General features: G+C 40.1%; 4 protein-coding genes across 6 annotated transcripts in view; 2 read left to right on the forward strand and 2 right to left on the reverse strand.

Annotated features, from left to right (window-relative positions):
• Positions 1-5,851: 5,851 nt before the first annotated feature.
• On the reverse strand, positions 5,852-19,730 carry LOC124627497 (uncharacterized). Its single transcript, XM_053681851.1, has 8 exons — positions 19,502-19,730; positions 18,144-18,313; positions 11,953-12,094; positions 9,033-9,350; positions 8,466-8,741; positions 7,656-7,904; positions 7,287-7,403; positions 5,852-6,547 (listed from the first exon to the last, which is right to left on the reverse strand). Exons 1-7 carry the CDS (start codon positions 19,728-19,730, stop codon positions 7,288-7,290), a joined length of 1,500 nt encoding a protein of 499 aa, XP_053537826.1. The 3' UTR covers positions 5,852-6,547; position 7,287.
• Positions 19,731-23,283: 3,553 nt separating this feature from the next.
• LOC128633073 (centrosomal protein of 55 kDa) lies at positions 23,284-26,455 on the reverse strand. The gene is made up of 7 exons (XM_053681723.1): positions 26,217-26,455; positions 25,283-25,489; positions 24,713-24,757; positions 24,458-24,608; positions 23,968-24,212; positions 23,717-23,881; positions 23,284-23,619 (listed from the first exon to the last, which is right to left on the reverse strand). The coding sequence occupies exons 2-7, from the start codon at positions 25,478-25,480 to the stop codon at positions 23,401-23,403; spliced, it is 1,023 nt and encodes a 340-aa protein (XP_053537698.1). The 5' UTR covers positions 25,481-25,489; positions 26,217-26,455; the 3' UTR covers positions 23,284-23,400.
• Positions 26,456-29,850: 3,395 nt separating this feature from the next.
• On the forward strand, positions 29,851-52,865 carry LOC108268239 (carcinoembryonic antigen-related cell adhesion molecule 5). 3 transcript variants are annotated; one of them, XM_047156536.2, is made up of 9 exons: positions 29,859-29,945; positions 34,971-35,006; positions 35,902-36,195; positions 37,841-38,158; positions 38,405-38,680; positions 43,034-43,141; positions 50,942-51,190; positions 51,437-51,559; positions 52,295-52,865. In XM_047156536.2, exons 1-9 carry the CDS (start codon positions 29,915-29,917, stop codon positions 52,339-52,341), a joined length of 1,482 nt encoding a protein of 493 aa, XP_047012492.1. In that variant the 5' UTR covers positions 29,859-29,914; the 3' UTR covers positions 52,342-52,865. The 3 variants fall into 3 exon arrangements, with proteins under 3 accessions (XP_047012493.1, XP_047012492.1, XP_047012491.1); XM_047156535.2 differs by lacking the exon at positions 29,859-29,945 and adding an exon at positions 32,490-33,198; XM_047156537.2 differs by lacking the exon at positions 34,971-35,006 and having other exon boundaries at positions 29,851-29,945.
• Positions 52,866-61,065: 8,200 nt separating this feature from the next.
• Positions 61,066-72,089, forward strand: part of LOC128633072 (high affinity immunoglobulin gamma Fc receptor I) — a 16,376-nt gene continuing 5,352 nt past the window's right edge. The window contains exons 1-4 of the mRNA XM_053681722.1: positions 61,066-61,128; positions 67,138-67,173; positions 67,818-68,111; positions 71,796-72,089. The exon at positions 71,796-72,089 is cut by the window's right edge and continues 24 nt beyond it. Coding sequence (XP_053537697.1) covers positions 61,098-61,128; positions 67,138-67,173; positions 67,818-68,111; positions 71,796-72,089 — 655 coding nt within the window. The 5' untranslated portion in view covers positions 61,066-61,097. The remainder of the gene's footprint in view (positions 61,129-67,137; positions 67,174-67,817; positions 68,112-71,795) is intronic.

The raw sequence follows: 72,089 nt of genomic DNA on the forward strand, positions 1-72,089 counted from the left end.
GGATGGGAAATGTAGTCAATGGTTTGCTGTGAATTGACAGTCTCCTACTTTATCCGTGACCTGTAAAGGGGGTGTCTTCACCACACCTCTAGAAACCCCCATTCTACATTGCAGTACTGAAGCCCCTGGCGTTTAGTGAAAGCCTCAGGCGAACACCATGCCTCACCTCCCTTCTCTACTGCACACACTTTGTCTCCAACACTCTCTACTACACACACTCTGGCTTTAATTTTGATATAATGATTAAATGTGAAGAAGATGGCTGATTTTGGCCAACAATAAGTTCCACTTAAGTAAGCAAGTGAAACACCAGTGAAGTTATATTTATCCAGCATAGTTTCGAGTCAGTTATCACACATTCACACCTCTGCCTCTTCTTCACAGCTGAACTCGGGCCAGTTACTTTAAAAAGAAAAGCAACACCACAATGACCAACAGCCTATCTCTGCTCTCAGGCCTCTAACTCAACTAACTAATTGGTAAATAATAATTACTAGTTAAAAATAAACTCTTTTTATGTGTGTATTAGAGTGAACTTTCTGTACTGAGATTTTTCCCAGAACAGACGATAATAGAAAAATAAATGGAAATTTAGCTTAAGACATTTTCTCAGTAAGTCTAGTTAACACTAACATGGTTTTGTTAAACCTTTCTGTGCACAGGAAACACCACCAGAGTCTCACCACAGAAGCTAAAGACATTTCAGTTATTCACAACCCTGACTTCCATTGGTGAAAGTACAAACACCATCCAGTCATTTTCTTTTAGCAGATCAAATGATCATGAGAGGTTGTCACTGAGCAGCAGATGACAGCAGGACACAGAAGATCAGCTACAGATTCCAACAATACAGACTCATTTACACTCATTAGATTATTTAAACCCTGTGTTTTAAACTTGCTCTACTTGTACTCTTACCTGTTGAACTATCATAGTTACTGAGAGTAGTGACACATCAAACTAAACCCTTCTCATAACAGATATGGATACACTGATCCACCTGAGCAGTCATGCTGAAGTACACACAATGTCCTAATCACACAATAAACTCATCACTCGGGACATTCAGACTGCAGATGAACAACGTTTATACCCCACCACTCACTCTAATGAAGACACAAAGAGAACATTTACTCACAGAGCATCACAGCGAGTGGACTGAACTCCATCCTGTCTCTCTAATGACTGACTGAGCAGTGGTGTGTGGTAAAGTCTCAGCACTTCCTGTGTTGTCTCGCTGTCAGATTGCACCACAAGGAAAGAAAGAAAGAACGAGAAAGATCTACGATCTTTAACTTCTGTTTTAGTACATGCAGACTCTGTATCTGCTCTTCCTTCCTCTTTCCAGAAAAATACTGAATATTAAATACTTGCTGTTTCTCTCTAACACCCAGACACAAAAGAGGACAGTGACAATAAAGGAGAGCAGAGGTGTGTGCTAAGGTCCTGTGTTCTCACAGAGCAAATGAGACAGAAAGAGATAGAGAGAGAGATAGATAGAGAGAGAGAGAGAGAGAGAGAGAGAGAGAGAGAGAGAGAGAGATCTTCAACTTCTCTTTTAGGAGATATAGACTTTGCTGTGCCAGTTCCTTCCTCTTTCTAGGTATATATTGGCAGGGTTTTCGATTAACTTAACCGGACTGTCATTTATCCATAAGACTTTGATTAAGTTCGTATATCATATCACGAGAAGATGACGGTCTAGGTTCCTGAGCGTTTTCCGGAGTTGAGACGGTATTCTGTTCGGAAGATAATGAAATATTTTCATTGCGTTGATTCACCGCTTCTATTAAACATGGATTTATCTGCATATATTGTCTTTGATCGTTTAGGTTATTTTGTAAGTCTAAAAGACATTGATTTAATTCGAAAAACATGTCGTGCGACGCCACCGGCGTGCTTGATACAGTTTGACTGGAATTTCGGCTGGGGTTTTCATTTTGAGTATTGCTCTGTTCTGACGATCTTAAATTTTCATTCAACTGATTGACTGCATCGATTAGATCAGGGTTTAATTGTACTGAATGACCGTGTTCATTTAGGTTATCATGTAACTCTAACAAACATTGATTTAATTCAGAAAATATACCGTCTGGCGTCACCGCTGTGTTTGTTACGTTGTAATTTGGACTCTGATTAGGTCTCTCACTAACAACCTGGTGTGACGGAATTACACTTTCATTCAGCCGGTTGATCGCTTCAGTTAAATATGGGTTCGGGGTTGTGTACGGATCACGATGTAACAGACCATTTGAAGAACTCTGGGTTCCATCACAACAGAAATCATGCGGTGATGGATTATTTTCGGTTCTCATTTGTTTAGTCACTGTATCCGAACTGCATTTCGGTCGTTTCTGCGCCATATCTATCATACAATATTCTGACCAACTTTATGCTCACTGTGAGACAACTATTCAAGTTTTCAAGTGTGTTGTACAGTGAAGGGACAAAATCCGTACCTCGACCAGATTCAAATGTATTATCAAGCTGCCCAAAGTTTTCCAATAAAGCAGTCTTTGCTTGGAAGAATTCACGCCACGCTGTACAGATCTCCTGCAATTCGAGATCGGGTCGAATGTCGGCTTCCGAGTTGATTTCCTCTCGATCTTCTACTGCATCGAAATTTCCGACATCACTCGTATCTCTAAGTCACAGAACAAGTGAAAGAGTTTTTATTTTTAGCTGGGTAAATAGAAGGTAAAATATACGTTATCTCACCTGAAATATCTCCGCCATAAGCACTGATAGTCACGACGCCCTCATCTTCTGAATATGACACAAACAAAAAGTTATAATTATGTATGAAAGACTTTACAGCATGAAACATTCATGATTTTATGTTATGACTTACGTGTAGAGCTCAGATTCAAAAGGCTTCGATCTGATGTCTCGGAAATTTCATCGTCAGAAATTATGACGACGCTGTTATCTACAAACAGTAAAGCAAATAAAACACACTTTTAGTACCTTAACAGTTCCCTGTCTAGCTCGCTACACGGATCTAAGAGACAAAATTTTATTACCTAGTAGACTCGCATTCGTTTGATACGTAAATTTAGATATAGTATCGTACCCGTTTACATAATGACCAGATAAGGATGACAAATGGATAATTATCAAATGGATAATTACATAAACATTGTATTTCAATTTATAATGAACTATTTCAGTTGTTTAAAATACATCTTACCTGCTGAGAAATCCATGGTGTCTGGGAGGTTTGAAGGATAGAGTCTGGAAATTCTTTCGATCCCTTCGAACTATTCGACTCTTTGCTGATTTTTCCAACTAACAAAGTGTTCGCTTTTATAGACAGGTCCGTATATGTGTGTGTGTGTGTGTGTGTGGGGGGGGGGGGGGGGGGGGTGGTATTCATGGGAAAGCTATATGGTAAAGGACATGCAGCAATAATTATGATCTCCGTGTGATGAGGTGTGTCGTCACCGGTTAATACCGAAACACGGTGCAGCGAAACCTGGCTCTTGCAGAAATTTGCTGCTCTGATGCGGTATTTGCATTGCAGAGATGTACCGCTCCATTTACGCCTGTACGCATCCGGGGAAAAGAAGTCCATTCTAATAATGTAAAAAATCCAGCTGTACATCTGTTTGACATTACCCAATGTTGAATCTTTTCATGCTCTAAATTTTTTAATCTTCCCAGAAAAGAGTGAGTTTTTTTCGGTGCATCAGGACAAGCAGCAGACATGTTGTAAGCTCACACACGATCTTGGAAGTACAGAGTATTTTTAAACCTAGAGGGTGGGTGAGGCCTTCTTCTTCTATAAACTTATGGTACTTATAATAATCACCTACGGATGGAGCAATTTTAATTTCTTTTGTTCTGATTGGACAGGTTATGTATGTGTGCGTGTGTTTGTGCGTCATATTTTTGGCAGGATGTGTACAGAAATTCATTATTAAACATTTACTTATTTTCATCAGCCTTATGTATGTATGTGTTTGTGTGTGATATTTTTGGTTGGATGTGTATGGAAATTCATTATTAATCATTTACTTATTTTTCATCATGCTTATGTATGTGTGTGCGTGTGGTGTGGTGTGTGTGTGCGGGTGTGTGTGTGTGTCTCTGCGGAACTGCTTCGGAGCTATAGGAAAAGCTATAGGAATGAACATGCATCAATAATTATCATTGACCTTTTTTGACCTAGGCCTAACTTGTTACGAAGCGCAGACGGAGACGAGCGCGGGCGAGCGGAGAGATGACGTGAGGAAGAATCCAGAACAAGAATCGAGTCGGAACCGAACAAGTAAGCTGTGTGTCAGGGGCGGAGGCAAAAGCGTAGTGAGAGACGAGCGTGAAGTCGAGCACCAGGGAAAACACTTCTAATGAAATGGGCTTGGTAAACGAACAGAGACGAGGCTGCTGAGCGGTTACTTCACAAGCGGCTAATGCTAGGGAGGCCCTTATATAACCTCAGGTGTGTGCAGGTGTTCGTGATTAGAACTCCGGCGAACTCGAGCGCGGGTATGACTGGGAAGTGCAGTTCCCAAAAGCGAGGGTTATACGCGTGTGAAAGCTGTAGCTATGAACATGCAGCAATAATGATCATTGACCTTTTTGACCTAGGCCTAACTGATGAGCGTGTCACAATCTATGGGAAAGGAAACAACTTGTGTGTGCGTGTGTCTGGAACACATCGGAACCGGATTTAACGTAATTATAAGTGATTATGATGACCCTTTGACCTGTCATTATATTTAATTAGAATGATTATGACCTTTGACCTATACCTGTCACATCCAATTAGTGATTTTCTATGGCTTACATAATATACAAACTATATTATATATAATAAGAGATATTGTTTCTTTTTAATGTAGGCTGTCCTTCTACATTTTTTTTATTTGAACGTAATGTTTTCAGTTGAAATGAATTTGATATGCATTGAGGTTGAGGATATTTTCATTTAGATTTAATGTATATTAAAGTTATAGCAAACTAGGGGTGTGATGAAGCCTGAAGCCTGTGACTCATGCTGTGGTGATGCTCGATGGTTTGAGGCTTCTTGAGACACATCTCGCTGAACTGCCCCCACTATTAACACTGATATTGCACATACAGTTATAAACAAGTATAACCCTGTCCTCAGGGTCAGAGAGGGAGAAGGAGGTTAAAATGTGGTTGGCATCAGTTAGCATTCACGATTTTATTTACTTTATTTTTTTGAGATGTGTGTCATCTTATGATGTCTGTATGATGTGTGCTGTAAAGAACTGGTGTCTCATGCAAGGTGTATTCCCACCTCATGCTCAGTGTTCCTGGGATCCACCACACGATCAACTGCCACCAGGACTGCCACACACCATCAACTGCACTTAATGAAGATGAATTTAAAAAAAAAAAAATGTATAGCATTAAGAATATTATCTCTTTGACCACAAGGGGGAGCCCAGGAACAAAGGAAATGCAGTTCTGTTTCCACCTGACAGCAGTGATCTGGTACATGAGCTGGTACATTTTTATTAACTCTGGCTGTGATGTATAAACCTGACAGCAGTGTGACAGAATACACTGATGAACACTGTCAGTAAATCAAAGTTTGACAGTAAAACCTTGTGTTTCACTTTATAAGTAGCTTTTGATTGTCTGAATCACTGCCACTGCTGTAATGTTAATGTCCTGTGTTGTGTTTTGGACATTTTCAGTGTTATGTTAGTCCTGTACATCAGTGTACCAGTGTGTAGACACGCAGAAAGAGTAATATCACTTCTGTTTGATTCCTCATTTACTCCTGAACTTTACTGCACTGACATCCTCTACTTACACTGAATACTACTGCAGGACCCAGTTTCTGCTTTTAGCAACAGAAATAAAGTACACATTGTCATGGTTAATTTTTATTATTTCGGCTCAATAAATGTTTTACTACTACAGACTTGATTGTATAAAAATACAAAACAGAAATGTTGATATTTAAAAAGGAACATGAGTAGTTGTTCACTTGAGTTTACTTGTACTTCATGTGATACATTATTGCAACACTCCACGCATAAATCTCCTCTCCCAACTACAATTAAAGTTCACTCAGCTGAAAAGAAAAGTCAAACAAAATATAAAATACACACCTCAAGGCTGCTCTCAACACTCCACACCAAAATGATGATCATCAATGTTACATGAAATAGTCTGAGGTTTTAATAGCACATTTACACATTTTCATTTCAAACATAGCATGATAGATTTGATCTTTTTTTTTTTTTGCAGAAGCACATCTCAATCCTCAAACACTCCATCAAAATATTAGCTTTTGTCATCTCTGTTTTTTTATTTTAAAGAATATTTTACTTGTTTATTTTTACTCAGTACTTTGCATTAGCAACGTTTGCAGGCATTAGCTAAACAAATCAAGTCAGAACAACAAAACTGTCTGTGTTAACAGTATGAAATTAAAGCAACAAATCAGTTTTATTATAAATATTCCCAAAATAACCTTAAAGAAAACAGCACTGCATCCTCTTTTAACACATGAAGTTTGCTCACTCCTCTATGACTGCATTCTCCATTCTCCTTTCATTACTTTCAGCTGTTAAAGACAACAACAAGGTCATTTTAATTGCAGGTTTATTCCAGGTGTTTATGGCAGAAAATCAACTGAACTGCATTTGATATCGTCCTAAACACAGTTTAAAGGGTGTTTGTTTTAATGCTTATGAAGGACAGTGAAGTGACACGTGACAGAGCTTCAGGAAAAGATGTGTTAGAAAATAAACATCATTCATTCAGTCATCTTCAGTAACTGCAAAATGTAGGTCAGAGATTCTTTATCAATTATTACAAACACTTTATTAGTGTCCTATTGCTCTATTAAATGCTACCTCTTCCTTTTAAAACCTTGTGTATTATTATTGTCATTATCTAATGCCTGCATGAATAATTATATCCATCATATATTATATTAGCTACAATATATTTGTTACGTAAGTTACAATGTGTTTTAAATATAAATAGTGTGACAGGATGTGTATTTACTAAAAGTCTGGAGTTAACTGTAATTTTTAGATGCTTTGTCACACTGATTGAAGCGTCTGTCACGTGTAAATTCACCCTCAGACCTCAGCAGAAACAGAAATGCTGTGTTTTATATCATATCATACTCACATTTAAATCTTACTGTAAGTGCATTTTAGAAAACATTTTAAAACACTTATTTTTAAACTGCTTCTATTGAGTCAAATGATTTCTACTTTTCTTTAAGTGAAAATATTTTTCTGGCAGTAATTAAAGTTTGTTCATTATGTGAAACGTACTGAAAGAGTTCTTACCTCAAGTTCTGTAACATTTGACCAGCAGAATGATGGTCACCAGCAGATACGGAGAGGCCGTCACTACACTACTGATCAGCATGAGCACTGAGAATGGAGCTTCTACACCTGATGGACCTGACGCAGAATAAAATAATCATTATAATAACACTTTATTCATGATGAACTGTTTGTATGTTTTACTCAAACTGCAGTACAAATAAATCCATTTACACTAGTACACACAGACACACAACAGCATGTGAACACACTGCATATTTTACACAGACTTACATGAACTCAGCACTATAGATTACATTATGTAAAGATACTGAGTTCAACACATTCAGTCACAGTTGTATTTAAATGAATATTGAAATGATTTCTCACCTCTGACTGAGACCCAGCTTTTCAGTGACTCTCCTCTCTCTGGGTGTTTACAGTGGTAGAAACCTTCATCTGACTTTGAGACAGTTCGGATGATCATCTCTCCTGTAGTCTGTGTCTGGAGAACTGATCCATCTTTATAGAAATCAGCTCGGAGGTTTGAGGACTTTGTGTATCGATATAAACAGCGTAGAGTCAGAGGATGTCCCTCAGTCACAGGATGGACAGGACTCTCCAGGATCACATCACCATCTAGAACACAGAAAATCACATGTACAGGAAAAAGGATTAAAACATGAATATTTCTTTATATAAACAGTGATTAATTATATAATATCCTTAGTTTATGGTGTGTAATACAATAACTAATTGATATGTATTATAGTGTAAAGCCAATACTGACTGAAAGTTACAGAGACTGCAGTTATTTGAACAAACTCTGATCAACACTACTTGATTTCAGTGTGAAACTCATTAGTGTTATTGTGTTTGTGGTGTTGAATTGGATGAAAACTCTTCAGGAGTGTAAAACTAGAGTTGTGTAGAGTCACATTACAGCCTCATTCAGTGTTTCACCTGCTCTACCGTAGCTGATTCAGCTCATGAGAGAAACTCCACTGTGCCGTTCTGTTGCTGTCTTCAGGTAATATTAAAATGACAAAACATTCAGAACTTTCAAAACATTACTGAGATAAACCAGTTCAGTGTGTCTTGTTGAACAGTTCTCCCAGTTGGAAACCCAGAGTTCTGAATATTCTGTAATGAAACATTTCCCTTTTCCTTTAACAATAAACACACTACATGAAGACTCACCATGCACTGTGATGTTGACAGGATTACTGTTTTCTCCAGATTCAGACTCACACCAGTAAACTCCAGTGTAGGATGTGGAGAGGAAGCTGATTTTACATGTAGATCCTGTAACTGATCCCCACTGTGAACAATCTGACACTATCTCTCTGTGTGTGTATCGAATCACTCTCCATCTAGTAGAGTTACTCTGGTCCTCACAGCTCAGTGAGAGAGAGTCTCTAGTAAAGTGTTGAGTTCTGCTGGGATTGATGATCAGAGAGACTGGAGGAGATTCACCTTAAACACAGAACATTATAATTCACGTGTTATTATGATTGTGATTTCATGACATAACTTACACTGAACACATTTACAGCTCGTTTAATTAAACAGTGCTATTTGAAGGAGAATAATCCTCTACCAGTGCTTAGGGCTATTCAACTGCCTTAAACATTCCTCACTCAGGAGGGTGAATATAAAGATTTTTACACCAAACATTATCACAGCTGTGAGTCTCCAAATTTAAGATCAATGCTGTGTACATTTATATATTTTATTAAAGCATCTATATTCAATACTGCAACACACCAGTGATCCATAGTGGCTGTGGATGGCTGTAGTTTGTGTAAAAGGGTTGTTCCTCTCTCGCTGCAATGCACATATACACTCCTGTGTGATTAAGAGCAGCAGGACTGAGAGTGTAGGAGCCTCCAGATCCTCTGCTGCTGTCTGAGAGGAGCTCCAATCTATACCTGATACGGCCATCATTGTCTCTGTAGAGAATCTCTGTGTACCAGCTGAATGTCCAGTCTGTAGAGGAGTCTGTAATCTCACAGCTTAGAGTCACTGAGTCTCCTTCAGTCAGCCAGCTCTGTGGAGATACACTCAGTACTGCCCCTGGTCTCTCTGTACATACACAATAAATAAATAAATGAATGAATGAATAATAATTATATATATATATATATATATATATATATATATATATATATATATATATATATATATAACACTACATTACAGATATATAACACTATATATAACATTGCACATTTACTTTATACACAACAATACTGCCATGTCAAAAATATCATCTAAAGAGTACAGAATAGTAACAATACTAAATATTAACATAAAACTAATTACACTGAGTCATTAGACGAGGCATTAGGAATGTGTTCATTCTTCGTGTCCTCATCACTGCATGGTTTATTTTTTGATTAATAATTGGGATCTCCTGTACCCAATGGTCTGTATGTCACATGAGAGTGAATCTGTCACTGAGAAACACACTCAACTGCTTTACTTTAACATCTCACCAGCCACAGATGAATACTTTGTAAAATGATATTTCAAGATGTGTTTTAGAATAAGAAAAGAAATGAATAGTTATGTAATATATTTATTAACAGTCCTTCTGATTTTAAATCTATGATGAAAGAAGTGGAAAATCCTGATGTACCGCTCACTTTATGTGCAAAAGGAGCATTAGTATGGAGTAAAGAGGATGTAAGAGCGCTGTTCACTGACCCTTACTCAGAGACTTTTATTATGAGAGCTCATGTTATTATGAAGCGGCGCAGTTCTCCAGGAAGGAAAAGCCACATTGCAACCACCAGAGCTGTGAGCGTTTGTGTATGCACTGGCACTGTAGACGAACAGCGATGGTGTTATCAGCCTCAAACTAGTGCTTTGTCCGAAATCCCGTACTGTGATAGTATAGTATATACTATATTCTGAATTCGATACTATATTATGCACTATATTACTGACTATACACTCTGCCGTCTAATGTATGACTTCAGAAGGCAGGGGTGGATTTAGTGATTTGGGAGCCCTAGACAAAATGTAGGAATGGAGCCCTCATTTCACAGTTTTAACATCGATACTTAAATTTTCAGCATTCGTTATTTAGCATTAATAGCAATAATCAGGGTGAACTGGGACCAAAATGTGCCCCTGGACTTTCTGGCCCAGAGCAGACCTCCACACCCGGCCTACAACACGCCACATCATAACACACCGGCTCATTGATGGTTAGACCAATTTTAACACCAGTTACTAGAATAAATATATAACACTATACTGAAACATAAATGCTATTGAACAGATATCGAGTCATATTTGTTAAAAAGGCAAACAGAAAACAGAAGAACAGTGTGACAAAGAATATAAAACAATCAAGACAGCCTGTTAGCTAGTGAGGAGACATCATCTGGGTGCAGTGTAGGAGAGTTGCACCACTCAGCTGTACATCTCCTCAATCAGGACTGAAACTTCATATTTTAGCACTAACATGAATCCACATCTCATAATTTTACCCCAACATAGACCACTACTACTACTACTACAACTACTACTACTATAATAATAATAATAATAATAATAATAATAATAATAATAATAATAATAATAATAATTTGTATTTTTCTAATGTTAATATTATGAAATGAATCTTGATATTAGGCCTATATTAATAAATAAATCTATTTCACTAGATCGTTAACCAAGAGCAAACAATAAGTCACTGTATGGTACAGTAGGACAGCAGCTTATTAAAATATTTTTTCTAAAATGTGGTAATATTTATTTGAAGTAGCACTGAACATGAATCCACATCTGAACGGCACACTATCATCATGTGACATTAAACTCATATGATCATGTCTGTAGAGTTCAGGGTTTCATTTGGGAGCAGGTCAAAGTGCACTTTAAGTTCCCGGATGATGCGCTCATTCCACTGAAAAAACGAAGTGTGGAATGATGGACACTCAACAGTGCACTCAACAGTCGCAGCTTTCCTTAAACAGTACAGTGTACCAATTCATTTTTGTAATCTGTTTGGCTGTTTCGCTAATGTTAGCGCCATCGCATTACGTGCATTTGACGTAATTTGCCGTTGACCGGGAAACAGCATATACTTCCAGTTAGTACACTACTGAAAATGTGCCATTTGAGACGATACTACCCTTCTAAAGTTCATACACTAGACGGCAGAGTGTATAGTGTATAGTATAAGTGTATAGTGAATTGTATGTTATTTGGAACACACTGTTTTCGGTTGAATGAGTGCATCATCCGGGAAATTAAAGTGCACGTTGTTTTTTGGGGTTTTTCCAGTGTGAACACACTAATCACACTATTTATATTACAAAATGGCACAGAATAGTGCATAAGTGTGCAATTTTGGATGCACTCCATGACTACTATCCCAAACATACTACATCTGCCATGTTGGCATTGTCATGTGACCTTCGACATCATCATAAACACAAAAATCTTAACGGGAACACCAGGTTAAAGCAACCGCACTAATGGCAAAATGCACATCAGGAAAGTTAACTGAATCAGTAATTTAATGTGGGAAAATAACTGAGTTAACTCAGATGAAACAAGTTGACAAACTCTGCATGGTAATGTGCAAACACAAGCTTCTCAGCTCCAATTCAAACCAGACATGTACACATAAATAAACAAATAAATGTAGACTATAACTATATATACTCACCTTGAGCATGTGGCACTGGTGTAAGTGAAATCAGCACTGAAACAGAACAGAAACAGAGAACATGGAAAAGATTTAACGTATGATTGAAAGCAGAATATGTTCGACAAACTGATCTCAACTGTAAGGAACACAATATACTGCACTCTCAATTATAATTAAAGTCTAAAAAGACTAAAGTAAATGCCATGGTGTGCAAAGAGCTTACAACAAATGTATGGGCTCTCACTGTTGAAAAATATTAATCTTCAAAAGAACTTCCAAAACATTACATATACCATGGAACAATGTGAAAACCAGAAGTGGAGAAAATGGGGCACTACAGTGACGTTACCAAGAACAGGACGTCCCTCCAAAATTGATGAAAGGAGAAGAGGGAATCATGAGGGAATCATGGATAGCTCCAAATACCAATTTATTTAGCAAAAACTGCAGGCCTCTGTTGTACAGCTGAAGATGAACAAAATATTCACCTTCCAACACAATCACAATCCAAGTCAACAAAGAAATGGCTTCAGAATGATCTTGAATTCACAAATGGTCAATGGTCTGAACTTATGTGGTGCTTTTTAACCTTTTTTTGTTCTACAAAGTGCTTCACACTGTGTCTCATTCACCCATTCACACACACCAATGGCTGCAGAGCTGCCATGCAAGATGCTAGCCTGCCATTGGGAGCAACTTGGGGTCCAGTGTTTTGCACAAGGACACTTCAGCATGTGGAGTCACATGGGCCACGAATCAAACCACCAACCCTTCAATTAGAGGTCAACCCGCTCTACCACCTGAGCCACAGCCGCCCCTTCAGAAGAAGATAAAGTTTAAGAAGATGAGTTTCGGAATGGCCCAGTCAACCATAATGAAAAGAGGGTCTTAATGCAGTGTTCAGAGATGTGATAGTGTTCATTTCAATTATTTTATTATCTCCAGGAAAATCATACCCATAAATGTATGAGGTATAAAGGAAGAACTGTTACACATGCATGTTTGCAGGTCCACATCTAGTGTGAAGGTTCACCCCATAGCTAAAAGTGATATTCCTCCTCACATGAGCGGTACTGTAATCTACATATAAACATAGTCTAAACAATTCTGCACCTTAATCATTTAGAACTTTCATATAACATCACATTACAAATATTTATATTATATTATTATAAAATATATTAAACATCAATTTGTAACTCACAATAATAATATATAATGTGCATTATTATCCACAACACCCATGTAAATTTGTAAAGACCGTTGAAGTGTGACATTTAGTGTTAATGTAATTCCATGAGCATGTCTCTGTAACGTAATGGAGGCTGAGACGGAAACAAGTGCAGGTGAGGTAGTTTAATACAATAGTCCAAAAGATCAGGCAGAAATCAAGGTACATAGGCAGGCAAGGGTCAATCGAACAGTCAAACAGTCCAAACTAGACAAAGCAAAGAGACAAGGTCATAAACAAGAGCAAGGTTAAAACCAGAATAAACAAACACAAGATCAAGGTATCAAGGATTGGTAACAACAGAGACTGAAGGCAACTGAGCGTATACGTCGCAAAGAGTGAATGCATGGAAGGTATTATAAACTGTGGTTGTGATTGTGCTGTGAATTGGATGCAGGTGTGCGATTAGAATGAAGGTGAGTGTTCTGGGAATTTGTCCATGGCGGCCATGTTTGTAGACCGCAGTGCAGGATGGGAAATGTAGTCACTGGTTTGCTGTGAATTGACAGTCTCCTACTTTGTCCGTGACCTGTAAAGGGGGTGTCTTCACCACACCTCCAGAAACCCCCATTCTACATTGCAGTACTGAAGCCCCTGGCGTTTAGTGAAAGTCTCAGGCGAACACCATGCCTCACCTCCCATCTCTACTGCACACACTTTGTCTCCAACACTCTCTACTACACACACTCTGGCTTTATTTTTCATTTAATGATTAAATGTGAAGAAGATGGCTGATTTTGGCCAACAATAAGTTCCACTTAAGTAAGCAAGTGAAACACCAGTGAAGTTATATTTATCCAGCATAGTTTCGAGTCAGTTATCACGCATTCACACCTCTGCCTCTTCTTCACAGCTGAACTCGGGCCAGTTACTTTAAAAAGAAAGCAACACCACAATGACCAACAGCCTATCTCTGCTCTCAGGCCTCTAACTCAACTAACTAATTGGTAAATAATAATTACTAGTTAAAAATAAACTCTGTGCATCAGTTTGGTATTAGTGTGTATTAGAGTGAGCTTTCTGTACTGAGATTTTTCCCTGTACAGACCTTAATAGAAACATAAAAAAACATAAACACAATTTAGCTTAAGACATTTTCTCAGTAAGTCTCGTTAACACTAACATGGTTTTGTTAAACCTTTCTGTGCACAGGAAACACCACCAGAGTCTCACCACAGCAGCTAAAGACATTTCAGTTATTCACAACCCTGACTTCCATTGGTGAAAGTACAAACACCATCCAGTCATTTTCTTTTAGCAGATCAAATGATCATGAGAGGTTGTCACTGAGCAGCAGATGACAGCAGGACACAGAAGATCAGCTACAGATTCCAACAATACAGACTCGTTTACACTCATTAGATTATTTAAACCCTGTGTTTTAAACTTGCTCTACTTGTACTCTTACCTGTTGAACTATCATAGTTACTGAGAGTAGTTACACATCAAACTAAACCCTTCTCATAACAGATATGGATACACTGATCCACCTGAGCAGTCATGCTGAAGTACACACAATGTCCTAATCACACAATAAACTCATCACTCAGGACATTCAGACTGCAGATGAACAACTTTACACCCCACCACTCACTCTAATGAAGACACAAAGAGAACATTTACTCACAGAGCATCACAGCGAGTGGACTGAACTCCATCCTGTCTCTCTAACGACTGACTGACTGAGCAGTGGTGTGTGGTAAAGTCTCAGCACTTCCTGTGTTGTCTCGCTGTCAGATTGCACCACAAGGAAAGAAAGAAAGAACGAGAAAGATCTACGATCTTTAACTTCTGTTTTAGTACATGCAGACTCTGTATCTGCTCTTCCTTCCTCTTTCCAGAAAAATACTGAATATTAAATACTTTCTGTTTCTCTCTAACACCCAGACACAAAAAAGGACAGTGACAATAAAGGAGAGCAGAGGTGTGTGGTAAGGTCCTGTGTTCTCACAGAGCAAATGAGACAGAGAGAGAGAGAGAGAGAGAGAGAGAGAGAGAGAGAGAGAGAGAGAGAGAGAGAGAGAGACAGAGAGAGAGAGAGAGATCTTCAACTTCTCTTTTAGGAGATATAGACTTTGCTGTGCCAGTTCCTTCCTCTTTCTAGGTAAATCACAATGTTTTTAACTCACACAGTTACATACATACAAAAGTGGACAAATGACAGCAGCAGTGGTCGGCTAATTTTATCTCAGATAACATACAAATATTTTAGATAGCTGCAGTGGGGCATTGAACACATTTTGGTACAAAGTACAATGAGACCTCAAATTACTGTAGATTTTACAGTAATTCACTGGAAACCTGGGTTTATATATCAGGAACTTTGCCAATGCAAGGCTTAATGTGAACGCAACAACAGGACATCACATAATACACTGAGTCTCAAGAATTTCAATTAAATCCAGCAGCTAAACACATGACACCTAACAGAAAATCACAAAATGAAACAAACTGGTTGCAGAAAACTGGCTGATAAAATATGTTTTTACTTCTTTGTTTGAATGCTTTTCACATTAAAGTCAACCAGAATTGATTTTTGAATTTAATACTATTCGCGATCTTTAGTAAGATGGCGGCACAGCAGTAGTGCGCAGTGGCCTCTCCGGATCCATAATGGTGCTGTTTTTGTTTGGTAGCCGATTTATTTATTTATTTTTATTATTTTTTTTTACAGCACATGGACATCAGAGCAACTGGTGTTTATGTTTACCATTGTAGGACACTGCTAAAATACAGAAATCATGCAACAATCAACCTGGCATGATGATCTGCTGGAGAAGCTACATGATCTTGGTTCACTGTGGAGACAAGGCCTCCAGTCCTAGGCATACCAGTGTTAAGTAGCAATAATAGAAATGCGATTAGCAGTGCAGAAAAAGCGGAACTTTTGGTAAAAACTTTTGTGAAGATCCACAGTACTGAAAATCTATCCTCAACAGCCAAGCAGTATAGAGATCAGACACTTGCCCAAAATCCAGGGATAGTAGAAAGAAGGACTACATCAGGGGGAGAGTTTACTTGCCATTTACACTATTTGATTTAAAAAGCGCCGTATCAAATGCACGGCAAACGGCACCAGGGAAAGACGGTATATGCTATAGCATGTTAGGTCACATGAGGGACATCACACTTGATGTAGTATTGAGACTAAGTTCAATATGGTATGGAATACAGGAAAAATCCCACTAACATGGAAACAGGCAGTTCTAGTTCCAATACTCAAACCTCAAAGACCTGTCAGATCCAGCAAGCTATAAACCCATAGCATTAACATCACAGTTAGGGGAAACTATGGAGAGGATGGTAACAGATAGATTAGATCACTATATAGAATGTAAAGGGCTTCTCTCACCGTATCAGTCAGGATTTCGTAAAGGTAGGGGGACCAAGGATTCTGTATTATGCCTAGAAGTGAACACATGTTTATAAGGTTTTATGGACACCACAGCTTTAGGAATCCCTATATTAAAAACAAAAATAATCTATTGTTAATCAAGTACATAAAGAAATTCCCACAGAGGTGCAAAAAGCTATTTAAAACAAAACTATGAACAATTTAACAGGAAGTAAACATATAATTTGAAATACTGCTTTGATGTAAACTTACAGAACCACTGTGAACCAGAAATAAAATGACATTAATTTCTGTAGTATAAATTTGTTAGTTAAAATAAATTAAAATGCAAATGGACAAACTCTACTTGGTAATGTACAAACACAACCAGTTCCATTTCCAATCAAATTAATTCATTTATTAATGTTTGTTTACTTCCATAATTAATTAATTAAAAGTAACTTCCTTTCTTTACAACCACAAACATTCTATTGATTAAACAATCTAAAAAAATGGCTTGGTAATGTACAGAAACAACCTCCTCAAATCCAGTACAACTCAGACATGTACTCATGAACAAATAAAGAAAGAAATGTAAAATACAACTGTATATTATTACCTTGAGCAGGTGTCACTGGTACAAGTGAAATCAGCACTAAAAAAAGAACAGAAACAGAGAACATGATATACTGACACATGAAAAAGATGCAGTGTATGATTAAAAACAGCACATTTTCGACACACTGAACTCATATGAAAGAAATACAGTGTGTGTATCAAACATGTATCAGCAGATATTATTCCTGATAGAAGGACTCAGTGGACACATTAATCCAAACAGCAGGACATAAAACCAATGGACTCTTTCACTGTAACACTCAGTACATATCCTAATCATAGGCTAATCTCATCATTCAGGACTTTAAAGTGCTGTTAAAATTCTGTTTGAGATACACGCAGAGGAGAAAAGTAAAGCCTGGAGTTTGTAGCATGAGCCTGGACTCAGGTTCCTGTCTGTGTGGAATTTCCCATGTTCTGCCTGTAAGAGAACGACAGCTGAGAATGTTGACAAAAAAGACTAATTGGGCCTCAAATAAAGTGACAAATGTGTTGAAAGTGTGACCTTTAGTGTTAATGTAATTCCTTGGGCATGCCTCCTTTTCTGTCACTGGTTACCATGGTTATTATGGTTATTACGCTGATGAAAGCCGTTAGCCAGAAATGAGCATTAATGCAGATATTTCCCCTGCAGCATGCTTGTAGCTAGTGTTTCATTTGTTATTGTTTTAAAATATCTTACTATCTCAAAACACTTTTTTTTCCAACACTCTCTACTGCACTCACTTTGTCTCCAACACTCCCTACTGCACTCACTTTGTCTCCAACACTCTCTACAGCACTCACTTTGTCTCCAACACTCCCTACTGCACTCACTTTGTCTCCAACACTCCCTAATGCACTCACTTTGTCTCCAACACTCTCTACAGCACTCACTTTGTCTCCAACACTCTCTACTGCACTCACTTTGTCTCCAACACTCTCTACTGCACTCACTTTGTCTCCAACACTCTCTACTGCACTCACTTTGTCTCCAACACTCTCTACTGCACTCACTTTGTCTCCAACACTCTCTACTGCACTCACTTTGTCTCCAACACTCTCTACTGCACTCACATAATCTCCAACACTCTCTACTGCACTCACATAATCTCCAACACTCTCTACAGCACTCACTTTGTCTCCAACACTCTCTATTTCACTCACTTTGTCTTCAACACTCTCTACTGCACTCACATTGTCTCCAACATTCTCTACTGTGCACAATTTGTCAGAAAAAAAACATAATGCTGTAGACAGACAGACAGACAGACAGACAGACAGACAGAAAGATTTACAGACTTTCATCGACCCTGCAGGGGAAATTTGTGGAAAAAAAATAAGTAAATCTCCATACAGTCACCCAAGCTCAGGAACCCATGACCTTAGAGCCCTAAAGCCGTAACTCCACCACTGTATGCTCTCTGATTAAAGTAAAAATGCATGATCCCATCCATGATATACAACATGCATACCTAATTATGCATTTCAACATAAATAAAAAAAAGAATACAAAAATGTGAGGAAAACATCTTTTGTTATGTTGAGATTACAAGATAAAAAAAATACATACATATCCTTTCTGGACGGACACCAATTTGTAAATTGTCTAACACTAAAACATATAGTTATTTTCTGTTCTGTCAGCCAATGATTACTTTAAAAACAGATGCACTCATCCATGATGTACAGCATGTACTGTATGCCTAATGCTGCATTGTGATATGAGAATTATATCAAAACAACAACTTTTTTATGTAGAGGAAACTGCTTTTGTGAGAACCAGAAGAAAAATAATTAATGATATCAAGAGAACGGCAGAGAGAAAGGATAAATAAATAACTTATGGCCTTTCTGGACTTCATTTGCATCACTGCCATTATATTCATTATAGAGATATTATTGTACCTAGTGGTCAAACATTGTATGCGCCTTTCCCAATCAATAACAACACACCATAAACAAACAAACAAAAAAAATTGTCTTGCCTTTCAACAACATGTTAACAGCAGCCTACAAGCTAAAACAGGACCTGAGGAAATGAACAGATTCACCAATAGGAAATGTGATGTAATATTTCCTCTAGGCTATGATGTTGAGGGAACATCTATCCAATGAAATTAGGACAACATATTGTTTCAAAAGAAACATAAATCACGAATTGTTTTAACTTAACTGATGTAGGGAATCTAGCCAGCGGTGGGCAGAGCACAGACACACAGGAGGCTGTTTAGGTTTAGAATTTATTTAAAGTGTGTTGCTGTGAGTGCTCAGACGTCCGCGGGGCTGCCAGGGTGAGGAGTCTTCGGTCGCGTCGGAGTCTCTGCAAAAAACCACACAACAGATTCGTATGCAAGCCTTGGAGCCTCCTCTCCCTTTGCGAACGGAGGATCGCCCTTTTATACTCCCCCGTCGGCTGCCTGGTGGTGGAGAATTGCCGCGCTTCTTATCAGCCGCCAGCCATGTGTGTGTCGGCGGCTCCGCCCCGCAGCCACGCGCACTCCAGCTGTCCAAGACATTGGTGGTTCTGAAGCGGAGCTGTCCCTTCAGCACCACAGCGGCAGGAGAGCAGGAGCGATCTTTACTTCTTGTGCACCGGCTGCCGGCCCGTCGCCACACGGATTTAGTTTCCATCTGTTAGGAGATCCATTATAATGGTCTGTTGGATTAATCTTTGCTTGTTGGCATTTGAAATCGTTTTATTCAAGTGAGGATTTTAACATAAGAAAGAGGCTGAATGGTCAGCTTTTGAATCATAAAAACAAAACCAGGTCTACTCTACTTCCTGTGATTGAAGTTAACATGTACAGTAGGTTACACAGCCATACTTTGGGAATGTTTTTATTACAGTTAAAAATTTATTTCTGTTAGCATTGCACCATGAATTTCTCAACAAACTGCAGTTCTGTTCTTCAGAACTCTGAAGTGGGTTCAATTCACTTGGAATAAGAGAGGTGCTGACACCCATTAACTTGTAGCCAGAGATTGGCTTATGGTGCAGGAGGAAGTGCATTTAAACCTCAAGATGTGGACGTCCGGGATTGCTCCATGGAAGTTCTCTCTCGTTTGTTCCCATTCACCGGTGCCGGCATCCTTGCAATCAGGGTGAATGGATAAGTGTACCTGCAATCATTTTTAGACGAATTTGCTACTTGCTACCGGTAACTGTGGTTTATGTCTCCAGCAACAGGTAGTTTAGAACTAGATGATGTGTGCCAGGATCAGTGGGTGTTGTCCTCTATCTGTCTGGCTTCTGAAAGTTAGATTCAAGCATCATCTGGCTATTGCTATCTGGTATGTAGTGTAGATTTATTTAATCATGGGCCGATTCCTGTTCGTTGGTGGCATCCAGTAACACAGGGATTTTAATATTTCCAGGAGTGGTCTTGATGTTGTTGTGCTACAGGTTTTGTGGCACTACTTTAAAGGGATTATGATGCTCTTTAATGTTTTCCTTTTCCTTTAGTGTATAATGTATCTGTTTGTGCATGTATAACAGCTGCAAAGTTCCAAAGCGCATAATCTCCCCCAAAGGGATTTATTCTAACAGAGAACACTGCTCCAGACCTGCCTAAAATGACCTTGACCCCTCTCAACTGTGACTGAAAAGAAAAAAAAATCTGTGAATGTTTACTGCTGTGTGTTGCTCAATTGGTTTTTTATTTTCTTTCTTTCTTTATTTATTTTTTTCTTCGCAATGGAATATTTGGGAAAGGGAGGGGAGGAGAGAAGAAAAAAGGTCATGTTCAGCAGACATGTTTGGTAGACGTGTTCAGCAGAAATGTCCAGAAGAAATGTTTAGTTCAGCAGAAATGTCCAGCAGAAATGTTCATCAGAAATGTTCAGCAGAAATGTTCAGCAGAAATGTTCAGCAGAAATGTTTAGGTCAGCAGAAATGTTTAGGTCAGCAGAAATGTTCAGCAGAAATGTTCAGCAGAAATGTTTAAGTTAGCAGAAATGTTTAGGTCAGCAGAAATGTTCAGCAGAAATGTTCAATAAAAATGAAACTGGAAAAAAAAAGAAACAGAGAAAATGATGTAAACATGGAAAAGATTCGGTGTATGACTGAAAACAAGACATACATGTATGTATATATAGCATTCTAGACCCTGTTATGCTATGCTTATTTTCCTGCTGTAGACATCAGACCCAGGTGAGTGTGAGAGAAGGTTATTTTTCCTGTCATCAGACAGTCCCTGAGCAGCAACCTGACAGAGAGGCAGAAACGTGTCCAGGACATGCACAACATGCGGCTCAGAAGAGCGATTTTCTCCTAGCTATATGCAACAGTAAATATAATGAAGTACAAATTTGCTTTTTTTGTAAATGAATTGATATCTTGCAGAAGTTTTCTTATTTGACCTGTGCATCTTCTCAGATTGTGGATAATGACAGTGTGTGTGTGCCTTCAATGCTATCATCTGTTTTGGAATACAAGATGATTGCTCTAGATATCTTGTTTTGTTTTGAGTTTTCTTTTTTCGCTTTGCCCTGTAAATTATAGTAAATTACTCTTGATGGCTGCTAAATCCAATTAATCATAGCTTTAAACCCCTAAACACAGTAGAAAGTCACATGGACACAAATTCGGAAAACATCAAATAAATAATAGGCTAAATGTTAGCCTACACAGCTCTTGCTTGTGAAGTGGTATCGAGGCAATATCAAATTAAATAAGGCCAGCATGATATCTAAGGACTAAAACATACTAGGCTGTGTTATTTCCATAGGAAATCTTCATGGTGTGATTTGGTTACAACCCCTAAGCAGATTCTTTTCTTATAACAGCACATCCCAAAGTGTTTTATACTCTTATAACACAGTCATTTGACAACAATATTTTTTCAAATGAAGTAAACAATAACTCGGCATGCTTTTTAAAAATCAGTTTATAGTTCTGCTTAATGTTGTGGCAGTTAAGTCCTGTTATCACGAGGCATTAGAAAACTGATGAACACCTCCTGACCAGTCAGATTTAAGAATTCAACAACATTATAATATAAATAGAATGACTAAATTATTATTATTACAAGCATAAAAGCATTGATTATGGAACACAAACAGGATAAGCTCTTTTTTTTTTAGAATGTACATGGTATGACCAAAAGTATGTGGACACCTGAGTTTTGAACATCCCATTCTAAAAACGTAGGCATTAATATACATGTGGTCTCCCCTTCACTCCTATAACTCCACTCTTCTGGAAATACTTTTCACTAGATTTTGGACTGGGGCTGTGGGGATTTGCCCATTCAGCCACAAGAATGCAAGAGGTTAGGCACTGGTGTTGGATGAGAGGGCCCCTTAGTTCCAGTGAAGGGAAATTGTAATGCTACTTCATACAAAGACATTTTAGACAGTTGTGTGCTTCCAACTTTGCGGCTACAGTTTGGGGAAGGCCATATGGGTGTGATGGTCAGGCGTCCACATACTTTTGAACATATAGTGTATTGATGTGTAAACAGATTTTTTTCTAACTTTTACTAACAATATCCTTTTGATTAAGTGCCATTTGTTCTGTCTGCACTACTGTAACATAAAATGGATATAAAAGAAAAGATCTGTACTGTGATTGGTACAGGAGTCATTTTGAAAGCTGTTTGGTGTGCACTTAGGATTCATGCAGTACACAGTACTACTGTAACTAAAAGCTTCTTCTCATCCTCAGCAGCATGTTTTTCCACTGCAGTGGAATTTCATTCATTCTTTGCAAAGTATAAGCTCAGCTTACCATGTGTTCTGACATTACCAAGCCGTGTTTTCACTTTGTGTGTCATTCCTCGTTTGATCCTGTTTCTGTCCAAAGTTCCCGTGTTTATGGCCTGACCTAGTTTGTCCTGTTTGCTGATTGTCTGTCTTTTGCCGGTTTCTTGACCACGAGGTTGCTCAGTGATTTTGGATGATTTGCTTTGTTTTCATTAAATCGGTCTAATACAAGGATTTACACACATGCAGCCTAATTCAAGACAGTTCTGATTTCCAGCATCAGGACAGATTACTGAAAGTGAGTCTATCCTGTGCCACTTCAACACCTTTGAGGTGATACTAGGGAAGAAAACTTGCCACTTGGGCACATTACAGTTACCCAACCAGAACGAACAGAAGTTAAAATGTACTTTAAATATGCTCCACATTGATGGAAAGGCAGTACCTTTGCAAATACTCAAAAGCCAATCAAGCACACCATTGATTAATCCAAAACTAAATGCAAAAACAGTGGAAATTTGATTTGGAATACAAAAATATAAAAAGACATAAAAAAGAGGAAAAATGGAAAATATAAGCAATATCAAGCCCTAATCCCTTAATTAAAGCAGTAGTCAATGTGTTCAAGGAGCTTTCTGTGCTGGCTGACAGGGTATGAGGCGCTGCAGATGGGACAGTCCAGAAAGCGCTCATCCAACGTGTTGGAGCTCTTTAATGGAGATGTGGGGTTCAGGATACGGTCCTGATTGGTCGTCTTATCCAAATCCAGCCTGGTGCATGAGCTTGGCTCAGAGAACCGAGTTTCTCGCTGCAGTTTCTGTATATTGTTATTAAAATAAATCAATCAATAAATAAAGTTCACTGATTTGGATTGACTGAATTACTTTCTGATTTACTTATAAAATCAACTTTACCTTTTTTTTAAAAGTGATACTTTGGTGAACGTGGATTTCTGCCGAATCCAAGCGTGTGATTTGGTCTCTAGCCTTGCGAAGCTCCTTCAGCACTTTGTGGAGCAGGTGCTGTAGACTTTGTCGGTCCTGTTTCTCGTTCTCAAAGTCTCTAGCAGACGATTGGATCTGCCAGATAAAGTTGGAAATCCTTTAGAGAATCGTTCCATCATCTATCTGGTAGTATAAAGGTTCACTGAAGCAAAATCTTGTACCTGTTGCTCTAAAACGGCCATTCTTTTCTGATCTTCATGCCGTAAAGCTAAAGTTTGTCGCCAACTTCTACGCTCCACTTGCAGCTCCTCCTGGACTCGCACCACCTCACGGCTCTTCTTTTCATACTTGGCTTTCAGCGCCACCAACTCGACCTGTAGGCGACTCGCCCTTTTGCGTTCCTCCTCCATCTCCCTCGGGCTCTCCTGCAGCTGCTTCTCCTGCTGCATGGAGGCAGGTGACTGACCTGGATCACAGTAGTCAGAAAGACAGACCTCTGAATATTACCTTTCATCAAGTTAAGAGAATCTTGAAGCACCCATTAACCTTAGATAACCTTAGATAACAGATGAAATTTGCCATTATAGTAGAAAAAGAGCAGATGTGAAGTTGACCTTTAAAAACATTTGTTGCAGAGTTTCTCGTAGCATGTAAAAGAAGTGGATTCACTCAAGTGACATCACTTCCTACTGGTTTTTGGCGAGGCCCTACCTTCTGATTTGGTCTCTTCTTGCTGTTGTTCTAGTGTTCGCTGGGCTTGGTTTAACTGCTGCTCGAGCTCTATACGTCTGGCCAGATTCCACTGCATACAGGACTCTCTCTCATGGTCATAAACTTTCCATTTCTGATTTTTTTCCTGAGCCTAGCACAGGGGGAAATAAAACACATGTCATCAGGTAATGAGTTCAACTATGCTGAGCAGCAACGGAGAAGAAAATCTGAGTGTCATGCTGTCTGTCGACTCACATCTCGCAGTTGCTCCTTGAGAATGGTGATCTCATCTGAAGGAACCTATTAAATACATCAAGAATGTGATTCTTCACCTAGAACTACAACCACATATTAAAACATTTTCATACCATGGGATTGTTGAATAATCAAATCTGATGTACAATCTTAATGCACTTGCAACTTTATAATCGTCTCATCCACCATGAAAAGCCACCCTCTCCATTAAAATCTCACTCATTCAGAATTATTCCATACAAATTAGATCTATCTAGACAGCGGGCTAGCCTCCAGAGGAAAACCGTATTAGCAGAACGATCAGTTATTTGCAGCTGTTCAGTTTCTTAACATTTTACCACTATGAAGAAAAACTATTCACTTTTCATATTATTGCTGATTTTTATTTATTCATTTGGAGAGAAAAAAAAATATGCAAAGTGACTCCTCCAAGCATGGAACACAATAGTGAAGTGATTCAGAGCTTTGAAACTTGAAGTCAAAACCTTGTGCTTCAAAACAGTTGTGTTCCTCGACCTGTAAGGGGTGCATCGTTCATAGTCTGAATTCTACAGACAAAAAGAGACTCACCTCCAGCAGCTTGGCTTCATCTGACTCAGGACATGCAGGATAAAGCCTTCCATTTTGTTTCGACATGTCCTCCAAAGTCATCCTCAGCTGGGCATTTTCCTTCTTTAATTTCTCAAGTTCAGCTTCTACAGCCTTTGAGCCACTGCTTTTAAATCCTAGTTTCTTTGAAAACGTTTTCATGGCTCCTTTAAATCCCATGATTGTTCCCTGGAAAACAACAAGTATATACCAAGCATTTATTTATTTATTCATGTGTTAGTTAGACAGATAGATTTAATGATCCTGGAGGGAAATTCACCTATTACAGCAGCAGACAGATAGAAGTATACTAAACGTAATTAAACATGATATTAATTATCAGTATTAATTAGTATAAGTATTTTTATTTTATGCACCTTGATTAAATGTTGTTTATATGGTGTTATTATAAGACCTTATGAGTTAAAAGGTAGCTAAATTTTTTTTTATTACAGAATTTTCTACCAGAAACACATTTAGGGTATTGATTAGGTAAGGAATAAAACAAGATAAAGTGCATTATTTTTTTATTACAGCACACCGGAAGTGTTTAATTCCCCTCATACCACAGTAACTTGCTAAAAGGGACCATTTTTAATGAGTTAATGACACACACAGCGTTGATACCGTTCCAATGGAGGCACTGAGGTTGCAATTCTTCCGGACCTGAAGGGGGCAGCAAATACGCGCAAGTGTTTTAGTCCGTCCACAAGTGGTGACGAAGAAGAAGACGAACAATAACAACAAGCACACGGGAAAAACTACAGAAGTTTATCTCCACCGCGCGAAGTGTGTCATGTTCTGCGTTTCATATCTATAGTAGTGGTTTAGTACAAGCGCTTCAGAGCGCTATCATTATTCTTTCCTGCTTTATTCTCTCCTGCATTAACCATCTTTCTGTAATAAACCGTTTTACCTTCAGAGGACGAGTCTGCGAGTGTTGTAAAATGTCCACTACAATTTGGCGTATCCTGGCTGGACTGCACGAGTCTTTCAGATTTTCTGGAGAAGTCTGTGTTGATGTGAAGGAGGTTTGTTCTTTGTCGTGGAGACTGAAAGACTGATGTAGCCTCGCCACTGACCGGTAGACGTCATCAAGAATTTAGAATTTCATGATGTCATGCAGTCATGATCTCATGCAGTCATGATCTCATGCAGTCATAGTGTACTGCAGACATACTGTACTGCTCTCATAGTGTACTGCAGTCATAGTGTACTGCAGACATAGTGTACTGTTCTCATAGTGTACTGTTCTCATAGTGTACTGCAGTCATAGTGTACTGTTCTCATAGTGTACTGTTCTCATAGTGTACTGTTCTCATAGTGTACTGCAGTCATAGTGTACTGTTGTCATAGTGTACTGCTCTCATAGTGTCCTGCACTCATAGTGTACTGCCCTCATAGGGTACTGCACTCATAGTGTACTGCAGACATAGTGTACTGCAGTCATAGTGTACTGCTCTCATAGTGTACTGCAGTCAGTAATATAAGAAATTTATTTATTTATCCTCATTTAATCTGAATTCTGGGTGATAGACCCAGGTTCAGGGAAACAGTACTGAAAACATCATTATAGAACATGGATATTACACTACGAAACATGGGACCAGAGCCAACGATTTCTAAAGACTTCAACAGAAAAGGGTGCTCGAGGGTATCAAATGCCTTGAAAAAAATCATTTAAAGTTAATGGAGAAAAAGACATAGATTTAAAAGCAAGAACTACAACCTTACTGAAGTCGTTCCTCCCACACAGGCATATCAACACATTTACAAAGTGATGGTAACGTTAATGGGCCACAATATAACACACAAGTAGGCATGAGAAAACTTGAGCTGGTCAATTATGACAGAATTTGGGAACATAGTGTGAGTCAGGACACATTAATTTACCTTCTGATAAACTAAATTTTATATTTTCAGTTCATTTTACAGACTGTATGCAAAAAACAACCGTTAACCTGTGACATGAGTGACTGGTTAAATGAGTTTAATTAATGTACTGTATAAGTTGAAACATACAACAACGTTAAAAAGGACACATGGTACAGGAATAGTAATGTAAAAATGTGAGAGTAAAATGTATAATGAACAATTTCTCAAAATCTGGAATGTGTAAATGCATAACTAAATTAAATAAGCAATTTGTAGCAAGAAACAACAACAAGCATCATATGACTTCATAAGGTGTCTACTAGAATAAGACTGTGTACTTTGCATAAAAGAAAGTCTATTCATGGTAAGCTTTAGTAAACAAATACATTTTCAGCCCAGACTTAAACACTGAGACTGTGTCCGAAAACTAATTGGAAGTCTGTTCCATAACTGTGGGGCTTTGTAAGAGAAGGTTCTTCCCCCTGCTGTAGCCTTCACTATTTGAGGTACCAACAAATAGCCTGCACCTTTTGATTGAAGTAGGCATGGTGGATCATAGAAGACCAGAAGCTGGCTTAGGTACTGTGGCGTGAGATTGTTTAGTGCTTTGTAGGATAGTAGTAAAATTTTATAATCAATGCGAGATTTCACTGGGAGCCAATGAAGTGTGGATAAGATCGGGGTGATGGGGTTGTATCTTCTGGTTCTAGTTAGGACTCTAGCAGCTCCATGCTGGATTAACTGGAGTTTGTTTATGCTCCTACTGGAACATCCAGACAGTAAGGCATTACAGTGATCTACATTACATTACTTCATTACAGTGAAGTAAAAGGAAGTTAATAAGCATCCAATGTCTAATGTCTGTTACACAATCCTCAACTTTACTAAGCTGCTGTCTGTCCTCTGGCTTCACTGAAACATATAACTGTGCATCATCAGCATAACAGTGGAAGCTAATTCCATGTTTATGAATAATTTGACCTAGAGGTATGATATATAAAGTAAAAAGCAGTGGGCCTAAAACAGAACCTTGTGGAACACCAAATATAACCTTGCTATGCTTGGAGAAGTCGCCATTTATATCTACAAACTGATAGCAATCAGTCAAATAAGACCTGAGCCAGGAGAGGACTGTTCCCTTAATGCCAAGAACGTTTTCTAGTCTATCAAGGAGAATAGTATGATCTATAGTATCAAAAGCTGCACTAAGGTCAAGTAACACAAACAAAGAGACACAACCCTGATCAGAGGCCAGTAGTAGGTCATTTATTACTTTAACCAGCACTGTCTCTGTGCAATGATGAGGCCTAAATCCTGACTGATAAATTTCATGAATGTTATTCCTATGTATGTACGAGCATAGCTGCTGTGCTACAACCTTTTCTAAGATCTTGGAGATAAAAGGGAGATTTGATATTGGCCTATAGCTGGACAGTTGAGAGGGGTCAAGGTCATTTTAGGCAGGTCTGGAGCAGTGTTCTCTGTTAGAATAAATCCCTTTGGGGGAGATTATGAGCTTTGGAACTTTGCAGATGTTATACATGCACAAACAGATACATTACACACTAAAGGAAAAGGAAAACATTAAAAAGCATCATAACCCCTTTAAAGTAGTGCCACAAAACCTGTAGCAAAACAACATCAACACCACCCCTGGAAATATTAAAATCCCTGTGTTACTGGATGCCACCAACGAACAGGAATCGGCCCAGGATTAAATAAATCTACACTATATACCAGATAGCAATAGCCAGATGATGCTTGAGTCGAACATTCAGAAGCCAGACAGATGGAGGACAACACCCACTGATCCTGGCACACATCGTCTAGTTCTAAACTACCTGAAAACATTCCCAAAAGTATGGCTGTGTAACCTACTGTACATGTTAACTTCAATCACAGGAAGTAGAGTAGGATTGGTTTTGTTTTTATGACTCAAAAGCTGAAAAGTTTTTTGCTGTAGCTTTGCGTGTGAATGAAACAATTTAATAAAAATCTGATAAGGCAGTGGACCATTCAGCCTCTTTCTTCTGTTAAAATCCTCACTTGAATAAAACTCTTTTAAATGTCAACAAGCAAAAATTAATCCAACAGACCATTATAATGGATCTCCTAACAGATGGAAACTAAATCTTAGTTAAGTTAAAACAATTCGTGATTTATGTTTCTTTTGAAACAATATGTTGTCCTAATTTCATTGGATAGATGTTCCCTCAACATCATAGCCTAGAGGAAATATTACATCACATTTCCTATTGGTGAATCTGTTCATTTTCTCAGGTCCTGTTTTAGCCTGTAGGCTGCTGTTAACATGTTGTTTCATTTAGTGATTTTCTATTAGGTGTGATGTGTTTAGCTGCTGGATTTACTTAAGATGTAATGTTGGGCATGAGTCAGTGTATAATGTGAAGCCATTTTGTTGTGTTCACATTAATCCTTGCATTGGCATAGTTCCTGAAATGTAAACCTAGCATGGCAGTGAATTACTGTAAAATCTACAGGAAATATTTTTATAGTATAGTTTTTGAGGTCTTCCTTTTCCTAGGAAGAGGAAGGATCAGGCACAACAAAGTCTGTATCTACTTAAAGAGAAGTTGAAGCATGCGCTCTCTCTCTCTCTCTCTCTCTCTCTCTCTCTCTCTCTCTCTCTCTCTCTCTCGCTCTCTGTAAGAACACGGGAAGTTGAAACTTTACCACACACCACTGCTCTGTCAGTCAGTCAGTCGTTAGAGAGACAGGATGGAGTTCAGTCCACTCGCTGTGATGCTCTGTGAGTAAATGTTCTCTTTGTGTCTTCATTAGAGTGAGTGGTGGGGTATAAAGTTGTTCATCTGCAGTCTGAATGTCCTGAGTGATGAGTTTATTGTGTGATTAGGACATTGTGTGTACTTCAGCATGACTGCTCAGGTGGATCAGTGTATCCATATCTGTTATGAGAAGGGTTTAGTTTGATGTGTAACTACTCTCAGTAACTATGATAGTTCAACAGGTAAGAGTACAAGTAGAGCAAGTTTAAAACACAGGGTTTAAATAATCTAATGAGTGTAAACGAGTCTGTATTGTTGGAATCTGTAGCTGATCTTCTGTGTCCTGCTGTCATCTGCTGCTCAGTGACAACCTCTCATGATCATTTGATCTGCTAAAAGAAAATGACTGGATGGTGTTTGTACTTTCACCAATGGAAGTCAGGGTTGTGAATAACTGAAATGTCTTTAGCTGCTGTGGTGAGACTCTGGTGGTGTTTCCTGTGAACAGAAAGGTTTAACAAAACCATGTTAGCATTAACATGTTACCAAACTAATGCACAGTGGTTTCTTAAATAATTACTAATCATTATTAGCCCATTTGTGCCAAAAACAACAGCAAAGGTTATTCATAAACAAACACGTCTCATTAGCTGTGTACACACACAGGGCAGTGACACTGTTAGAGGCCTGAAAACAGAGACAAGTTGACATGTGGTTTTGCTTCTTTTTTTTAATTTATAAATTCAGTGACGTGAGTTCAGTAGGAGGAGGCGTGAAGTTGTTGCGTGAGAGCCATAACTGACTTTTAACCATAAATATGAACTCCATCTGCTTCATGTCACATGCCCCCCCTTCAATGTGCTTGTGACTGTAACACTTACAGGTAGTAAACTCAAGTTATAAGTTCTCTTCCAAAGACAGTTCAGGGTCAATTCACTGGAACTGAATGTTTAATATTCACCATTCATACATTTACAACAGGCTCTTTTTTCATTTTAATTAAGACAATCATTCCCAAACCTTGATAAGACAAAGCATAGACAAAAGCATAGTACGACAACGTGAGACAATTAAGCCGTGCAAACAGTGTCTATATAAGCGTGCTCGTTAACCAGGAAGTGAATACAGGTGCAGGTGTTCATGTGACTGATTAGTACGGTGCAGTGGCTGCTGGGAACTAGAGTCCAGAGTTCCTTCTCTGATACGTGACAGTAAGAATGTCCCCAGTGAGGCTCAGAGCATTTGCTTGTGTGCGGTTCCTTCTTCTGCTCTCGTGTTTGGAATTTGTGTGAATATTTTTGTGCTCGTACAGAGCATCCCTGCATGCACTGACTCATGTTGTTGATTTGATGCCACACACTGTAACTAGCAAATGTTTGATAGAAAAAAGGAAAACAGATGAAACAAGGCATTGTGTAATACTTTGCAGCACAAAACTGTACAGAAACGGCCCAGAGAATAAAGACAGACCAGGAAGCGTAACACTATTACATTGGATAATGAAGATAACCAGCTACCACACTGACACTTAAGGTCACTTGAGAGATTTAGAATTTAATTACTGCAGAATCATCATAACACCAATTAATGGAAAGTAACATTTTTATTTTGTCATGTAAAAATGTTATGATCTCAAGATAACAGTACAGAAAAAGATCAATAACTCATGGTCTTTCTGGACTTCCATATTCTACAGACATGTCCTTTTATTAAAAAAAAAAAATAAATAAATAAAATAAAACACCCCCCCCCCCACCCCAACTCATTAAGATTGTATGTGAACAGTGAGGAAACCCATGTATACACGAGGAGAACATGCATTCTTTTTTTTTTCCATTTTAATTTATTTATTCATTTTCATTGATACATTTACATATGATTCATTTACATGTGATTCATTTTCATGTGATTCATTTTCATGTGATTCATTTTCATGTGTTTCATTTTCGTCTGATTCATTGTCATGTGATTCGTGGGGAACATGCATAAAGCCACACAAACAGTAATCCAAGATCAAAAGTGCTCTGAAAACTACAGGCTTTACTGAACTGAAATATGCTTTGCGTATGCATGTACCTCAAATCAGAATCTATTTGTGTTTCACCACATTGACATCCTGATGAAGTCAATCCTGTTGTGAGTTTTATAGTGTGTTTTAAAACAGCCTTAATGTGGAAGATGAAGGAACAGAACTTACCAAGTCTATGTACAGTAAAATATAAATGACTTTTTATATGTATCTCTCTCTCTCTCTCTCTCTCTCTCTCTCTCTCTCTCTCTCTCTCTCTCTCTCTCTCTCTCTCAATCTATCAGTGAAACACAGGAAGTGCTGAGGCCTTAACAATACTACTCTGTCAGTCAGTTAGTTATCAGGGTACAGGATGGAGCTGAATTGCATCATGGTTCTAACAGAAACAAAATTGAGGTTTGAGAGAAGACACGAAGTGGCTGTTGCCTCTTTTTTGAAAGTCAGCGATGTGGCTTCAGCAGTGAAGAAGGGGAGGAGGTGAGACAGATGTGTGAGACAGATAGCTCCCTTTTAACTAATGACTGTAAATACATTAGTAAACAAATAGTTTAATATGATAATAAATTAAATTCATGGTTAATCAAACAGCTGCTCAATCTGCATTAATGTGTATTTCTAGTTAAGGGATTTTAGGAGTGTTATGTTCATGCAGTGAAGTTCTCATGTCATTTAAAATTTTCCCCCTTCCTCATGTCTCCTGTGATGGCTCTCTTTCTGCTGTGTATGTGTGTCTGGGTGTGGTACTCCACCTCATGCCTCTCCCTGATTGGGCGAACACACCGGCTCCCCCCTCATCAGATGGCAGTGTATTTAAACCCCAGTCCTCCAGAACTATCACCTGATAGTTCCAGATTCTGGTGCAATATCACGATAGGCTTTCTCACGTTTTTGTTCAGCTCTGTGTTACCCAGTGTTTGTTTGTCCACTTATTCTGTTGTTCTCTCTATGCTCAAGGTTCACCTCTCACTCAGCCTGCTTGCCTGCGTCCTGCTACAACCACGTCTGCTTCGGCTTCACTGTGGTTTACAGACTGAGCGTTTGACTTTCACACTGCTGACCTGACTTCCACTCTGGCCACTCTGCCTTGCAACCCACACCTCGTAGTGCACGCTATAGGCTACTATCTAGTGATGTTACAAAATGGAGGTTGAGACAGATGCAAAAACAGGCAGAGCAGTTTAATGAAAACAAGGCAAACAGTCCAAGACACTGGGCAACCTCGTGGTCGAAAACAGGCAAAGCGTTAGGTGATCTGCATTTATATTTATTACATTAATTCAGATTATTTATTATATATCAGGATACTGGAGGACACAGAGAAATTTAAACTAGCCCAATCTGGCAACCAGGTCATTAACAGTCATGTCCTCTCCTGCTTCACAGAAAATATTCATAGTGAGCATGGGGCAGAATTTGTTTTGTCCAAGCACTTGCTGCAGTTCCCATGTTTGACCACTAATAATATCTCTATAATGAATATAATGGCAGTGATGCAAATGAAGTCCAGAAAGGCCATAAGTTATTTATTTATCCTTTCTCTCTGCCATTCTCTTGATATCATTAATTATTTTTCTTCTGGTTCTCACAAAAGCAGTTTCCTCTACATAAAAAAGTTGTTGTTTTGATATAATTCTCATATCACAATGCAGCATTATGCATACAGTACATGCTGTACATCATGGATGAGTGCATCTGTTTTTAAAGTAGTCATTGGCTGACAGAACAGAAAATAACTATATTTTTTAGTGTTAGACAATTTACAAATTGGTGTCCGTCCAGAAAGGATATGTATGTATTTTTTTTATCTTGTAATCTCAACATAACAAAAGATGTTTTCCTCACATTTTTGTATTCTTTTTTTTATTTATGTTGAAATTCATAATTAGGTATGCATGTTGTATATCATGGATGGGATCATGCATTTTTACTTTAATCAGAGAGCATACAGTGGTGGAGTTACGGCATTAGGGCTCTAAGTTCATGGGTTCCTGAGCTTGGGTGACTATATGGAGATTTACTTATTTTTTTCCACAAATTTCCCCTGCAGGGTCGATGAAAGTCTGTAAATCTGTCTGTCTGTCTGTCTGTCTACAGCATTCTGTTTTTTTTTCTGACAAATTGTGTACAGTAGAGAGTGTTGGAGACAAAGTGAGTGCAGTAGAGAGTGTTGGAGATTATGTGAGTGCAGTAGAGAGTGTTGGAGACAAATTGAGTGCAGTAGAGAGTGTTGGAGATTATGTGAGTGCAGTAGAGAGTGTTGGAGACAAAGTGAGTGCAGTAGAGAGTGTTGGAGACAAAGTGAGTGCAGTAGAGAGTGTTGGAGACAAAGTGAGTGCAGTAGGGAGTGTTGGAGACAAAGTGAGTGCAGTAGAGAGTGTTGGAGACAAAGTGAGTGCAGTAGAGAGTGTTGGAGACAAAGTGAGTGCAGTAGGGAGTGTTGGAGACAAAGTGAGTGCAGTAGAGTGATGGAAAAAAAGTGTTTTGAGATATCAAGATATTTTAAAACAATAACAAATAAAACACTAGCTACAAGCATGCTGCAGGGGAAATATCTGCATTAATGCTCATTTCTGGCTAACGGCTTTCATCAGCATAATAACCATAATAACCATGGTAACCAGTGACAGAAAAGGAGGCATGCCCAAGGAATTTCCACACAGACAGGAACCTGAGTCCAGGCTCATGCTACAAACTCCAGGCTTTACTTTTCTCCTCTGCGTGTATCTCAAACAGAATTTTAACAGCACTTTAAAGTCATGAATGATGAGATTAGCCTATGATTAGGATATGTACTGAGTGTTACAGTGAAAGAGTCCATTGGTTTTATGTCCTGCTGTTTGGATTAATGTGTCCACTGAGTCCATATATCAGGAATAATATCTGCTGATACATGTTTGATACACACACTGTATTTCTTTCATATGAGTTCAGTGTGTCGAAAATGTGCTGTTTTTAATCATACACTGCATCTTTTTCATGTGTCAGTATATCATGTTCTCTGTTTCTGTTCTTTTTTTAGTGCTGATTTCACTTGTACCAGTGACACCTGCTCAAGGTAATAATATACAGTTGTATTTTACATTTCTTTCTTTATTTGTTCATGTGTGTTACGGTACCGCCAGCAGATGGCGCTGTGGCGACAACATGCACAAGCAGCTTGAGAACGCGCACGTACACGTGAGTGAAGTGCGCAAGGACAGGGCTGGGCTGGGCAGGGCAGGGCAGGGCTGGGCTGGGCTGGGCTGGGCTGGGCAGGGCAGGGCTGGGCAGGGCAGGGCAGGGCAGGGCAGGGCGGGGCGACAAACAGAAGATGACGGAATGTATAATGGTGCCAGGTTGAGATATTGACATGCTCTGTCTGTTTTCCTGTCCTTTAGTTGATACCCTGTCGTAGTTGAGTGTTTGTATCCAGTCCTAGTTAAATGAGATGTTCCTGTTCTAGTTTAATGAGATGTTCCGGCTTTAGTTTAATGAGATTTTCCTGCTTTAGTTTAATGAGATGTTCCTGCTTTAGTTAAATTAAGTGTTCATACTCTAGGTACATGAAGTGTCCATGCATTTTAATTTCAAAATAAATATCAAATTTCTAGCCTTAAAAGAAGTTAATAACTTGGTTATTTTCAGTCTTTCTTCTCATATTCAGTTTCACTTGGTGCTTTTTTGTGAATTCGCTCACACATGGCTCTTGATTTTCGATTCCCATTTTGAAAATAATTCACTTAAAATAAATAAATTATTTTATAAAATTTATAAAGTTAGAAAAGAATAACTAACAAATTCATACTACAGAAATTAATGTCGTTTTACTTCTGGTTCACAGTGGTTCTGTAAGTTTACTTCAAAGCAGTATTTCAAATTATATGTTTACTTCCCGTTAAATTGTTCATACTTTTGTTTTAAATAGCTTGTTGATTAACAATAGATTTTTTTTTTGTTTGTTTTTAATATAGGTATTCCTAAAGCTGTGGTGTTCATAAAACCTTATAAACATCTGTTCACTTGTGAGAAAGTTACTCTCAGATGTGACGTACAGGGAGGAGGAAGCTCTGAGTGGACTTACAGTTGGGAGAAGAATAAAACCGAGCTTTATACAAGTGGAGATGGATTCAGTGCAGACCGCACAATGCAGGAGGTCAGTATCAGTTGTGTTATACAATCTGACAGTGGTGACTATACCTGCAGAGGACAGAGGAGTGACTCTCAGAGCTCAGAGATCAGTGATGCTGTGACACTGACTGTATCAGGTGAGTCTGTGGCAACATCTGGATTTTTACAGTTTTACTCTTACAGTAAAATTCTGGTGAGTCGGTGAGGTTATTAGTACACAGCAAAAATTATGGGAGGAGGCACAAAATCTCAGTGTCTTTCCTCTGCAATGATCTGATTCATCCGAAGCTGATATGAGACCTTTCTATGGAATTATAAGCTTTTATCTGCACATAGCCATGAAGTTTTGACCTTCAAAATAAAAGCAGATACAATATTTTAAATATAGTTTTTTATTATAGTTTTTTATTATTATTCTGGTTGCTTATAAGTAGCACATTACATTAAAAAAGCAAATACAGTGTCTTTCATGTCTATTATACCAACCATGAGTAGACACAGACTGCTAAACAGATCTCAGTGATTCAGTAGGATTACAGTGAGAAGTACAGTTCTGTGCAAAAGTTTTAGACAAATGCAGGAAATACTGTAAAGTAAATATGACTTCAAAATAATTTCATTGAATCTTTCTACTTAACAATGTACTACAGCATGCAGTAATCAGTAATAAAATAAACTTCAATAGTACTCCAGGTACAATTTGAGCAGTTTTAAAAATTAGCTGGTAGGTTTTACTGAGCATCTTGAAGAATCTGACACAGTCCTTCTGGAGAGTTTGACTGTCGCATTTGATTTTTTTTGCGTAAAAAAATCCCATAAGCCTTTTTTTTTTCATCTGAAAAGTGGTCTATTACATAATGTTGCTTTCTGCTGTACTGACATACAATTTTTTTGGAAACATAATGTTTAGAAATATAAAATGTTTTTGTACTGACTAAATAATGCAGAATACATAAATATCTATAACAATGTGTTAAAATAAATACATAAATTAATGTAATAATAGTAATAATAATAATAATAATAATAATAATAATAATAAACAACTAAATAAATAAAGAAATGTGCCTAAGAGTTTTACACAGTACTGTACATCATAATTTCTTTCACCGCAGCTTTAAAATCACAAGCACTGTGAATAAATATATTATAGAACTTTGTGTTTCATGTTATTCTATCTAATCAAGTTGTAGAAACATCTCAAGGATGATCAGTGGAAACAGGATGCACCTGAGCTCAATTTTGAGTGTCATGGCAAAGGCTGTGAATACTTATGTGCATTTTTTGTTTTTTATTTTTAATAAATTTGCAAAGATTTCAAATAAACTTTCACGTTGTCATTATGGGGTATTGTTTGTAGAATTTTGAGGAAAATAATTAATTGAATCCATTTTGGAATAAGGCTGTAACATAAAATGTGGAAAAGTGAAGTGCTGTGAATACTTTCTGGATGCACTGTATTTCTAATCTTAATTGTGATTTTTCATTTTAATTATGTTTCACAAATTCTTATGGCTCTGAGATCTGTTGAATCATATTCATTAATAATTAAGACTTTTTGTGAACTTACTGTATTTAGCTGTAAATATGACTTTATTGCAGGTTGTGTAATTGACACATGTAGTTAAACTCTTGTAAGTTCGTAGTGTAATTAGTTTTATAGCCATATGTAGTATTTGTAATGGTTCCTTACTCCATAGTTTTTCTGACATTAGACAGTCATGACAAGATTGTGATTATGTAAATATACAGATTTATAATTGTGTATTTCCTGTGTAACAGAGACACCACAGCCAGTACTGAGTATATCTCCACAGAGCTGGCTGACTGAAGGAGACTCAGTGACTCTAAGCTGTGAGGTTACAGACTCCTCTACAGGCTGGAAATTCAGCTGGTACAGAGATGTTCCCTACAGAGACAATGATGGCCGTATCAGGTATAGAGCGGTGCTCCTCTCAGACAGCAGCAGAGGATCTGGAGGTTTCTACACTCTCAGCCCTGCTGCTCTTAATCACACAGGAGTTTATGTGTGCAGAGGAGAGAGAAAAGAACGAGCCTTTTACACACATTACAGCAACCTACAGACACTATGGATCACTGGTATATATAAATGTGTATTGATGTGTAAATAAAGCTGTGATAATGTTTGGTGTAAAAAATCTTTATATTCACCCTCCTGAGTGAGGAATGTTTAAGGCAGTTGAATAGCCCTAAGCACTGGTAGAGGATTATTCTCATTCAAATAGCACTGTTTAATTAAACGAGGTGTGAATGTGCTCAGTGCATGACTTGTCATGAAAACACAATCATAATAATACTTGTGACTTATAATGTTCTGTGTTCAAGGTGAATCTCCTCCAGTCTCTCTGATCATCAATCCCAGCAGAACTCAACACTTTAATGATGACTCTCTCTCAGTGAGCTGTGAGGACCAGAGTAACTCTACTGGATGGACAGTGAGACGATACACACAGAGACTTGGGGTGTCAGTTTGTACACAATTGGGATCAGTTACAGGATCTACATGTAATATCAGCTCCCTCTCCACATCCGACACTGGAGTTTACTGGTGTGAGTCTGAATCTGGAGAAAACAGTAATCCTGTCAACATCACAGTGCATGGTGAGTCTTCATGTAGTGTGTTTATTGTTAAAGGAAAAGGGAAATGTTTCATTACAGGATATTCAGAACTCTGAGTTTCAAACTGGGAGAACTGTTCAACAAGACACACTGAACTGGTTTATCTCAGTAATGTTTTGAAAGTTCTGAATGTTTAGTAGTTTTAAATACCCAGAAAGAGAAACCGTCTGGGTTACGCATGTAACCCTGTTCCCTGAGAAGGGAACGAGACATTGCGTTTAGCATAACTCTATGGGAGCGCCCCTTGCGCGACCGGCATCTGACGCTTGTGTAAAACCAAGCCTTTTTATAGGCCTGCTGTGATCAGGTGACGTGGCAATTAAGCGTGTCTGAAGTAACCCAGACATTCCCTTTCAAAGGGAACTTCGACGTTGTGTTTAGCATAACACTACGGGAATGAGAATACCCACTCTGTCATACCGAGGGTACGGCCTACTCAAAAAGAACCAAGCCCGAGGGTCACTGCAAGTCACTCAAGCCCAGGGCGGAATGAATATCCAGGCTGTAATATCGAATGAATGTGTGTGGTGTCGATCACCCTGGAGCAGCACACATATCCTGTAAGGATACCCCATTGGACAAAGCCTTCAAGGACGCGATCCCCCTAGTGGAATGAGTCCTTATGCCCAGAGGCGTAGGGAGACTGTGCACCTCATAAGCGATAGAAATTGCTTCCACTGTCCAATTAAAGATGCGTTGCTTTGACACAGCATCACCACTACTGTCGCCACCAAGCAGACCAGCAGCTGCTCTGACTTAAGCCTCTAGCCGGAGTGGTGGACGAAAGTACAGAGAGCCTTTACTGGACACAGCAGGTGCATTCTCTCTTGTTCCGGTATGAGGAACAGAGGAGGGCAGAAAGCCTGCAACCCCACAGGCTGGGCAGCCGATGTAGTCACCTTAGGAATATAATCCGGTCTAGGATGCAGGAAGGCCTTGGCTAATCCAGGGGCAAAATTAAGGCAGGAAGGGGCAACAGAGAGTGTTTGTAGATCTTCCACTCGCTGGAGAGATGTCAGGGCCAGCAGAAGAGCTACCTTTAGAGTCAGAAGCTTCTCAGAGGCTGACTCTAAGGGTTCACATGGAGCACCTGACAGACCTTCCAGGTCCACAGAAAAGTTCCAGGAAGGTATGCGCGGCCTGCAGATGGGCCTCAGCTGCCTGACACCACGCATAAACCTTGAAGTTAGAGGATGTTGCCCCACAGAGGCTCCATCAACAGGGGCATGGCTGTCCGAAATGGCGACCACGCAAACCCTGATTGTAGAAGGAGCCCACCCCACTGAGGAACATCCTTGTAAGAACTCCAGAACTGTAGATATTGTGCAGTTCACTGGGTCTAGCTGGCATTCCTCACATCACAAGACAAAAAGCCGTCACTTGAGCACATACCATTTCCTCGTGGATGGTGCTCTAGGGTTCAACATGGTCTCTACAACCTCAGTTGTAAGACCAGAATCTATGAGCTGGTGCTCCTCAGGGGCCAGACCCACAGTTTCCATAGTTCTGGCTGAGGGTGATAAATCAGCCCTCCAGCTTGAGAAAGTAGATCCCTGTGGATGGGAATCTCGCAAGTAGTGCCATCTAGCAGGGATATTATCTCTGAGAACCGAATTCAATCTGGCCAATATGGTGCTACTAGCAACAGACCTAGGCAGTCTTGGCGAACTCTCGCTAGAACTTGTGGGAGCAGAGCGATCGGGGAAAAGTGTAGAGATGTGACCTGGGCCACATGTGCACAATGGCGTCCAGCCCTAATTGTGCGGGAGGAGTGAGGGCAAACCACAGTGGGCAGTGTGTTGTCTCCTTGGAGGTGAACACATGCAGTCCCGCTTGGCCAAACCTCCACCATATGGACTCCACCACTTGTGGATGGAGCCACCCATTTCTGGGCCTCAGCCCCTGCCTCAACAAGATGTCTGCCCCCACATTCCAGTTGCCCAGAATGTACATTGCACTCACTGCCAAAAGTTTCCCTCTGCCCAGAGAAGAATAACTTATGCCAGCCTGAACAGGGGGCATGGACATAATCCTCCTTGGTGGTCAATACTGTATATGAGACCACCACTGTGTTGTCTGTAAACACACGGTGACCTCTCAATTGATGTTGGCTGCTGCTGCCATAAGCTCCAGTATTCTCCCATAGAGACTGGAGGGGATGCCAAGATCCAGCTTTATCTTGCTCAATGTTGATAGGATTGACCCTACGAATGTGTGGGTTAGAAATGCCCTTATGGTAGTAGAATCCTTATAACACCTAGAAAAGTTGTCCACTGCACTGGAGAAAGCATACTTTTCTGAGGTTCAACCTGAGCCCCAAGCTCTTCATGGGGCGAGAACAACATCTCGATGTTGAACTACCAGTTCCCTGGATCGTGCTAGAATTAACCAGTCGTCCAGGTAGCTTAGTAGACGGATGCCCTGGAGTCACAGTGGAGCCAGAATGACATCCCTGCACTTTATGAAGGTGCGAGGGGATAAAGGTAGTCCGAAGGGAAGAACCTGATCTTGGCTATGTGGAAATATGCACCTTTTAGCTCTATTGTTAGCTCGTTGTTATGGCCATTCTCAGATCAAGCCTAGAAGCAGGCCGCATCTATGATTGCCCGGTTCCCCTGGCTGCCTGCGGGGGTTGGCGGGCTATCATACTCGCCTTCTGTGTCTCCCTCGCACTAGTGCTGGCTCGGGCTCCACTCGTGGATGCCCGAGTGAACTTGACACAACAGGGAAAGAACTGGCTGAATGCCACCATATGTCGAGCTCACTCAGCAGCAGGTCTGCTTGGTAGGCCTGCATCCCTGTCATTGTCTGCAGTGACCCACAAGCAAGACTACTACTGCATAGGCCTTGCCCACCAATGCCACGGTGGCCTTACACGGTGGCTTGGATGGCAAAGCTGGCCCCTCTAAATTACCTGCCGTCAATGGAAAGAGGTAGCTTGCAAGCGCCTCCTCCACATTCAGCATAGCTGAATAGCCATGCCATTCATTCCCCACAATGGCCGAATAATCCAACATTGTGGGGTTATAAATATGGCTTATGAATGGTTTTATCCCAGAAGGCTGATATTTTGTCATGCACTTCTGGCAGAAAGGGGAGTTTTCTGCAGTGTGAGGGATTTACTTTCACTGGGGAGAAAAAAATCTCATCCAGCTTTAGTAATCACTTCAAACAGCTCATTATATGCTGCTCTCAGTTTTTAACACATCCTTCTGGCTCCTCGGGGTCACAGAGGAATTACTACTATTCTTTTTGTGTGTGTGTTTTTTAAAAAATTATCTTTGGCTTTCCATAGCGGAAGGAGGAGTCGCAATGCGAGCTAAAAAATCCAGCGGAGAGCCGGACCCGGAAGACAGAGCAAGAGATAGAGCAGCGCTCGTCTCCGGCTCCTCTTCCGGATCCATAAGAGATCCCCTGGACCTGAGACAGCTAGCTGTCTCGGCAGCGGCCGGCCCAGATCCGCGAGGCTCTGAAACCCAACTCGCTTTGGCTTCCGAGAATAGAGCGAGTTGTAAGCGGAGCTGCCTAATGTAGGTGTTACAATGTGCAGTCAGACACCTCTTGAGGGCTGCCATCGCATTCTACACCCCTAGACACTTCACACAGAAAGTGTGCACTACTTACGGGAGCAAGGCATAACACACTACCTGTATTCTCTCACTCATATTTTTCTCTGTCACTCATTCCTTTTTTTTCTTATCTTTTATTAAAGGCATAGAAAAGTCCAGAGATTTTGAGAAAAGATAGAGAGGAAATTTAGCATCTCTTTGTTTCTTTACACAAATAACCGACATGCAGTTTCGCTGAAGATAATAAGGCTGACAGCATGGTTCACTTCACAGTGTATATACTGTGATTTTATATATATATATATAATATATATATATATATATATATATATATATATATATATAATTTTTGTATATGGCACCTGTGAACCATGCTGTCAGCCTTATTATCTTCAGGCTTATCTTCACGCGACGCGCTTAATTGCCATGTCACCTGATCATGGCAGGCCTATAAATAGGCATGATTTTACACAAGCTTCAGATGCCGGTCGTGCATAAGGGTGCTCCCATAGTGTTATGCTAAATGCAACGTGGAGTTCCTTTTGAAAGGGAACATCACTCACATCAGTTGGATGTGAGAATTCATTTAAATAGTTTTAAAAATACAAATGTGTTGAACTCGGGATCTTTGCATAATGTAACCTATAGTATTTGATTTATGTAAGTGTGTGTAAATATGCTGTGTTCACCTGCATTTATTTGTACTGTAGTTTGAGGTAATACTTTATTATTTATTACTTATAATTATTACTTTATTCTACATCAGAACGATTACGTCCATTCCCGGTGCTCATGCTGATCTTTAGCATAGTGACGGCCTCTCCATATCTGCTGGTGACCATCATTCTGCTGGTCAAATGTTATAGAGCTCGAGGTAAGAATTCCTTCAGTATGTCTCTACATTTCACATAACAAGTATATTAACTTTGATTAGTGCAGGAGAAGCATTTTCACCTTAGGACAAGTGAAAATCATTTGACTCAATATTATCATGAAAAAGCCAAAAATACACGTTTTGTAAAATGTAAGACTTAGAGTAAGACTCAAAGAAAGTCTGATGAGATCCAGGTATGCAAAACCAAAAAACTTTAAATATTTGCTGCTTTGGCTTCTTGTGCATCACAACAACATGCACGCATGCACACACAAAGGAACACATGCAGGTAAGAAATGGCATGGGTTGGATAAAATAGTAATGATTATGCACAGGTGAAACCCCTCACTGATTGCCCTCAACCTTGCCCCCCTAAACTCCCTGTTACAGTCTTGTTAAAATGACACCCTGCCTGCCACATACCCCCACCACTCGACGCCGGCTGAGGAGCTGTCTGGCCTACAACAGACTCCTGCCCCAACCCAAAAAGGGAGAAGAAATTCAACACAACCATCTCTGTGACTATGGACCACAATGAACTTAAAGGGCTGCAAGGACCAACATTAGCATCCTTCCTGTGGTCGAGCCACTGCAGAGGTGCATTTTCCAAACAGAGGGTGAAAGGGCATCCTACTATATAGTATCAGAGAGTGAGGACAACCCACTTATGGTTACATTTACATTTATGAGGTTTGGCAGATGCCCTTATCCAGAGAGACTTACAGAAGTCTCTATCATTAAATATGTCCTTATATTGGTTCACTATGTCACAGACTAAGAATACAATCAGTCTAAAAGGTGATGGTAGGGAGGTAATATACTAAGAAAAACACACAGCCACTTTTAAGTACTTCAGGAAGGTGTTTAGTAATCATCTGAAGAATGTCAGTGATTCGGCTGTTCAGATATCTGAGGGAAGTTCATTCCATCACCTAGCTTCCAGAGCAGATGAGTCTTGATGCATGCCTTCCTTGTACCATGAGAGATGGTGGGACCAGTAGAGTAGTGAAGCAGTGATGGACAATAAGAGGGAGCGGGGTGCAGTGTGGGGTGTGAGAAGTGCTTTAAGGTAAGTGGGTGCTAGTCCGTTTTTGGCTTTATAGGCAAGCATCAGTGTCTTAAATGTGATTAGTTAGTTAGTTACAGTTACATCTATATAGCGCTTTTCTAGACACTCAAAGTGTTTTCCATAATGGGGGGGAATCTCCTCAACCACCACTAGTGTTTTGCATCCACCTGGATGATGCGATGGCAGCCATAGTGTGCCAGAACACCTACCACACACTAGCTATTAGTAGAGAGGAGAGAGTGATGTAGCCCATTCAGAGATGGGGATTAGTATGGGACCAACAGGGCCAATGGGGGAATTTCACCATTCAGGACACCAGAGTATACCCCTACACTTTTATAATAAGTGCCCAGGGATGTTTCATGACCACACAGAGAGTCAGGATCTTGGTTTGACGTCTTATCCAAAAGACGGTGCTGTTTTTACAGTATAGTGTCCCCATCACTATACTGGGGCCTTAGGCCCCACACAGACCACAGGGTGAGCACCCCCTGCTGACCTCACTAATGCCACTTCCATCCAGGTTCTGGCCAAGCTCAACCCTTCTTAGCTTCAGTGGGAAAGAAGGCGAGAACTGCAGGGAAATATGGCGCTGGCAATAATGTGGGCAACTACAGGAAGCCAGTGGAGGGAGCATAGCAATGGGTTTACGTGGGAGAACTTACGAAGGTTGAAAACAGACTGTGCAGCTGCATTCTGGATCAGTTGCAGAGGTTGCATGGGCTTCAGTGGGAGACTTGCCAAGAGGGAATTTCAGTAGTCCACTCTCAAAATGACAAGGGACCGAGCAAGCACCTGAGTGGCCTGTGTGGATAGAAATTGATGAATCCGAGTCTGATGTTGTAAAGGTGAAATCAGCATGAGCGTGTCATATTAGCAGTGTGAAAGGAAAAGGACAGTGATTGTCCATGGTTACCCCAATGTAGCATGGAGTGATAGAAGGAGATATCTGAGAGTTGTCCAGGGAGATTGCAAGATCCTGATGTGGAGATGAATCACATTGGATTAACAGCAGCTTTCAGCTGCTGAGCTGCCATACATGATGAGATGTCTGCCAGACATGCCCACTGGATCACCAACCACTACTTCTCAGTGGTGTTTTGCTTAGACTCCCTGACTGAGAGCTTTCGGCATATGTACAGCACAGGACGATCCTCCACCTCTGCTACCTGGGACAAAAATGGCCCCCAGCCCTCTGTCTGATGCATCTGTATGCAACACAAAAGAGTGAGAGAAGTCAGGGGAATGAAGTATGGTCCTTTGCGTTCACAAAAGCCCATTGACACAGCTTCGTCCACTGGACTGGGTCTGGCTCTCCCTTTTAGTGAGATCTGTCAGAGGGCTGACAAGGTCTGAAAATTCTTGTACAAATCTGCAATAGTACCCCATCAGACCAAGGTACTGTCTTACCTACTTTTTAGAATGGGGCATGAACAAGCCAAAATTCTGCTGTTTTGTCAGTTTGGGGACGTACCTACCCATACCCCAAGTGGAAACCCAGATTCCATACCTCCACCAGTTCAATTGCACACTTTGCCAGGGTCGCTGGCAGCACGGCCCATCTCATGAACTTCAGGACGGCCTACACATGTTGCATATGTCGCAGCATCAATACTATAAAATATGATATGATCTAAGTAGGTGGCGGCATATGCACTATGCGGACAAATAATTTTGTTCATCAATAGATGGAATGAGTCTGGTGCCCCCAAAATGCCAAAACGGAAGGGTCACAAATTGGTGAAAGACAAACAGCGTAGAGAAAGTTTTTTTTTCCTTAGACTGTGGTGAAAATAAATCTGCCAATAGGCCTTGGTTAAATCCACTGTCGAGTAAAAGTTAGCAATATTACAACTTAATCTCCTGGTGCAAATTTCCTAACTAGCACTTATTGTAAAGCTGTTGCTACCTTTCCTGGGTCTGGAGAAAACTTTTCCTAGACAAGTGAGCCAGTGTGCTTTGCTCTCAGATCCAGGATATACTGAACCTCATTTTTACTAGGGGTGGGACCATCTTACCCGCATTCTCTTACTACATCCAATGTCGCCTGAGACTTTTGGTCATATAAAAGTTCAAATGGGGAGAATCCAGTGGAGACCTGAGTTACCTCCACAACCTTTTATTCCAATTCCAATTGTCTTCATGCACAAACTTACAAATCATGATTTTCAGGGTTTTATTAAAACATTCTACCAGCCTGTCTATTTGAGAATGTGTCTGAAGATGTGTCTAAGGGTTTATCCAGTGGCAGCATGGCCAGACACCACCTGAGACAAGAGTTTCTGCTGGTTTTTCTGCAGGCAGAGGAGAGTCTGCGGCCAAACTCAGAATCAAATAAACCTGCAACATGAATATTTGCTGCTTCAGCTTCTCGTGCTCCTGCTCTGTGTCACTACATGCATGCATACGCACACACTGGAAGCAAAACATGCAGGGAAGTAAGGGCGTGGGTTATATAAAACAGGAGTGATTATGCACAGGTGGAAACCCTTACTAATTGTCCTCACATTTGCCCCAAGCCTCGTCACTTTTCATTTTACTGTCATTAATAAGCATGAAAACAAACACCCTTTACATTGTGTTTAGGATATGTTCAAATGTGATTCAGTTGCTTTTCTGCCGTGAACACCTGGAATGAAACAAATTACTTTTTTATAATTTCTTTACCAGCTCACACTGAAGACAGAATCGAGAATGCAGTCATAGAGGAATGAGCAACGTTCGTCTAAGTGAATGCATTGGTGGATGCGTTGGTATTTTCAGTAAGGTTATGTTGGGATTTTAATATAATATTGACTTGTTGTTATAATGTCATGCTGTTAGTAGCCCAGTATTTTACAGACAGCCTTTTTGTTTTGACTGGATTCATTTAGCTAAAGCCTGTAAATGTTGCTGATACAAAGTACCGAGTAATCTAAACAAGTAAAATATCTTATAAGAAAGAAAAAAAGAAGGAAAAAACGATTTTAGCCACGCTAATGTTTTTGATTTAGATGACTGAGCTCTGCTTCTGCTGAAAACTTGCAAAAAAACCAAATGTGTCTGCTAGTTTAAAACCAACATGGTGACCTGGACAGTAAAACCTCAAAAGATTTCCTGTAACATTACTGATAAACAGCAAGCCTTGAGATGTGTTTTTTTATATTTTATTTGACTTTAATTGTAGTTATGTGAGGAGATTTGTAGATGGAACATTTTAAGAAAACAAATGCATCATTATCAATTCACAATATTATGTAACCTGGTTGCAATATTGTATCATATGAAGTACAAGTAATACAATGATAACAATAACTCTGAACAACTACTCTTGTGCATTATTAAATATCATACCTTTTGCAATTTTGTATTTTTTTAAATATAAAATATGAATTAATATTGAATATTTTAAAATAAAAATATAATGAAACAAGACAATGTGTATTTTATTTATATTGCTATAAGCAGAAACTGGATCCTGCAGTATTAACAGTGTAAATAGAGGATCTCTACTCTAAGTTCAGGAGTAAATGAGGAATCAAACAGAAGGGTTAAGGTTTCAGTGTTAAACCCTGCAGTGGATAAGTGCATTTCTTCCCAGTCCTGGCAGAGGGATCAAGAGAGTCAGGCATATGGTTTTGTAAGCTTTGGGGGTTTTTTTCCCCCAGTTTATTTTTTATTTGTTTTTTATTGCCGTCATTATCATTATTCATATGCAAGAATAATTCAGCAGGTTTTCTTTCTGCATGTTTACAAAATTAATGCTCAACATTAAGTGGTTTTCTCACAGTACCTTTTCTGTTGTTTAGTTCATGCATTAGAAATCATTTGTATCTTATTACTTACATTCATTGAATAAAAAACAAAAACACTCCAGTTGTCTTAACAATTACATAATGTCTAATATTTCCATTTGTTTTTTAATCAATAAAATTCAAGGCACTCCTGAAAGTACAGAATTAAAACCAGTGTGATGGCACTCAAAGCCTCCTGTGAGAATTAGAGAGACTAAAGTGTTTATGGTTCATACACTACAGCCAGTGTTCATAAATATACCAGCTCATGTACCAGATCACTGCTGTCAGGTTGAAACTGAGCTGGATTTTTACAGTACCTGGGCTCCACCTTTTGGTCAAAGGTGAATTATGTATAATAATAATAATATATATATATATTTTAATTAATCTTCAGTAAAAGTTTTATCCTTCTCAGGGGCATGAAGACTCTACCCCAGGAACACATGATCATGGGGCTGAAATACACTTGGCTTGAGACCCCAATCCATTGCAGGACACCAACAGCCAATTCATCTACCAGAATATTTACTGTTAGGAGGTGGGAGGAAACTTAAAAACCTGGAGAAAACCCACTCAATCACAGGGACAAACATGCACAGAAACGTCTGGGTTAACCCTGTTCCCTGAGCAGGGAACGAGATGTTGCGCTTAGCATAACAGTATGGGAGCGCTCTTGCATGTGTGACCGGTATCTGAAGCTTGTGTAAAATCATGCCTCTACTTATAAGCCTGCCATGATCAGGTGATGTGGCAATTAAATGCGTCGCATGATACATATATATGGCACCTGTGTTGTCGATCTCTGAACTGGACACGGTAACCCTTTTCTATGGTAGACAGAACCCATGGAGACACATTTGACAGTAGTTTCCACGCTGCCAAATGGTCTTTCAGTGATGTTAGCTTTTCTACATTCCGTTGGAGGGAAAGCATCAGATTTCCATTGCCCTGTGACAGCTCGCTGACCAGAGAAGACTGGAACCGTGGGATGGTCTTGGCCAGGGCAGGCCCTACAGTAGCACTGGGGGCTATCTGCCCTAACAACCTCATGTCCCCTGATATGTCCCTCCATGGCCCGTCAGGACCATTCCTTCCTTGACTGCTTTGCTTTTATGATCATTCTTAGATCAGGCCTCTTAGCATGCTGTGGCTGTGGTCGCTTGGTCCCCCTGGCTCTCTGCGGGGGGAGGCAGGCCGCCACACTCGCCTTCTGTGCCTCCCTTGCACTAGCACTGGACTCAACACGATGGGGAAGGAACTGGTTGAACGCCGCCGTTTGCTGTTTTGCCTCGCAAAACCTGTCGGCGATGGCATTAACCACGGTGCCAAACAGGCCGGAAGATTTAACAGTGGCATCCAGCAAGGAGATCTTATCTTTGTCCCCCATCCCTGAGAGGTTGAGCCATAGGTGCCTCTACGCGACAACCAGGCTACCCATTGAATGGCCGATATGACTGGCCGTTTGTTTGGCTGCTTGGAGAGATAAATCTGTGGCGTGGCGCAGCTCTGCCACTGCCTCGGGCCCAATTCCTTCCAAAGTATTGAGCTCACTCAGCAGGTGTGCTTGGTAGGCTTGCAACACTGCCATTGTATGTAAGCAAGATCCATTGCTGCATAGGCTTTGCCCACTGCCGAGGTGGCCTTACATGGCTTGGAAGGTAAAGTTGGCTTCCCTAAATTACCTGCCGTTGATGGAGAGAGGTGACTCGCAAGCGCTTCCTCCACCTTTGGCATCGCTACATAGCCGTCCTGCTCACTTCCCATGACGGCTGAGTAATCAGACGCCCCGGGGTTATAAACCCTATTGTATGGTTTTCTCCAGAAGCGTGATATCTTATCATGCACTTCTGGGAAATAAAGGGGAGTTTTCTGTGGTGTGAGGGAGATTTTTTATTTTCACTGGAGAGGAAGCGCTCATCTAGCCTGCTACGAGCCACTTCCTCTTCCCCGCGCCAATCTATATTCAACTTTCAACTGCCCTAGTAATCACCTCAAGCAGCTCCTTATATGCTTGAGAGTTACTGTCTGTTTTTGGTGCAGTGGCACCCCCTACCGACTCCTCGGAGTCAGCGAGGGTGATTTGGCTTTCCATAGGGGAAGGAGGAGTCGCAACGCGAGCTCCGGAGACAGGCGGAGAGCCGGAGATAGAGCAGGAGATAGAGCAGCGCTCGTCTCCAGCTCCTCTTCCAAATCCATACGAGAACCCCACGACCTTAGCCAGCTGACTGCCTCGGCAGCGGCCGGCCCAGATCCGCGAGGCTGTGAAACCCAACTCTCTTCGCACGAGAAGAGATTGAACTGAGAGCAGAGCTGCCTAATTGTGAAATGTTTACAATGCTGACAGACAGACCCTTCGAGGGCTGCTGTGGTATGCTCTATGCCCAAACACTTCACGCAGAAATTGTGTCCATCTCCTCATGTGATGAAAAGGGTGCAAGGCGTAGCACACTTTCTGAATTCTTTCTCGCTCATTCTTTCTTTCTCTTTTCTTTTATTTTTTAAAAAGGGATAGAAAAGTTTAGAGATTTTGAGAAAATAAGAGTAGCGGTGAAGCGTCTTTTGTCACACAAACAACAGACATGCGGTCTCGCTGAAGATAATAAGGCTGGTGGCATGGTTCACAGGTGCCATATATATATCATGCAACGCGCTTAATTGGCACGTCACCTGATCATGGCAGGCCTATAATTAGAGGCATGATTTTGCACAAGCTTCAGATACCATTCACGTAATGAGTTTCACAGTGAAATCAAGTAGTGTTGATCAGAGTTTGTTTAAATAACTGCAGTCTCTGTAACTTTCAGTCAGTATTGGCTTTACACTGTAATACATATCAATTAGTTATTGTATTACACACCATAAACTAAGGATATTTATATAATTACTCACTGTTTATATAGAGAAATATTCATGTTGTAATCCATTTTGCTGTACATGTGATTTTCTGTGTTCTAGATGGTGATGTGATCCTGGAGAGTCCTGTCCATCCTGTGACTGAGGGACATCCTCTGACTCTACGCTGTTTACATCGCAATGCAAAGTCCTCAAACCTCCGAGATGACTTCTATAAAGATGGATCAGTTCTCCAGAATCAGACTACAGGAGAGATGATCATCTATAACGTCTCAAAGTCAGATGAAGGTTTCTACCACTGTAAACACCCAGAGAGAGGAGCGTCACCAAAAAGCTGGGTCTCAGTCAGAGGTGAGAAATCATTTCAATATTCATTTAAATACAACTGTGACTGAATGTGTTGACTGCAGTAAATTTACTTAATGTAATCTATAGTGCTGAGTTTATGTAAGTCTGTGTAAAATATGCAGTGTGTTCACATGCTGTTGTGTGTCTGTGTGTACTAGTGTAAATGGATTTATTTCTACTGCAGTTTGAGTTAAACATACAAACAGTTCATCATGAATAAAGTGTTATTATAATGATTATTTTATTCAGCGTCAGGTCCATCAGGTGTAGAAGCTCCATTCTCAGTGCTCATGCTGATCAGTAGTGTAGTGACGGCCTCTCCGTATCTGCTGGTGACCATCATTCTGCTGGTCAAATGTTACAGAGCTCGAGGTAAGAACTCTTTCAGTACGTTTCACATAATGAACAAACTTTAATTACTGCCAGAAAAATATTTTCACTTAAAGAAAAGTAGAAATCATTTGACTCAATAGAAGCAGTTTAAAAATAAGTGTTTTAAAATGTTTTCTAAAATGCACTTACAGTAAGATTTAAATGCGAGTATGATATAAAACACAGCATTTCTGTTTCTGCTGAGGTCTGAGGGTGAATTTACACGTGACAGACGCTTCAATCAGTGTGACAAAGCATCTAAAAAATTACAAATAACTCCAGACTTTTAGAAAATACACATCTTGTCACACTATTTATATTTAAAACATATCGTAACTTACATAACAAATATGTTGTAGCTAATATAATATATGATGGATATAATTATTCATGCAGGCATTAGATAATGACAATAATAATACACAAGGTTGTAAAATGAAGAGGTAGCATTTAATAGAGCAATAGGACACTAATAAATTGTTTGTAATAATTGATAAAGAATCTCTGACCTACATTTTGCAGTTACTGAAGATGACTGAATGAATGATGTTTATTTTCTAACACATCTTTTCCTGAAGCTCTGTCACGTGTCACTTCACTGTCCTTCATAAGCATTTAAACAAACACCCTTTAAACTGTGTTTAGGACGATATCAAATGCAGTTCGGTTGATTTTCTGCCATAAACACCTGGAATAAACCTGCAATTAAAATGACCTTGTTGTTGTCTTTAACAGCTGAAACTAATGAAAGGAGAATGGAGAATGCAGTCATAGAGGAGTGAGCAAACTTCATGTGTTAAAAGAGGATGCAGTGCTGTTTTCTTTAAGGTTATTTTGGGAATTTTTATAATAAAACTGATTTGTTGCTTTAATTTCATACTGTTAACACAGACAGTTTTGTTGTTCTGGCTTGATTTGTTTAGCTAAAGCCTGCAAAAGTTGCTAATGCAAAGTACTGAGTAAAAATAAACAAGTAAAATATTCTTTAAAATAAAAAAACAGAGACGACACAAGCTAATATTTTGGACATTAATGTTACAGCAGTGACAGTGATTCAGACAATCAAAAGCTACTTATAAAGTGAAACACAAGGTTTTACTGTTAAACTCTGCTTTATTGACAGTGTTCATCAATGTATTCTGTCACACTGCTATCAGGTTTATACATCACAGCCAGAGTTAATAAAAATGTACCAGCTCATGTACCAGATCACTGCTGTCAGGTGGAAACAGAACTGCATTTCCTTTGTTCCTGGGCTCCCCCTTGTGGTCAAAGAGATAATATTCTTAATGCCGTACATTTTGTTTCTTAAATTCATCTTCATTAAATGCTTTATCCTGGTGGCAGTTGATTTTGTGGTGGATCCCAGGAACACTGAGCATGAGGTGGGAATACACCTTGCATGAGACACCAGTTCTTTACAGCACACATCATACAGACATCATAAGATGACACACATCTAAAAAAATTAAAAAAAAATCATGAATGCTAACTGATGCCAACCACATTTTAACCTCCTTCTCCCTCTCTGACCCTGAGGACAGGGTTATACTTGTTTATAACTGTATGTGCAATATCAGTGTTAATAGTGGGGGCAGTTCAGCGAGATGTGTCTCAAGAAGCCTCAAACCATCGAGCATCACCACAGCATGAGTCACAGGCTTCAGGCTTCATCACACCCATAGTTTGCTATAACTTTAATATACATTAAATCTAAATGAAAATATCCTCAACCTCAATGCATATCAAATTCATTTCAACTGAAAACATTACGTTCAAATAAAAAAATGTAGAAGGACAGCCTACATTAAAAAGAAACAATATCTCTTATTGTTTTCTTTCATAACGAGTGTATGACTGCTTATGTGACCTATGCACCTGTTTTCACCATGATGTATTGTTTATGTTTTCACTGCAGTGCGCCAGTGTATTAATGTTACAAATAAAGTGAATTGTTTGAATTTGTATCAAGTTTGATTAAGTACACACTAGCGTACTTGCTAGCCTCAATTATCCATATTTATAAAGAAAAAAACATTAAAATGAAAATGGACGAGCATGGTTTTCATTTTAAAACGAAAACACACCAGTGTAAACAGGGTCTAAATGTTCTCTTTGTGTCTTCATTAGAGTGAGTGTGTGTGTACTTCAGCATGACTAATGAGTGTAAACAAGTCTGTATTGTTGGAATCTGTAGCTGATCTTCTGTGTCCTGCTGTCATCTGCTGCTCAGTGACAACCTCTCATGATCATTTGATCTGCTAAAAGAAAATGACTGGATGGTGTTCGTACTTTCACCAATGGAAGTCAGGGTTGTGAATAACTGAAATGTCTTTAGCTGCTGTGGTGAGACTCTGGTGGTGTTTCCTGTGAACAGAAAGGTTTAACAAAACCATGTTAGCATTAACATGTTACCAAACTAATGCACAGTGGTTTCTTAAATAATTACTAATCATTATTAGCCCATTTGTGTCAAAAACAACAGCAAAGTTTATTCACAAATAAACACGTCTCTGTACACACACACTGTTAGAGGCCTGAAAACAGACACAAGTTGACATGTGGTTTTGCTTCTTTTTTTTAATTTATAAATTCAGTGACGTGAGTTCAGTAGGAGGAGGCGTGAAGTTGTTGCGTGAGAGCCATAACTGACTTTTAACCATAAATATGAACTCCATCTGCTTCATGTCACATGCCCCCCCTTCAATGTGCTTGTGACTGTAACACTTACAGGTAGTAAACTCAAGTTATAAGTTCTCTTCCAAAGACAGTTCAGGGTCAATTCACTGGAACTGAATGTTTAATATTCACCATTCATACATTTACAACAGGCTCTTTTTTTCATTTTAATTAAGACAGTCATTCCCAAACCTTGATAAGACAAAGCATAGACAAAAGCATAATACGATAACGTGAGACAAGGAAGCAGTGCAAACAGTGTCTATATAAGCGTGCTCATTAAACAGGAAGTGAATACAGGTGCAGGTTCCTTCTTCTGCTCTCGAGTTTGGAATTTGTGTGAATATTTTTGTGCTCGTACAGAGCATCCCTGCATGCACTGACTCATGTTGTTGATTTGATGAAATACACTGTAACTAGCAAATGTTTGATAGAAAAAAGGAAAACTGATTAAACGAGGCATTGTGTAATACTTTGCAGCACAAAACTGTACAGAAACGGCCCAGAGAAGAAAGACAGACCAGGAAGCGTAACACTATTACATTGGATAATGAAGATTACCAGCTACTACACTGACACTTAAGGTCACTTGAGAGATTTAGAATTTAATTACTGCAGAATCATCATAACAGCAATTAATGGAAAGTAACTTTTTAATTTTGTCATGTAAAAATGTTATGATCTCAAGATAACCGATTTTTACATTGAGATCACAAGACAAATAAGTTGTAATCTCACAATAACAGTACAGAATTAAAATAAATGACTCATGGCCTTTCTGGACTTCCATATTCTACAGACATGTCTCCCTGATTGGGCGAACACACCGGCTCCCCCTCATCAGATGGCAGTGTATTTAAATTGATACTTATTTACCGGATTTTCTATATCATTACTGCAATCAGACGTGCTCTCTCCCCCGCTCTCTCTTTCCTTTTTCTTGCTCACTCTCTCTCTCGCTCTAATAACTGCATATCAATGTCTCAAGCCTCTGCTTCGCCTAATGGCCGATTACCCACCTTGGTTGCACATTATTTTCCTAATAATTCGACAGCCTGTTGTAAATTATTGATTACTTATTTCTGGAAAATCCCAATTTTCTGTAGTTTTGTGTTTCATGCCTCAGTTCTATTTAAATGATAAACAGGCCTAACTACGTTTAAGTAGGCTATGCATGTGTTAGCCAACTTCATGCTAAGCGGTCTTGCTCTCGTGTCCTGTTTTGGTTTCATGCTTTGAATCTCGCTTCGTGCTTCGGACCGCGTATCTCTGCTCATGTTTATTGACCGTGTGTTTGTAATAAAGACTTTGATCTACACTTGCTTCCACTATAGTCTCGTTACGTAACACTGACTGAATCACTGAGATCTATTTAGCAGCCTGTGTCTTCTCATGGTTGGTATAATAGACATGAAAGACAACGTATTTGCTTTTTTTTTAATGTATTGTGCTATTTCCATGCAACCAGAATACAAAACAACAATAAAAAAAAAACAATATTTCAAATAATGTATCTGCTTTTATTTTGAAGGTCAAAACCTTAAGTCTAAGTGTTTTAAAATTACTGACTTCTCAGATAAAACCTTATAATTCCTTAGAAGGGTCTCATATCAGCTTCTGATCTTGCAGAGGCAAGACACAGTGAGATTTTGTGCGTCCTCCCGTAATTTTTGCTGTGTACTAATAATCTCACCACAGTTTTATTGTGAGTAAAACTGTAAAAATCCAGATGTTGTCACAGACTCACCTGATACAGTCAGTGTCACAGCATCACTGATCTCTGAGCTCCGAGAGGCACTCCTCTGTCCTCTGCAGGTGTAGTCACCACTGTCAGATTGTATAACACAACTGATACTGACCTCCTGCATTGTGCTTTCTGCACTGAATCCATCTCCACTTTTATAAAGCTTGGTTTTATTCTTCTCCCAACTGTAAGTCCCCTCAGAGCTTCCTCCTCCCTGTACGTCACATCTGAGAGTAACTTTCTCACAAGTGAACACATGTTTATAAGGTTTTATGGACACCACAGCTTTAGGAATCCCTATATTAAAAACAACAATAATCTATTGTTAATCAAGTACATAAAGAAATTCCCAAAGAGGTGCAAAAAGCTATTTAAAACAAAACTATGAACAATTTAACGGGAAGTAAACATATAATTTGAAATCACCACTGTGAACCAGAAATAAAATGACTTATTAATTTCTGTAGTATAAATTTGTTAGTTTTTCTTTTATAACTTTATATATTTTAAGTGAATTGTTTTCAAAAAGGGAATCGAAAATCAAGAGCCATGTGTGAGTGAATTCACAAAAAAAGCATAAAGTGAAACTGAATATGAGACCAAAAATAACTAAGTTAAAGTAACCTCCTTTTTATGGCTAGAAATTTGATAACACAAAATAAATTAAAATGCAAATGGACAAACTCTACTTGGTAATGTACAAACACAACCAATTCCAATTCCAATCAAATTAATTAATGTATTAATTGTTTGTTTACTTCCTTAATTAATTAATTAAAAGTAACTTCCTTTCTTTACAACCACAAACATTCTATTGATTAAACAATCTAAAAAAATGGCTTGGTAATGTACAGAAACAACCTCCTCAACTCCAGTACAACTCAGACATGTACTCATGAACAAATAAAGAAAGAAATGTAAAATACAACTGTATATTATTACCTTGAGCAGGTGTCACTGGTACAAGTGAAATCAGCACTAAAAAAAGAACAGAAACAGAGAACATGATATACTGACACATGAAAAAGATGCAGTGTATGATTAAAAACAGCACATTTTCGACACACTGAACTCATATGAAAGAAATACAGTGTGTGTATCAAACATGTATCAGCAGATATTATTCCTGATAGAAGGACTCAGTGGACACATTAATCCAAACAGCAGGACATAAAACCAATGGACTGTTTCACTGTAACACAAAACTGTAACACAGAACATGGAGGCAGAGCGACAACCTCAGCCGAGCAGGAAGGCAGAGCAACGTCCTCCGCCGGGCAGAAAAGTGGAGTGCCTTCCTCAGCAGAGCCAGCAAGCACAGTGGCATTGTGCGCGGGGTTGGCGAACAGAGGGGAGCACTTGGGTATGTCAGGACATGGAGCAACGTCTTCAGCCAACCTGGGTGACTGAGCGGCGTCCTCAGCTGACCCGAAAAGCTGAGTGGTGTCCTCAGACGAGCAGAGAGGCTGACTTTCGTTCTCCGTTGATTCCTTTTTACTGAACTAGATCCATTATAGGGGAGGGAGGGTGGGAAATGGTACTAGCCCCGACCACAGACTCCCACTTGTACACAGACTCCTCCTCCTCCTGTTGGCGTGGCGTAGTCCTCCACGAACACAGGTGGTAGATTGAAGCCCAGGTACTTTATGGCGATCTGCTGCTTACGTGGCGCAGCTTGGCACTGCTCCTGTTGTCGTGGTGTGGCATTAAACACCTTTGAGATGAACTGGAATGCTGACTTAACCCCAGGCCTCCTCATCCAACATCAGTACCTGACCTCACTAATGCTCTTGTGGCTGAATGAACACAATCCCCACAGTCATGCTCCAAAATCTAGTGTAAAGCCTTCTCAGGAGAGTGGAGCGCATTAGAGCAGCAAAGAGGGAATCAATCTGGAATGGGATGTTCAAAAAGCACGTAAGGGGTTTGATGGTAAGGTGTCCACAAACCTTTGGGTATATAGTGTATCAGAAAACTAGCTTTCAACAGTGTGTTGTAATGTAAAGCAATTTTTTTAATCCTGATGAAGTCAATCCTGTTGTGAGTTTTGTAGTGTGTTTTAAAACAGCCTTAATGTGGAAGATGAAGGAACAGAACTTACCAAGTCTATGTACAGTAAAATATAAATGACTTTTTATGTCTATCTATCTCTCTCTCTCTCTCTCTCTCTCTCTCTCTCTCTCTCTCTCTCTCTCTCTCACTCACTCACTCTCTCTCAATCTATCTGTGAGAACACAGGAAGTGCTGAGGCCTTAACACTACTACTCTGTCAGTCAGTTAGTTATCAGGGTACAGGATGGAGCTGAATTGCATCATGGTTCTAACAGAAACAAAATTGAGGTTTGAGAGAAGACACGAAGTGGCTGTTGCCTCTTTTTTGATAGTCAGAGATGTGGGTTCAGCAGTGAAGAAGGGGAGGAGGTGAGACAGATGTGTAAGACAGATAGCTCCCTTTTAACTAATGACTGTAAATACATTAGTAAACGAATAGTTTAATATGATAATAAATTAAATTCATGGTTAATCAAACAGCTGCCCAATCTGCATTAATGTGTATTTCTAGTTAAGGGATTTTAGGAGTGTTATGTTCATGCAATGAAGTTCTCATGTCATTTAAAATTTTCCCCCTTCCTCATGTCTCCTGTGATGGTCTCTCCCTCTCTTTCTGCTGTGTGTGTGTCTTCAACCAGCCCAAGAGAACCCACGTCACACCCCTCTTCATCTCCCTCCAATGGCTTCCTGTAGCCACCAGCATCAAATTCAAGGCCTTGATGCTCACCTACAAGACCTTGTCTGGAACAACACCCCCTACCTCAACTCTCTCCTGAAGGCTTACGTTCCCTCACGCAATCTGCACTCAATCAACGACCCACGCTTAGTAGTACCTACTCAGAGTGCCTCAAGATGCCTTTCAAGAACATTCAAACTAAATGTTCCTCAGTGGTGGAATGAACTTCCAAAATTGATCCGGACCGCAGAATCTCTCACCGTTATCAAAAAAATAGCTAAAGGCCCACCTCTTCCATGAGCACTTAACCAACCCATAAAAATAAATAAAAATAATAATAAAAAATGTACTCTGGCACTTACACGTCTACTCTGCACACTCTGCGCACATTTACTCTGGCACTACTTGTATTGTTCTCTGCTTGATATTTCGCTTTGCTTGTATTTCCTCATTTGTAAGTCGCTTTGGATAAAAGCGTCTGCTAAATGAATAAATGTAAATGTAAATGTGTGTGTGTGTGTGTGTGTGTGTGTGTGTCTGGGTGTGGCACTCCACCTCATGCCTCTCCCTGATTGGGCGAACACACCGGCTCCCCCCTCATCAGATGGCAGCGTATTTAAACCCCAGTCCTCCAGAACTATCACCTGATAGTTCCAGATTCCGGTGCAATATCACGATAGGCTTTCTCACGTTTTTGTTCAGCTCTGTGTTACCCAGTGTTTGTTTGTCCACTTATTCTGTTGTTCTCTCTATGCTCCAGGTTCACCTCTCACTCAGCCTGCTTGCCTGCGTCCTGCTACAACCACCTCTGCTTCGGCTTCACTGTGGTTTACAGACTGAGCGTTTGACTTTCACACTGCTGACCCGACTTCCACTCTGGCCACTCTGCCTTGCAACCCACACCTCGTAGTGCACGCTATAGGCTACTATCTAGTGATGTTACAAAATGGAGGTTGAGACAGATGCAAGTACAGGCAGAGCAGTTTAATGAAAACGAGACAAACAGTCCAAGACACTGAGCAAACTCGTGGTCAAAATCAAGCAAAAAGTTAGGCGATCTGCATTTATATTTATTACATTAATTCAGATAATGTATTATATACCAGGATACTGGAGGATAAGGAGTAATTTAAACTAGCCCAGTCTGGCAACCAGGTCATTAACAGTCATGTCCTCTCCTGCTTCACAGAAAATATTCATAGAGTGAGCATGGGGCAGATTTTTTTTTTGTCCAAGCACTTGCTGCAGTTCCCATGTTTGACCACTAGGTACAATAATATGTCTATAATGAATATAATGGCAGTGATGCAAATGAAGTCCAGAAAGGCCATAAGTTATTTATTTATCCTTTCTCTCTGCCATTCTCTTGATATCATTAATTATTTTTCTTCTGGTTCTCACAAAAGCAGTTACCTCTACATAAAAAAGTTGTTGTTTTTATATAATTCTCATATCACAATGCAGCATTAGGCATACAGTACATGCTGTACATCATGGATGAGTGCATCTGTTTTTAAAGTAATCATTGGCTGACAGAACAGAAAATAGCTGTATAATTGTTGGTGTTAGACAATTTCCAAATTGGTGTCCGTCTAGAAAGGATATGTATTTTTTTTATCTTGTAATCTCAACATAACAAAAGATGTTTTCCTCACATTTTTATATTCTTTTTTTTTAATTATTTACGTTGAAATGCATAATTAAGCATGCATGCTGTATATCATGGTTGGGATCATGCATTTTTACTTTAATCAGGGATCATACAGTGGTGGAGTTACAGCATTAGGGCTCTAAGGTCATTTCTTCCTGAGCTTCGGTGACTGTATGGGGTTTACTTGTTTTTTTTTCCACAAATTTCCCCTGCAGGGTCGATGAAAGTCTGTGAATCTGTCTGTCTGTCTGTCTGTCTACAGCAGTATGTTTTTTTTTCAGTATGGTTTATAATATCTAAGATTAAATCAAGGTGAACTCTTCTGCTGCAACTTTTGCATGTGTGTGAGACAGACAGCAAGAGAAAGAGGAAGGAACTGGCACAAAACAGTCTGTATCGACTAAAGGAGAAGTTGAAGTTAAGTCTCAGTCTCTCTCTCTCTCTCTCTCTCTCTCTCTCTCTCTCTCTCTCTCTCTCTCTCTCTCTCTCTGGCACTGTGTAAAGAAAAAAGCACTAATCTCAATATATCAAATTATATATGAATGACATAAAATATGTCAGCAATTTGCAGCAAAAAGTTGCATTTTTCACTGTAAAACTGTTTTAATGTGGAAAATGAAGCAACATAAGATACCAAATCTGGGGAAAGTACATCTCTGTCTTTCTCTCTGAAGAAGTGCTGAGACTTTAACACACACCTCTGCTCTGTCAGTCAGTCAGTCGTTAGAGAGACAGGATGGAGTTCAGTCCACTCGCTGTGATGCTCTGTGAGTAAATGTTCTCTTTGTGTCTTCATTAGAGTGAGTGGTGGGGTATAAAGTTGTTCATCTGCAGCTGCTGTGGTGAGAATCTGGTGGTCTTACCTGTGAACAGAAAGGCTTTAACAAAACCATGTTAGCATTAATTAGACTGACAAAATGCCTTATGACCTACAGTACCATTTTTTTTTACTACTATGGTCTTTGCAGGGAAACATCTCAGTAAAGCAAGTTGAACCTAATGCATAATAATACATAAAAATTAATGTTTTTATCATGACTAATCAAAATAAACAACATAAGTAATGCAGAAACAAATATTCTCCTTAGCCTTGTACAAACACAAACTCAGTGACAGTGTTGGAGGCCTGAGAACAGGGATGAGTTGGTGTTTTGACCGGAACATTGTTCAGGTGTTTTATTTCAAGTCATCTGTCAGGTTTTTGTCTTTAAAACGCTCTTGTGTGTGAAACAATTTTATTACGCATCCCATTTGAAGCCTCCGTTGCTAATTCAAAAAAGTTATTTTAGAGCTAGTAACGGAGGCTCGATATGCAGGTCACTGATATGCAGTTATTGGAGAGAGACTGAGAGAGAAAGAGAGAGAGTTCATAGTTTCATGCTGATAATATCAAAATTGAACAAATAAATAAATAAACACTGATAGTCCTACTTGATCACAGGGTTTTGAATTACTGCTGAAAAATACAACAAAAACAATTTATACTTGTTTACCGGATTTTCTATTTCATTACTGCAATCAGACGTGCTCTCTCCCCCGCTCTCTCTTTCTTTTTTCTTGCTCTCTCACGCTTTAATAACTGCATATCAATGTCTCAAGCCTCTGCTTTGCCTAATGGCCGATTACCCACCTTGGTTGCACATTATTTTCCTAATAATTCGACGGCCTGTTGTAAATTATTGATTACTTATTTCTGGAAAATCCCAATTTTCTGTAATTTTGTTTGTTGTTAAATGTGTGTGTTGTGGTAGAGAGCCGGCTAACGTTTCTGTTACTCCAGTTAACTCGGTGAAGTGATATGGAACTGTAATGCGGTCAAGACATGACTGGAACTACTTTAGCTGTGAATTTACTGAAAAATAATTGCAAACCTCAAATCGAGAATTAGAGCGTGTTGGAGACAAAGTGAGTGCAGTAGAGAGTGATGGATACATATTGTGTGTATTACTTAGCCTATAGCGTGCGCTACGAGGTGTGGGTTGCAAGGCAGAGTGGCCAGAGTGGAAGTCGGGTCAGCAGTGTGAAAGTCAAACGCTCAGTCTGTAAACCACAGTGAAGCCGAAGCAGAGGTGGTTGTAGCAGGACGCAGGCAAGCAGGCTGAGTGAGAGGTGAACCTGGAGCATAGAGAGAACAACAGAATAAGTGGACAAACAAACACTGGGTAACACAGAGCTGAACAAAAACGTGAGAAAGCCTATCGTGATATTGCACCGGAATCTGGAACTATCAGGTGATAGTTCTGGAGGACTGGGGTTTAAATACGCTGCCATCTGATGAGGGGGGAGCCGGTGTGTTCACTCAATCAGGGAGAGGCACGAGGTGGAGTGCCACACCCAGACACACACACACACACACACACACACACACACATTTACATTTACATTTACATTTATTCATTTAGCAGACGCTTTTATCCAAAGCGACTTACAAATGAGGAAATACAAGCAAAGCGAAATATCAAGCAGAGAACAATACAAGTAGTGCCAGAGTAAATGTGCGCAGAGTGTGCAGAGTAGACGTGTAAGTGCCAGAGTACATTTTTTTATTATTATTTTTATTTATTTTTGTGGGTTGGTTAAGTGCTCATGGAAGAGGTGGGCCTTTAGCTGTTTTTTTGATAACGGTGAGAGATTCTGCGGTCCGGATCAATTTTGGAAGTTCATTCCACCACTGAGGAACATTTAGTTTGAATGTTCTTGAAAGGCATCTTGAGGCACTCTGAGTAGGTACTACTAAGCGTGGGTCGTTGATTGAGTGCAGATTGCGTGAGGGAACGTAAGCCTTCAGGAGAGAGTTGAGGTAGGGGGTGTTGTTCCAGACAGGGTATTGTATGAGAGCATCAAGGCCTTGAATTTGATGCGGGTGTCTACAGGAAGCCAGTGGAGGGAGATGAAGAGGGGTGTGACGTGGGTTCTCTTGGGCTGGTTGAAGACACACACACAGCAGAAAGAGAGGGAGAGACCATCACAGGAGACATGAGGAAGGGGGAAAATTTTAAATGACATGAGAACTTCACTGCATGAACATAACACTCCTAAAATCCCTTAACTAGAAATACACATTAATGCAGATTGGGCAGCTGTTTGTTTAACCATGAATTTCATTTATTATCATATTAAACTATTCGTTTACTAATGTATTTACAGTCATTAGTTAAAAGGGAGCTATCTGTCTTACACATCTGTCTCGCCTCCTCCCCTTCTTCACTGCTGAAGCCACATCGCTGACTTTCAAAAAAGAGGCAACAGCCACTTCGTGTCTTCTCTCAAACCTCAATTTTGTTTCTGTTAGAACCATGATGCAATTCAGCTCTATCCTGTACCCTGATAACTAACTGACTGACAGAGTAGTAGTGTTAAGGCCTCAGCACTTCCTGTGTTTCACTGATAGATTGAGAGAGAGTGAGAGAGAGAGAGAGAGAGAGAGAGAGAGAGAGAGAGAGAGAGAGAGAGAGAGAGAGAGAGAGAGACATAAAAAGTCATTTATATTTTACTGTACATAGACTTGGTAAGTTCTGTTCCTTCATCTTCCACATTAAGGCTGTTTTAAAACACACTACAAAACTCACAACAGGATTGACTTCATCAGGATTAAAAAAATTGCTTTACATTACAACACACTGTTGAAAGCTAGTTTCCTGATACACTATATACCCAAAAGTTTGTGGACACCTTACCATCAAACCCCTTACGTGCTTTTTGAACATCCCATTCCAGATTGATTCCCTCTTTGCTGCTCTAATGCGCTCCACTGTCCTGAGAAGGCTTTACACTAGATTTTGGAGCATGACTGTGGGGATTGTGTTCATTCAGCCACAAGAGCATTAGTGAGGTCAGGTACTGATGTTGGATGAGAAGGCCTGGGGTTAAGTCAGCATTCCAGTTCATCTCAAAGGTGTTTAATGCCACACCACGACAACAGGAGGAGTGCCAAGCTGCGCCACGTAAGCAGCAGATCGCCATAAAGTACCTGGGCTTCAATCTACCACCTGTGTTCGTGGAGGACTACGCCACGCCAACAGGAGGAGGAGGAGTCTGTGTACAAGTGGGAGTCTGTGGTCGGGGCTAGTACCATTTCCCACCCTCCGTCCCCTATAATGGATCTAGTTCAGTAAAAGGAGTCACTGGAGAACGAAAGTCAGCCTCTCTGCTCGTCTGAGGACGCCACTCAGCTTTTCGGTTCAACTGAGGACGCCGCTCAGTCACCCGGGTTGGCTGAAGACGTTGCTCCATGTCCTGACATACCCAAGTGCTCCCTCTGTTCGCCAATGCCACTGTGCTTGCTCGCTCTGCCTTCCTGCTCGGCTGAGGTCGTCGCTCTGCCTTCCTGCTCGGCTGAGGTCGTCGCTCTGCCTTCCTGCCTTCCTGCTCGGCTGAGGTCGTCGCTCTGCCTTCCTGCTCGGCTGAGGTCGTCGCTCTGCCTTCCTGCTCAGCTGAGGTCGTCGCTCTGCCTCCATGTTCCGTTGAAGATGCCGTTCCTCTTCTTTGCTGCGTGCTGTATGTCACTCCCCCTTCCTGCTCCACGGAGGACATCGTTCCCCCCTCATGCTCTGCGGAGAGCATCGTTCCTCCCTTTGGCCTCACGGAGAACCTCGCTCCCTGCTATGGCCTCATGGAAATCTTGGAGCTTCCCTCGGGCTTCGCGGAGAACATCGCTCCCCTCTCCTGTCCTGTGGAGAAAGTTGTCCCGCTGTCCTGTCACGCAGACGTCGCTCTGAGCTCCAGCCCCACTGAAGATGTTGCTCTGAGCTCCAGCCCCGCTGAAGACGTCGCTCTGAGCTCCAGCCCCGCTGAAGATGTCGCACTGCTTACCAGTTACACTGAGGACATTGCATTGCTTTCTTGCTCCACTGAGGACTCCACTCAGTCTCTTAGTTCTGCTAGGGACATTTTGCCCAGGGGGCCAGGACCACCAGATGGAGGGAGTGCATTTTTGGGCACTCCGGGAGTTGCGCCCTTGGGGGGGTTCTGTCACATATCGTGGAGGTAACTCTGGACTTCATTTCCCAGCAGCCACTGCACCATACTACATCATTGTCACATGACCACCTGCACCTGTATCACATTTCTGTTTAATGAGCACTCCTATATATAGCCACTGTTTGTACTGCTTCCTTGTCTCATGTAATCGTCTATCTATGCTTTTGTCCATGCTTGGTTTTTGCCACAGTATTTTGTCAAGTTTTGTTTGTTTGTTTGTTTGTTTGTTTGTTTGTTTGTTTGTTTGTTTGTTTGTTTGTTTGTTTAAATAAAACGTTGAATATCTGCGAATGCTTCTGCATCAGCTTTGAGACGTGACACTCAGAGGTAAATATAGCTTCTACAGGGGAGTTAGCCACAACTCTAGGATGGACACTGGCTTGTTGTTGTTGTTGTTGTTGTTTGTACTAAAAATAGACGGCTACTGTTTATATGACAAAATATATCGTAAAATGTGAATCCAGCGTAATTAGCCTCAAAATCGAAGACAAATCACTCCCCAGATAATTTTTTTTCTCTTTGCATATTTTTTCACAGTAAAACGGTTACATACCTGGTAAGGTTTCTAAAATAAACACACAGCAACAACAACAACAAAAAAATCAATAATTTATTGTTAACAAGTAATCATTCTTCCACCAAGCAATATAGTTCTTTAACTATGTTTAACAGAATGCTTGCCAAGCAACACACATGCAGCAACACACTAATTATAAACACTTTATACTCTGTTATACTACAGTCCTATTGACCACCTTTATTGAAAGACGATGAGCTTCATCATATGAATGGAGTAACACAGTTATACAATAAATTTGTGGCATGGTGGTGCAGTGGGTAGCACTGCTGCCTCACAGCTCCTGGGTCCCTGGTTTGATCCTGAGCTCTGTTTATTTTATATGTGGAGTTTCTGTGCATGTTTTCCCCTGTGATTGAGTGGGTTTTCTCCAGGTTTTTAAGTTTCCTCCCACCTCCTAACAGTAAATATGCTGGTAGATTAATTGGCTGTTGGTGTCCTGCAATGGATTGGGGTCTCATGAAAAGACTATTTCAGCCCCATGATCATGTGTTCCACATGACCCTGACAAGGTATATTAAAGTGTTGGAGACAAAGTGAGTGCAGTAGAGAGTGTTGGAGACAAAGTGAGTGTTTTGAGATAGTAAGATATTTTAAAACAATAACAAATGAAACACTAGCTACAAGCATGCTGCAGGGGAAATATCTGCATTAATGCTCATTTCTGGCTAACGGCTTTAATCAGCGTAATAACCATAATAACCATGGTAACCAGTGACAGAAAAGGAGGCATGCATGAGGAATTACACTAACACTAAAGGTCTCACTTTCAACACATTTGTCACTTTATTTGAGGCCCAATTAGTCTTTTTTGTCAACATTCTCAGCTGTCGTTCTCTTACAGGCAGAACATGGGACAGGCAGACAGACCACACAGACAGGAACCTGAGTCCAGGCTCATGCTACAAACTCCAGGCTTTACTTTTCTCCTCTGCGTGTATCTCAAACAGAATTTTAACAGCACTTTAAAGTCCTGAATGATGAAATTAGTCTATGATTAGGATGTTCTGAGTGTTACAGTGAAACAGTCCATTGGTTTTATGTCCTGCTGTTTGGATTAATGTGTCCACTGAGTCCATATATCAGGAATAATATCTGCTGGTACATGTTTGATACACACACTGTATTTCTTTCATATGAGTTCAGTGTGTCGAAAATGTGCTGTTTAAAATTTTCATGTGTCAGTATATCATGTTCTCTGTTTCTGTTCTTTTTTTAGTGCTGATTTCACTTGTACCAGTGACACCTGCTCAAGGTAATAATATACAGTTGTATTTTACATTTCTTTCATTATTTGTTCATGAGTACATGTCTGAGTTGTACTGGATTTGAGGAGGTTGTTTCTGTACATTACCAAGCCAATTTTTAGATTGTTTAATCAATAGAATGTTTGTGGTTGTAAAGAAAGGAAGTTACTTTTAATTAATTAATTAAGGAAGTAAACAAACAATTAATAAATTAATTAATTTGATTGGAATTGGAATTGGTTGTGTTTGTACATTACCATGCAGAGTTTGTCCATTTGCATTTTAATTTATTTTGTGTTATCAAATTTCTAGCCATAAAAAGGAGGTTACTTTAACTTAGTTATTTTTGGTCTCATATTCAGTTTCACTTTATGCTTTTTTTGTGAATTCACTCACACATGGCTCTTGATTTTCGATTCCCTTTTTGAAAACAATTCACTTAAAATATATAAAGTTATAAAAGAAAAACTAACAAATTTATACTACAGAAATTAATAAGTCATTTTATTTCTGGTTCACAGTGGTGATTTCAAATTATATGTTTACTTCCCGTTAAATTGTTCATAGTTTTGTTTTAAATAGCTTTTTGCACCTCTTTGGGAATTTCTTTATGTACTTGTTTAACAATAGATTATTGTTGTTTTTATTATAGGGATTCCTAAAGCTGTGGTGTTCATAAAACCTTATAAACATGTGTTCACTTGTGAGAAAGTTACTCTCAGATGTGACGTACAGGGAGGAGGAAGCTCTGAGTGGACTTACAGTTGGGAGAAGAATATAACCAAGCTTTATACAAGTGGAGATAGATTCAGTGCAGAAAGCCCAATGCAGGAGGTCAGTATCAGTTGTGTTATACAATCTGACAGTGGTGACTACACCTGCAGAGGACAGAGGAGTGACTCTCAGAGCTCAGAGATCAGTGATGCTGTGACACTGACTGTATCAGGTGAGTCTGTGACAACATCTGGATTTTTACAGTTTTACTCACAATAAAATTGTGGTGAGATTATTAGTACACAGCAAAAATTATGGGAGGACGCACAAAATCTCACTGTGTCTTGCCTCTGCAAGATCAGAAGCTGATATGAGACCCTTCTAAGGAATTATAAGGTTTTATCTGAGAAGTCAGTAATTTTAAAACACTTAGACTTAAGGTTTTGACCCTCAAAATAAAAGCAGATACATTATTTGATATATTGTTTTTTTATTGTTGGTTTGTATTCTGGTTGCATGGAAATAGCACATTACATTTAAAAAAAGCAAATACATTGTCTTTCATGTCTATTATACCAACCATGAGAAGACACAGGCTGCTAAACAGATCTCAGTGATTCAGTCAGTGTTATGTAACGAGACTATAGCGGAAGCAAGTGCAGATCAAAGTCTTTATTACAAACACAAGGTCAATAAACATGAGCAGAGATACGCGGTCCGAAGCACGAAGCGAGATTCAAAGCATGAAACCAAAACAGGACACGAGAGCAAGACCGCTTAGCATGAAGGTGGCTAACACATGCATAACCTACTTAAACGTAGTTAGGCCTGTTTATCATTTAAATAGAACTGAGGCATGAATTACACATTTAAGTAGAACTGAGGCATGAAACACAAAACTAGAACAGGACATGGAAACACTACCGTGTGGCACCATTACACATTTAATACTGCACCATGTGCGCCGCAACATGAGGGGTTTAAATAACAAATGCCATTTACCTAAAACGCTGACAGCTGGTAACAATTAATATACACCCTCTACAAACAACCAATGACTAAACAAGGAGGAAACAGAACAGAAACAAATGCACATGTCCATTGTAAACAAAGTCTCCATAGTTCATACGTAACCCGTGAGCATGTGCTCGCTCTGGTTCGTGCACACGCGCGCTCCTCCGGCTCTCTGTGCACATCGCCGCCGCAGCACCATCTGCCGGCAAGATCGTGACAGAATCCCCCTCCAAAGAACACTCAGAGCGGCCTCTGCTGAGCAGGAAACAGAGCGACCTCTGCTGGGCAGCAGACAGGCGGAGCACCGCCCCCAGCCGGGCTGGAGTTCGGGGTGACGTCCTCAGCGGGGCTGGAGCCCAGAGCGACATCCCCAGCGGGGCTGGAACGCGGAGCGGGAATGCGGGGCTACGTCCACTGTGGGGCTGGAACACGGAGAGACGTCCTCTGTTGGATCGGAAATCAGGGCGACGTCCTCGGCGGGACAGGACAGCGGGACAGCTTCTTCGGCGGGGCAGGACAGCGGGACATATTCCTCGGCAGGGCAGGACAGTGGGACAGCCTGCTCGGCGGGCAGGACAGCAGGACAGCCTCCTCAGCCTCCTCTACGACCCAGAACCTGAACCTGACTTGGGCGATCATTTCGTTTACCTCGGGCTGGGACCCGAGGTTACCTCGTTGACCTCGGGCTGGGGCCCCAAGGTCGCCATGTTGACCTCGGGCTGGGACCCCGAGCTCTCCTCGTTGACCTCGGGCTGGGACCCCAAGGTTTCCACGTTGACCTCAGGCTGGGGCCCCGAGGTCGCCTCGTTGACCTCAGGCGGGAGCTGCGGAGCTGCAGATTCTACCCTGTCCACCCACTCATAATTCAGGTGGAATGGCGGGACAGCCTGGGGCATCCCATTGACTCACCCCCCAGTAAATCCAGGCCACAAAGATGCCCTGGCTGAGGGAACTCCTCAAGAAAAAGTTCCGCAAACTGCGTGACATCAAGAAGGGAGGAGGACCCAGTACTTACCGGACGCTCCGCCCAGTCCCGGGCCAGGCCGCAAAACCAAGATGGTGACAGTTAGGATTACAGTGAGAGGTACAGTACTGTGCAAAATTCTTAGGCACATGCAAGAAATGTTGTAAAGTAAATATGACTTCAAAATAATTTCATTAAATCTTTCTACTTAAAAAAAATATACTACAGCATGCAGTAATCAGTAATAAATTAAACTTCAATAGTAGTCCCAGGAACAATTTGAGCAGTTTTAAAAATTAGCTGGTAGGTTTTACCGAGCATCTTGAAGAATCTGACACAGTCCTTCTGGAGAGTTTGACTGTTGCACTTGCTTCTTCTTTTTTTGCCTAAAAAACCCAGGAGCCTTTTTTTTTGTCTGAAGTGGGAAGGCCGGCGCTATTCTCAAGAAAAGAGAAAACTATGTAAAACGTTTTTCTGATTTTTTTTTTAAAATGTCATTTTGAGCCAAGTCTACTGCTGCCATTGTCATACTTCAAAGAGAACTCTTATGCTTTTTCTGATTCCACTACAGTGGATATCACTATGCTCCATATTAAATCTGAAAAAGGCTATTTTAATCAAATATTTACACTGTTTGGTAAAAAAAGAAATAAATAAAGAAGTTCATTCCACCACTGAGGAACAGTACTGTTCAACACTGAGGCATTTTAGAAATGCCGTTTGCCTTGCACCTCCAGGGTTGGGGGTTCGTCTCAGCTTCTTTAGCAAGGCAGTGGTCGTCTTGGAGGTGTATTTGGGGTCGTTATCATGTTGGAATACTGCATACTGATCATGCTCTGCTTCAGTATGTCACAGTAGATGTTGGCATTCATGGTTCTCTCAATGAACTGTAGCTCCCCAGTGCCGGCAGCACTCATGCAGCCCCAGACCATGACACTCCCACCACCATGCTTGACTGTAGGCAAGACACACTTGTCTTTGTACTCCTCACCTGGTTGCCACCACACACGTTTGACACCATCTGAACCAAATAAGTTTATCTTGGTCTCATCAGACCACAGGACATTGTTCCAGTAATCCATGTCCTTAGTCTGCTTGTCTTCAGCAAACTATCTGTGGGCTTTTTTGTGCATCATCTTTAGAAGAGGCTTCCTTCTGGGACGACAGCCATGCAGACCAATTTGATGCAGTATCCGGCGTATGGTCTAAGCACTGACAGGCTGACCCCCCACCCCTTCAACCTCTGCAGCAATGCTGGCAGCACTCATGCATCTATTTCCCAAAAACAACCTCTGGATATGACGCTGAGCACGTGCACTCAACTTCTTTGGTCGACAGTGGTGAGGCCTGTTCTGAGTGGAACCTGTCCTGTTAAACCGCTGTATGGTCTTGGCCACCGTGCTGCAGCTCAGTGTCAGGGTCTTGGCAATCTTCTCATAGCCTAGGCCATCTTTATGTAGAGCAACAATTCTTTTTTTCAAATCCTCAGAGAGTTCTTTGCCATGAGGTGCCATGTTGAACTTCCAATGACCAGTATGAGGGAGTGTGAGAGTGATGACACCAAATTTAACACACCTGCTCCCCATTCACACCTGAGACCTTGTAACACTAACAAGTCACATGACACCGGGAGGGAAAATGGCTAATTGGGCCCAATTTGGACATTTTCACTTAAGGGTGTACTTACTTTTGTTGCCAGCGGTTTAGACATTAATGGCTGTGTGTTGAGTTATTTTGAGGGGACAGCAAATTTACACTGTTACACAAGCTGTACACTCACTACTTTACATTGTAGCAAAGTAGCATTTCTTCAGTGTCGTCACATGAAAAGATATAATCAAATATTTACAAAAATGTGAGGGGTGTACTCACTTTTGTGAGATACTGTATATATTTCAAATCTTAATTGTGATTAATTGTGTATTTCCTGTGTAACAGAGACACCACAGCCAGTACTGAGTATATCTCCACAGAGCTGGCTGACTGAAGGAGACTCAGTGACTCTAAGCTGTGAGATTACAGACTCCTCTACAGACTGGAAATTCAGCTGGTACAGAGATGTTCCATACAGATACAATGATGGCCGTATCATCTATAGAGCGGTGCCCCTCTCAGACAGCAGCAGAGGATCTGGAGGTTTCTACACTCTCAGCCCTGCTGCTCTTAATCACACAGGAGTTTATATGTGCAGAGGAGGGAGAGGAGAACCAGCCTTTTACACACATTACAGCA

This window comes from Ictalurus punctatus, chromosome 7 (assembly GCF_001660625.3).
Source record: "Ictalurus punctatus breed USDA103 chromosome 7, Coco_2.0, whole genome shotgun sequence".
Taxonomy (NCBI): Eukaryota; Metazoa; Chordata; class Actinopteri; order Siluriformes; family Ictaluridae; genus Ictalurus; species Ictalurus punctatus.

Coding starts and splice junctions, on each gene's coding strand:
- LOC128633073 (XM_053681723.1), bottom strand. CDS start 25,480: ATGGGATTTAAAGGAGCCATGAAAACGTTTTCAAAGAAACTAGGATTT. Junction 24,758..25,282: donor ATGAAGCCAAGCTGCTGGAG/GTGAGTCTCTTT, acceptor TGTATTTAATAG/GTTCCTTCAGATGAGATCAC. Junction 24,609..24,712: donor TCAAGGAGCAACTGCGAGAT/GTGAGTCGACAG, acceptor CCCCTGTGCTAG/GCTCAGGAAAAAAATCAGAA.
- LOC124627497 (XM_053681851.1), bottom strand. CDS start 19,730: ATGGAAACTAAATCCGTGTGGCGACGGGCCGGCAGCCGGTGCACAAGA. Junction 18,314..19,501: donor ACCAGGCAGCCGACGGGGGA/GTATAAAAGGGC, acceptor AATTGTGCACAG/TAGAGAATGTTGGAGACAAT. Junction 8,742..9,032: donor ACAGCCACTATGGATCACTG/GTGTGTTGCAGT, acceptor TCTGTGTTTAAG/GTGAATCTCCTCCAGTCTCT.
- LOC108268239 (XM_047156535.2), top strand. CDS start 33,108: ATGCAAAAACAGGCAGAGCAGTTTAATGAAAACAAGGCAAACAGTCCA. Junction 36,196..37,840: donor TGTGACACTGACTGTATCAG/GTGAGTCTGTGG, acceptor CCTGTGTAACAG/AGACACCACAGCCAGTACTG. Junction 38,681..43,033: donor TGTCAACATCACAGTGCATG/GTGAGTCTTCAT, acceptor ATTCTACATCAG/AACGATTACGTCCATTCCCG.